This window comes from Aquarana catesbeiana, linkage group LG05 (assembly GCF_042186555.1).
Source record: "Aquarana catesbeiana isolate 2022-GZ linkage group LG05, ASM4218655v1, whole genome shotgun sequence".
In the NCBI taxonomy this organism is placed as follows: Eukaryota; Metazoa; Chordata; class Amphibia; order Anura; family Ranidae; genus Aquarana; species Aquarana catesbeiana.
The window spans coordinates 647,237,388-647,309,476 of record NC_133328.1 but is presented as its reverse complement, the minus strand read 5'-3'; the positions used below and the strand labels follow the sequence as shown (position 1 = coordinate 647,309,476).

The following is a 72,089-nucleotide window of genomic DNA, read 5'->3' as shown; positions in this document are numbered from 1 at the left end:
CCTTCACTCTGCTCAGCTGATAGTCCTGTCCTGATGGAGGAGAAGAGTCTGCCTGGAGGTGATGTGTGTATGGGGACAGCAGTGAGTGAGGACACAGCAGGAATTATAAATGTGACTGAAAATAATGACAGCAATATTACTGATAAAGCAAAGGATGTGTTGGTGGTGGGTGGTGGTGGTGAAGGGGTTAATGTGGCTGCTATAGGTAAAAATGACATTTCTTCTGCTCAGCAGGGGAAAGATTCTTCAGGTGTGCAATCTAATCTCAAATCTGTGCAATCGTTATCTGCCAAAGTTGTTTTAGATGTTTCTAATCGCACAGATGGATCTTCTGCAAGGAGGAATATGGGGAGTTATGCGTCTGTTCTGGGGAGTCGCACAAAGGAGGGTGGAGGGAATTTTGTAAATACTAGTCACAATTTGGGGAGGCTTGGTGGTGGTATGGTTGGTGGGTACAGGAGAAGGAATGTGGTTCAATTGAAGTGGGAGGGGGAGGGGACCCCACCAGTAAGGGGGAGGGTGGCTGAGTTGGTTCTGGAAATGGGGTTTAAAGCATTGGATATATTTGCTTTGATTTGCCCAGTGGGGAGTTATGAATTTGATTTGTCCTTTGTAAAGCCTGAGGGTCTGGATTTATTTTGGGAGTGATATAGGAGGTGCAAGGGCCTTCCGCAGTGGAGTGGTTTGGTGCCAAAGGTGATTTCCAGGCAGCCTCTGATAAAGTCGGTGACGATCTTGGTGCGTAACGAATCCATACCAGAGGCTGATTTGATAGTATGGCTACGCCGATATGGTGAGGTCCTCGCTCCACTGCGGAAGGTCCTTGATGAGCATGGGATATGGACAGGGGCCTGGACAGTGTCACTAAAATTGGGCATGCTGGGCAATGTAGTTCAACACCTTCCCTGTTCAGCTTTTCTGGGGAGGGATAGGCTGACCATTTTCTACCAGGGTCAGCCTAAGGTCTGTAATAAATGTGGTGACAAAGGCCATTTTGCATCCACCTGTACCAGTAAGAAATGCTCACTATGCCAGGATTTGGGCCATTTGGCCAAAGATTGTACCGAAATTCGGTGTAATTTGTGCCAGAAGCTCGGTCATCCTTATAGCCAGTGCCCGGAGGCACTACATAACTTGCCAGGATTGGCGGCTGAGCTACAGAGGCTTGACAAAGAGGATGAGGCCGCTAAAGTTAGGGAGGAAACTGTTATTGCCCCTCCTGTTTCTGTTACATCTGTTCCAGATTCTGTTTCCCCTAGTGATGTGGTCTCTGAGTCTGTCCCTCCTGTGTCTGTTACATCTGTTGTTTTGGATTCTGTTTCCCCCAGTAATGAGGTCCCTGAGTCTGTCCCCCATGTGGTGGTCCCTAATCCTACTGTACGTAGATCCTCCAGGCTAGCAGAAGCTGCTGGGGGGGCAGGTTTAGCGGATCTTCCATCTCAGCCTCCAGTCCCTGTCCCTCGGCAGCGTAAACGTGGTCAGGGGAGTGTGAGAGTGTTGGATGGGGGAGGGGTTGAGGGAAAGGTGTCCATATCCCATGTCTCACCCTCTGTTGAGGGGGATTCGGATGATGAGGGGTGGGAGAAGTTTAGGAGGAAGAAAAAGAAGAAGAGGAAGACGAGTAAAGTGGTCATTTCTTCCTCAGGGTCGGACCCAGGAGGGGTTCCTCTTGGTAATACCTTTTCAGTTTTGTCGGGTGATGAGATGTCTGATATATCTTTCTCTTTATCATCCATGGATGAGGGGGAGTCAGTCACGTAGTCTGAAGAGAGCTGTTTCGGGTGATGAGAGTGTGGCAAAGGTTAAGAAACAACTACCCCAATCATCCTGATGGCAGTTCCCACTCCGATAAAGGTGGCGACCATTAATGTCGCCAGCATTAAATCTGCAAGAGCTCGTGATATTGCCTTATTTTTGCTCAGCGAGTTTGATGCCGAGATTTTATTTTTGCAAGAGACCTGGCTCAATACTTTGGCCGATGTCCATCTAGCAAAACAGGAGTGGAGATGCGGTCCCTCCTTTTGGTCTCTTGCGGCTGAGCCCTGCAGCGGAGTTGCGGTCCTATTTAAAACCGATATGGTAACGTGCCGGCGGGTAATTTGAGGTAGAAATGGGGAGATGCATGGTCTTAGACGTCTCTGTTAGGGGGCAGGACCTGCGCCTGATCAATATCTATGGACCGCAGTCAAAATGGGGCAGGAAATGCCTCCTCACAGAGATCAAGCCCTTCCTTTTTACGTCCCAGCAGGTTGTCTTTGGAGGTGATTTTAACACCATAATTAGGCCTGAAGACAGGAGAGGCTCCATAGACAGGCTGGGTTACGATAGCGTTTTTCTTAGAGATATGGTGAGACAAGCAGGCCTGGTAGATGTGCATATAAAGCACTGCCCTGGCAGCACGGGATTCACATTTCAGAGAGGGAATAGTCAGAGTAGGATAGATAGGTTTTTTTTTAAAGGAGAACTCTGCTTTCTCGGCTCCTGAGTTGAGGGCGGTGGAGTTCTCTGACCACTGTATGCTGTCTGTGACTCTGAATGCCTCGGATGCTCCACCCAGGGGAAGGGGTACCTGGAAACTGAATTGGACTCTCCTGGAAGATGTAGAGGTAAGACAATCCTTTGAGGATTTTTTTCAGGCACAGGTTTCTATTCTGGACTTTTGCAGCAGTAAGTCAGAGTGGTGGGAGCTTGTGAAACAAAGGACAATTGGACTTTTCAAGGCCATAAGTAAGAAGAAGCAGCTTGGTATGTACATTGCCTACCAGCATTTGCGGAGGAAGCTTGATCGTCTTGTCTCGTATAGAGGAGATCCAGGGGAGATCTCTGAGGTGAAGTTTCTTCTTAGGAAGTGTCAATACGACCGGCATGCCTCCTTGGTTCTGGAGAGGGAATATGGAAAATATCACTCGCCTGATCCTTACCAGAACTGTAAGCAAGGCATAGCAGTTAAGACGGTCATAGGCCTGAGGGATAGTACGGGTTCCCTGGTGAAGTCCAGATCAGGGATCCTGGAGATCTTCAGGTCATATTACGCAGACCTTCTGGGAAGAAAGGACCTTTGTCGGGACAGGATGGAAAGCTTTCTGGATTCTACTCCAGGATTGGGAAATGGTACATTGCCTTTGATGGATTTGACAGAACCAATTTCAGTGGATGAAGTAGTTCATGCTATAGAGAAGCTGGCTACCAAAAAATCGCCTGGGCCTGATGGGTTGACAGCTGAATTCTACAAGTGTTTTAAGTCCATTCTGGCTCCCTTTTTAGCAGAGGTTTATAACAGCTGTCTAGAAGAGGGTTCGCTCCCTCCCTCCATGAGGCAATCCGCTGTGATTCTTCTGTCAAAAGGTAAAGACCCCTCAATGATTGAAAACTGGCGCCCCATCAGTCTTCTCAATGTTGATAGAAAGATCCTGGCGAAGATTCTTTTTTGGCGCTTGTCGTCAGTAGCAGGCGATTTGTTGTCCAGTCATCAGCACTGCTCGGTCCAAGGTAGAAGTACCTTTTCAGCGGTTTTAGCTGTCCGGGAGGCTTTGGAACGATGCAGGGCTGCTGGATGGAGAAAGTACTTGCTGGCATTGGATCAGGCGAAGGCTTTTGATAGAGTCAATCACGAGTACCTGTATTTGCTACTTGGTAGATACGGCCTGCAGGGGAGGTTTATAGATTGGCTGAAGACATTATATAGAGGGGCTGAGAGCTTCCCACTGGTTAATGGTTGGGTTGGACGGCCTTTTGAGGTTGGCTCTGGTGTGCGCCAGGGATGTCCTCTGAGCCCCTTGTTATATGTATTCGCAATCGACCCCTTCATAAGAAGGCTAGAGAGTGGATCTTTGTGCGGGGTGCCTTTGGGCATTGCTGGTGTGCCGTCTCTGAAGGTCGTGGCCTATGCCGATGATGTGTCTGTTATTGTCTCTGGGACGGAGGAGGCGCAAGAGGTGGTCTCTATGATAGAGCAGTACACGGAGCCTTCTGGTTCTAAAGTCAACCATGGAAAGAGTGAAGTTTTCTGGATGGGTGAGGAGGGTGAAAGCTTCGAACTTCTGGATGCCTTCCCAGAGCCCCAGCAGGAAATTAAAGTGTTGGGCATCAAATTTGGTCCTGGTGACTATGGTCATCGAAATTGGGAAAGCAGGTTGGTGTGTGCCAATGCCAAAGTAGCAAGCTGGAAGAAATGGAAGCTTTCCTTGAGGGAGAGGGTTGACTTGATCAAAACATACCTGGTCCCAATCTTTTTATATGTCAGCTTCGTCTGTATCTTGCCAGCATCTCTCTATGCAAGGGTGTACAGCTGTTTTTTCCAACTGTTATGGGGAAGTAGGCTGAACCTGATCAAACGCAATGTAACTTACCTGTCTAGGCGGGAGGGTGGCCTAGGAATGGTCAACCCAATAGTTTTCTTTTCTCTGCTCTTTTTAAAGTACAATCTTGGTAACATGCTAGCAGAGAACCCGCCGGGATGGGTGGGCATTTTTCAATCTTGTTTTAGGCCTTTTCTGCGATGCTGGGAAGATGGCGGGCCAGTGAAAAGTCTGAGAGTCCAACATGGCAAGCTCCCGGCTTATGTTGCCCCGTGTCTGAAAATACTTTGGCAGTGGCAGGTGACAGTGGAGGATATCAAGTCCCTCCCCAGGAAGCTTCTGGAGAAGAGGATTTTGAGCTCTGCTTTCAGTGTGTCACTGGCCTTAAGGGATTGCCCAGGCTCTGTAATGAGGGAGGGGTTGCGTTTAATCAATTTAGAAAGAATCCCCTTGAAGTTTAGGGATCAGGCCTGGCTCGCTTTCCATGGAAGGCTCTATGTCAGAGGGAACTTGAAGCATCGCCCTGTGGATGATCGGGATTGTCCTAGAGCGGAGTGTGTTGGTAAAGTGGAGTCTATGGACCACTTTTTGCTGCAGTGTCCCTTTAACATAGAGGTGTATAAAAGGGTGGGGAGGGCTCTAGGCATCCCCTTTTTCTATCGCATGGGTTATGCGGAGTGGGTGTACGGGGCATTCCCGACTCGCTGGGATTTTGATTTGGATACACTGTTTTTAGTTAGTATAGTTGTCCGTTACTTCACATGGAATGCACGGTGCCAGATTACCCTGCGGAAAAAAGTCCTCTCTGTTGAGGTGGTGGTGCATGATATTCTGGGTGAGGTTGGGAAAATTCGGGGTCTTGAGAAAGGCAGGGAGCCTCGGGCGGTCTGGAAAAGGGCGTGGAGGAATATCAGACCTGCCTTTGGTGAACTGCCCATCTCTGGGTGAGGAGCTCTTTTCTTTCTCTGTTTCTTTCACTCCCTTAGCTTTTGTTGGTTAGTATCTTCTTTTTGAAGAAGGGCTGCATGCATAATCAGTGCGGGTTTGTTTCTTGACCTCACAGGTTTGATGTCTGGTGTATTGGTGTGAGTTGTAGTGAGATTATCCCCAATAATGACATGTTCATGATGAGTTTTGTTTTTGCTGTAAAGTCATTTTTTGTTTGAGAGCAGATTTGCTATATTTATTTTCATTTATGTAAATATGTATATATTTATGTATATTATATATAGTGATTTTATGCTTATTGATTGCAAGACTTTTAATAAAGAAAAATTGGGAAGAATGCTCCTTACATTGGTGATCAGTGTGAAGAATGTTCCTTACATTGGTGATCAGTGAGAAGAATGTTCCTTACATTGGTGATCAGTGAGAAGAATGTTCCTTACATTGGTGATCAGTGTGAAGAATGTTCCTTACATTGGTGATCAGTGGGAAGAATGTTCCTTACATTGGTGATCAGTGAGAAGAATGTTCCTTACATTGGTGATCAGTGGGAAGAATGTTCCTTACATTGGTGATCAGTGGGAAGAATGTTCCTTACATTGGTGATCAGTGAGAAGAATGTTCCTTACATTGGTGATCAGTGGGAAGAATGTTCCTTACATTGGTGATCAGTGAGAAGAATGTTCCTTACATTGGTGATCAGTGGGAAGAATGTTCCTTACATTGGTGATCAGTGGGAAGAATGTTCCTTACATTGGTGATCAGTGAGAAGAATGTTCCTTACATTGGTGATCAGTGGGAAGAATGTCCCTTACAATGGTGATCAGTGGGAAGAATGTCCCTTACATTGTTGGTCAGTGAGAAGAATGTTCCTTACATTGGTGATCAGTGGGAAGAATGCTCCTTACATTGGTGATCAGTGGGAAGAATGTCCCTTACATTGGTGATCAGTGGGAAGAATGTTCCTTACATTGGTGATCAGTGGGAAGAATGTCCCTTACATTGGTGATCATGAGAAGAATGTTCCTTACATTGGTGATCAGTGAGAAGAATGTCCCTTACATTGGTGATCAGTGAGAAGAATGTCCCTTATATTGGTGATCAGTGGGAAGAATGTCCCTTACATTGGTGATCAGTGGGAAGAATGTCCCTTACATTGGTGATCAGTGAGAAGAATGTTCCTTACATTGGTGATCAGTGAGAAGAATGTCCCTTACATTGGTGATCAGTGGGAAGAATGTCCCTTACAATGGTGATCAGTGGGAAGAATGTCCCTTACATTGTTGGTCAGTGAGAAGAATGTTCCTTACATTGGTGATCAGTGAGAAGAATGTCCCTTACATTGGTGATCAGTGGGAAGAATGTCCCTTACATTGGTGATCAGTGGGAAGAATGTCCCTTACAATGGTGATCAGTGGGAAGAATGTTCATTACATTGGTGATCAGTGGGAAGAATGTTCCTTACATTGGTGATCAGTGGGAAGAATGTTCCTTACATTGGTGATCAGTGGCAAGAATGCTCCTTACATTGGTGATCAGTGGCAAGAATGCTCCTTACATTGGTGATCAGTGGCAAGAATGCTCCTTACATTGGTGATCAGTGGCAAGAATGTTGCTTACATTGGTGACCAGTGGGAAGAATGCTCCTTACATTGGTGATCAGTGGGAAGAATGTTTCTTACATTGGTGATCAGTGGGAAGAATGTTCCTTACATTGGTGATCAGTGAGAAGAATGTTCCTTACATTGGTGATCAGTGAGAAGAATGTTCCTTACATTGGTGATCAGTGGGAAGAATGTTCCTTACATTGGTGATCAGTGGGAAGAATGTTCCTTACATTGGTGATCAGTGGGAAGAATGTTCCTTACATTGGTGATCAGTGGGAAGAATGTTCCTTACATTGGTGATCAGTGGGAAGAATGTTCCTTACATTGGTGATCAGTGGGAAGAATGCTCCTTACATTGGTGATCACTGTAGGGATAAGCCGAACACCCCCCGGTTCGGTTCACACCAGAACCTGCCAATGGACCGAAAATTTGCACAAACATTAGAACCCCATTGACGTCTATGGGACTCGAATGTTCGAAATCAAAAGTGCTCATTTTAAAGGCTAATTTGCATGGTATTGTCCTAAAAAGAGTTTGGGGACCCGGGTCCTGCCCCAGGGGACATATATCAATGCAAAAAAAACTTTTTAAAACGGCTGTTTTTTCGGGAGCAGTGATTTTAATGATGCTTAAAGTAAAAAAAAAGTGAAATATTCTTTTAAATATCTTACCGGGGGGGTGTCTATAATATTCCTGTAAAGTGGCGCGTGTTTCCCGTGCTTAGAACAGTCCCTGCACAAAATGTCATTTTTAAAGGAAAAAAAGTCTTTTAAAACTGCTTGTGGCTTTAATGTAATGTCGGGTCCTGGCAATATGGATGAAAATCAGTGAGACAAATGGCATGGGTACCCCCCAGTCCATTACCAGGCCCTTTGGGTCTTGTATGGATATTAAAAATTAAAATAAGGAAAGGTGTGGGGCCACCAGGCCCTATATACTCTGAACAGCAGTATACAGGCAGTGCAAACAAGACAGGGACTGTAGGTTTGTTGTTAAGTAGAATCTGTTTGTAATTTTGAACGGGTACATTTTTAACGTGTTTAGCTCCAGCCAAAAAATCTTTTTTAAGTTTTTGGAAAACATAGGGAAGGGTTATCACCCCTGTGACATTTGTTTTCCTGTCTGTCCTCCTCTTCAGAAGATTTCACCTCACTTTTTGTCCCAATGTAAAATGTTTTTTGAAAATTTGGGTTTTTTTGTGGAACGGAGAAGGAGAAAGGAGAAATGTTTTTCCCATATTAACTCTTACAGGAAAGAATTTCCCTTCCTAGGGGTAGATTTCATCTCACTTCCTGTTGTCTCCTTCCGTTTGCAAGTAGGAGTCGTTTGTAAGTTAGATGTTTGAAAGTAGGGTCCTGCCCTTTATACGCAGCAGAAATTTGGGCCTTAGGTGTTGTTGTGGCCACAATACTGTAAGCCCTCACAGGGCCCTGCTGTGAAATATTAGATCAAGAATTGTAATTACATGTCTGTGTTGAACGGGGGCAGAAAAATTGGCCCTTTGGTGGTGCTGGTGCCACAACACTGTAAGTCCTCACTCGCTCTTGGTGGGTGCAGAAATGGGCCCTGCTGTGAAATATTAGATCAAAAATTGTAATTACACGCCCCTGTTAAACAGGGGCTGAAAAATTGGGCCTTAGGCACTGGTGCAGGTGCCACAACACTGCAACCCCTCACAGATACTCTAGTTGTAACGCAGAAACGAGCCCTGCTGCAAAGTATTGCATCAAAAATTGTAATTACACGCCCCTGTTAAACAGGGGCTGAAAAATTGGGCCTTAGGCACTGGTGCTGGTGCCACAACACTGCAACCCCTCACAGATACTCTAGTTGGAACGCAGAAACGAGCCCTGCTGCAAAGTATTGCATCAAAAATTGTAATTACATGCTCCTTTTAAACAGGGGCTGAAAAATTGGGCCTTAGGCACTGGTGGTGGCGCCCAGAACCAAAAATGTTCTTACAAGCTATCAGCGTGATCATTGAGGAGGAAGAGGATAATTAATTAGGGATAGTCACTCAGCATCAGCATAGGCAGTCTTTGAAGGGATCTGAGATTTCAAAAAAAATTATTCGGTTACATCAGCATCAGGTGCTTGGTAGCTGGTGGTGATCCAAGACTGATTCATTTTTATGAAGGTCAGTCGATCGACCGAGTCGGTGGACAGACGCACCCTGTGATCGGTTACAAAGCCTCCAGCAGCACTGAATGTGCGTTCCGAAAGAACGCTGGATGCAGGACAGGCCAGTAGCTCAATTGCATACTGTGCAAGCTCTGGCCAGTGATCCATCCTCAAGACCCAGTAACCCAGAGGATTTTCGGTGTTAAAGGTGTCCAAGTCAGATCTTGCCCCTAGGTATTCCTGCACCATGTAAAACAGACACTGGCGAGGGTTGCTGGAACCGATCATACCTTGGGGCTGCGGACCAAAAAATTGTCTGAACGCATCGGTCAGATGGCCACCTTCTCCACTGCTCCTTCTTTGACTGACCGAAGCCTCAGCAACACGTTGTCCAGAAACAGGAGTTTGTAACCTCCCAGTCTCTGGGAACACGTTGCACAGACCTTTCTGCAAGGCCTCCCGAAGATGTTTCATCCTCTGCTCCCTCTGCGATGGCAAGATAAGGTCCGCAACCATACCCTTGTAACGTGGATCAAGGAGGGTTGCCAGCCAGTATTGGTCCTTCTCCTTGATACCACGAATACGAGGATCCTTCCGCAGGCTTTGCAGGATCAGGGAGGCCATGCAGCGTAGGTTTGCTGAGGCATTTGGTCCGGAGTCCTCTGGGTCACTAAGGACGACATGGTCCGTAGCCACCTCCTCCCAGCCACGTACAAGTCCATGTGTTTCTTGGTACTGATCCCTTAAAGACTGCTGCTGATGCTGAGTGCCAGGCTCCACATCCATACTGACACAATCTTCCTCCTCCTCCTCCTCGTCCTCTTCCTGTGTGATCGGCGGGCATGCAGGAACACTGTCTGGATAAAGGGGGCCTTGAGAGCTAAGGAAGTCCTCCTCTTCCTGCCTCTGTTCTGCCTCAAGTGCCCTGTCCATTATTCCACGCAGCGTGTGCTCCAACAGGTGGACAAGGGGGACAGTGTCACTGATGCATGCACTGTCACTGCTCACCATCCTTGTGGCCATCTCAAATGGTGACAGGACAGTGCATGCATCCCTGATCATGGCCCACTGGCGTGGGGAAAAAAAACAAGCTCCCCTGACCCTGTCCTGGTGCTATAGTCGCACAGGTACTCATTGATGGCCCTCTGCTGCGTGTGCAGCCGCTGCAGCATGGCCAACGTTGAGTTCCACCTGGTGGGCATGTCACAGATTAGGCGGTTCTTGGGCAGGTTAAACTCCTTTTGGTGGTCCGCCAGCTGAGCACTGGCATTATATGACCAGCGGAAATGTACACAGACTTTCCTGGCCTGCCTCAGGACATCCTGTAAGTCCGGGTACCTGCCCAAGAACCGCTGCACCACCAAGTTAAGGACATGAGCCAAACGGGGCTCATGGGTCATTTGTCCCTGTCAGAGGGCAGAGAGGAGGTTGGTGCCATTGTCGCAAACCACCATTCCTGCCTTAAGTTGGCGTGGCGTCAACCACCTCTGAACATGCCCCTGCAGAGCTTACAGAACCTCTGCCCCAGTGTGGCTCCTGTCCCCCAAGCACACCAGCTCAAGCACCGCATGGCATCTTTTGGCCTGTGTACTTGCGTAGTCCCTTGAACGGCTACGGAGCACCGCTGGTTCCGAGGACGAAGCACAGGAAGAGGCCATGGAGGAAGAAGAAGAGGAGGGGGTGGAGGAGAGAGGTGCGTCACAATCATTAGTAGTGGCATTTTGGAGGCGTGGTGGCGGAACAACCTCCAAAACTACTGCACCTTGTCCTGCATCCTTCCCAGCTGCCAGCAGAGTCACCCAATGCACCGTGAAACTTAGGTAACGTCCCTGTCCATGCCTACTGGACCATGAGTCAGCGGTAATATGCACCTTACCACTGACCGCCCTGTCCAGCGAGGCATGGACATTGCCTTCCACATGCCGGTAGAGAGCCGGAATCGGGGGGCAGAGTCTACCAACTGAAAAGGCAGCAGTTGAAGTGCTAGCAATTTTGCCAAGCTAGCATTCAACCGCTGGGCATGTGGATGGCTGGGAGCAAACTTCTTTCGGCGGTGCAGCAGCTGGGGCAGGGAAATTTGCCTGGTACAATCTGATGTCGGTGTACCGAAAGCAGATTGCCCACAAGTACTTGGCTGTGACACACCTAATTCTACACCTTCATTCCTCTCAGTGCAGGTCTCAGAGAGGACTGAAGGTATAGTGGGGTTGGAGATCTCAGCTGATGAGGAGCAAGGAGAGGTCCTCTTTGTTCTTTGGTGTGGGTCTTTTAGATACGCTTGCCAACGAACTGCATGGCAGGTCAACATATGTCTGGTCAAGCATGTGGTAGCCAAGCGGGAGATGTTTTGGCCACGCGAGATACGCTTGAGACATATGTTGCAAATAGCAGCAGTGCGATCTGATGCACTCATCTCAAAAAAGGCCCACACCAAAGAACTTTTTGAATAACGCTCAGAGACTGCAGTGCCCTGCACATGTGGAGCTTTGGGGTGTGATGCAGTCAGTGTGCTGCCATTAGGCTGGCCCCTGGAGGGCATCCTGCCTTGTTGGTGATGTGCCGCCTCCTCCTCCTTCTCCTCCTCCTCTCTCCTATCAGGCACCCACGTTGAGTCAGTGACCTCATCATCCCCTCCCTCCTCATCACTGGAGCAAACCTGGCAGTATGCTGCAGCAGGGGGAGCATGACTGCCAGATTGCTGTCCTTCTTGGGCACCCCCTCTGTCCGTGCTCATGTTACTGCCTTCATCGAGCTCAGTATCATCATCAGAGCCTTCCAAACGCTGGGCATCCTTCTGGAGCATGTACCCAACACTGTGGTCAAACAGTTCGAGGGACTCCTCAGGAGGACATGGTGGGGCTAGGGAAGGAGTCACTGATGACATTGAGCCGAGGGAAGAGGCCGCTGCTTTGCCAGACCAAGTACCCTGAGCATGGGTGAGAGAGGATGAGGAGGATGAGGATGGCTTGGTCATCCACTCGACCAAGTCTTCCGCATGTTGCGGCTCAACACGGACAGCTGCCGAAACAAAGGCCAAGCGTGTCCCACGGCCACGTGCTGATGAGGATGCACCGTCTTCACGACCAGCACTAGACACAGAGCCTGCTTGCCCTCTTTTATTGGCTTGTGACTGTCTGCCTCTCCTTCTTGGCCTTCCAGACATACTAATGGCCTGTAGCTGCACTAAGCTGGGATATATATATATATATATATATACTGATACTGCAGCTAGCAAAATCAACTGCCTGCCTGTAGTATGAGAATACCACCAACCTTCTACAGGTAGCTTTAGCTGAACACTGTGCAGAGCTCGCAAAAAACTAACTTGTAGCTTTTTTAGCTGCCTGCGGTAGTGATAGGATCAGGAAAACACCACCATCCTTCTACAGGTAGCTTTAGCTGAACACTGTGCAGAGCTCGCAAAAAAATAACTTGTAGGTTTAGCTGAACACTGTGAGGAGGACGCACCACACTAACTTGTAGTTTTAGCTGAACACTGTGAGCAGAACGCACTGCACTAACTTGTAGCTTTAGATGAACACTGTGCAGAGGTCTCACTACACTAACTTGTAGTTTTAGCTGAACACTGTGAGCAGGACGCACTACACTAACTTGTAGTTTTAGATACAGAAAAGAGAGGTTCGCCTGTGGGACTTTAAATGAGTTGGTCATAGAGGTCATAACAAATGGTATAGAGTTTTATTGAATTTCCAAAAACATGATGAAAAATGAACATAAAAACATCATAAGACATCGTTTGACCATTGAAATGTTAATTACAATAGTATGGTACATAATATACATATACAACTTTTGTACTCGACGCTTTTCACGAGCTCCGCTCGCTTCCTCAGGAGTTGGTGTATATGTGAATTATCTAAAAGATAGTAGGTATGAGTAAAATATGACATTCAATGGTAGTTATGGTCAAAAAAGAAGTATGTGGCTTCATAGAAGCCTCCCATACTTACATATGGTCAAATGGTCCATAGGACTGACTTGCCAAAGCAGCAGCGGAAAATCCTCCACACGGGAGCTGAAGAGGCGTAGCCCGCAGCAACCAGAACAGGGGCCCAGCAGAGGGCGGACATGGCAAGGAAGAGGATTGGAGTGTGGTGTATCCTGAAATGTCCAATTAACCAACTGGGTCATATTAGCTGTAATAAGATTATATATGTATCTATGTCAGAATAGAATTTCATAATGACTTGGGAGTATAATTAGTGTAATATTACTAATATATGAAGGGGACCTATGAGAAGGTGGGCATGGATACAAATCAGGAAAGAGAAAGAAGAAATGAAAGAAAGTGTGAAGAGTGCAAGTATGGGAAAAGAGATATTTGAAAACATTTTGTTTTGTTTTTCCTTCACTTCTTGTACCTCTCTTATATCTACCCTGGTTTGTCTGTTTTTCATTTCAGTACACAACATGGACATTAGAACGATACCTACATCTTTATACTCTTTTATTTCGCCATAATGGTGATTACTTCTAGATCCATTATACTTTACTACTAACGTTGCTCTTACTGCATATGCTTAATGAGACACACCAGGGAACACTATTCTCTTTTCAAATCTCAGACATGACCTTCAGGTCAGACTGGCCGTCTTGTAGCTTAGAACCCCCAATCAACATTATCACAATAGCAGAATTAATTAAACACAAACCACAATGGGTATCTAATGACTCTTAGATCCCATACTAGAGACTTATTTACAATACACATTTTAGCAGACAACAGACAGGTAGCTGGAATTGATGACATTAGCATTTAACAGTAGGAGTCCTAACGGTATGAATCAGTCACTATTCCAATATGGCAAATCCAGGGTCCCCAGAGTCTGTGTGTCCTGGGGGACCAGGACCCGAATCCACAGTAATACCACCTCAATGGTCCCCAGGCATACAGCTCACAAAGAGCACCGTTCCCCCAAATGCCAGGGCCCACGATCGATCGGCAAGAGGCTAGCATACAGTCCCCTCCAAAAGTCTCTCTCGCGGCTAGGTCTGTCACATTTCTCCCCTTTCGGCAGGAGACTAACACAGGAGGAAACCACAGACGGGTTGACTCCGAAGTTAGTCAGTAGTTCCAGTCCTCTAATGCCTGTACCCACCCAGTACCCCAAACAAATTGTTCCAAACAAAGCATTACTCACCCAGCCAACCTCTGCCTCTCTCAGAGAACATATGGACTGGACTGGACTGGCCCTTCTCCCTGGAGTCCTTTCTGCCGCTGGAGAGAAGACAGTGTGTCTGGGCTCACTCCGTCATGCTGTTGGGGATCTGGGCCAACTGCCCAGCATCCCTGGGGTATACAGGTGGAGACTGAAGTCCCATCCACCTTGACAGGAAATCCATCTTCTGATAGTTGAGGGCAGAGTCCAGCAGTACTCGGCCCTGTTGCCAGCCCTTCTGCTGGAAACCCCACACCATCTGCTCCAGCTAACTGTTGGGGAGGGACAACACACACCTCCTCTCCCTTCTCCCCCTGTATCTGCTGCTGGGAAGTGACCACCTCCTTCTCACCCTGAGCCTCTGGAACCGCCACAGGTGTAGGGCAGAGGTCTTGGACCCTCTGTCCGGTTGCCAGCGCTTCAGCTGGGGAAGTTCCTTGGAACTTCACAGATACTTCTGTTGGTGCTGGGCAGAGCACAGTGAAGTTTGGCCCTAATAACAGCTCCTCTTCTGCTGGAGGCTCACCAGGTTGTTCTTCCTCAGCAGAAAAGTCTATCAAATCCCCTGTCTCTGCAACTGGTGTCTGGGGATAAAGGTTCACCATCTCCTCTCCGTGGAACCCAGAAAATGCTATCAGTGCTGGGCCGGGCATAGTGAAGTTTGGCCCTAATAACAGCTCTTCTTCTGCTGGAGGCTCACCAGGTTGTTCTTCCTCTGCAGAAAAGTCTATCAAAACCCCTGTCTCCACAACTCGTGTCTGGGGATAAAGGTTCACCATCTCCTGTCCCTGGAACCCAGAAGATGCTATCAGTGCTGGGCAGAGGTTAGCAGAGCTCTGCCCTGTTGTCAGCACTTCAGGTTTGGGGACGGCAATCTTCAGATTTTCCACTGCCGATTCTCTGGCATACTGCTGGACAGGCACATTCCTCCATCCAAGATCATCCAATGCAGAAACAGGTTCATCAAGGTCAGTCAGCACTTGCTGCATCTGCCATAAGACCTCCACCTCCATAGCTGCGGGGGCAGGTTGGCAAAGCACACTGTTACTCTGCCACATTGTCAACTCTTCAGCCAGGATTTCAGAGTTGTCAACTGGTATTTCCTTATAGTCCCAGGCAAAGGGAGCCCCACCCTGCTGCTGAGCAGAGTCTAACAGCTGTTTGTAGGCGATCTCCAGCTCCCATTCCTGAACGGCCAGAAACTCCAAATCTTCCTGTGCCCAGTGCACTTCTGAGACATTCAGTTTTTGCTCTCTGTGCTCCATTATTTCCTCCAAACGCCACTCCCGATCACTCCCAAAGTCAGGGTCCCTGGACAGCCTCCAGTATAACAATCCCAGGCCATCGTAGTCAAAGCCTTCCGTGGGGCTGTCATCCGCTGTCCATAAGCACACTTGGGCTACATACCACTGGAGGGCTCTGTAGCTCTCGTCCAACCGCATTTCTGCCCGGATCAGCCTGCTTAACTCAACTGTCCACTCCTGGTTCGGCTGTTCCCCCAAAAACAGCATTCGCACTTCATACTGCGACCAGTACCTCACATGGATGGAGGGGAGAACTTTTCCCTGGTGTCGCTGCTCACGGGCTAGCGCTTCCTTCCAGAGTTCACAGCGGATAGAATCAAACCATCCTAGCAGGACCTGCTCTGAAACTGGTCCTCTGTGCTGTATCTGCTTCTCTCGCAACCTCCTTCTGAATTCCTCATCCATGGTGGCTGGTATCTCTCCTCTCCTGCTATCTGGACCTTGGATCCAGGTGATGGTTTGGATGTGTTCACGGCAAGGAAGCACGATCCCACCATTCCCTCCACTGCTCTCAAGTAAGTCTTTCAGAGTGGCTCTCCTGCAGGCTGGTTTGGAGTGTCCCAGTAACTGGAGAGAAAATCCCACGGCTGACAACCAATGTAACGAGCCCCTTGCTCGATCGGTTCCACTCTTCCGACACTCCTCTGCGGCTATAGAATCAGATTGCAGATCGCAACATCTGATTGTTCGGTCATCCAATGCTCTGGGATTAGAACTACAGCTATGTGCCGTTCTAACCCAGTTGTGATAGCTCAGAACAAACACCAGGCAGGCTGTATGTAAGTTCAACCAGGAATCTCTTTTATTGCAATATACTGGCTCTTTTATACACTTATGCCCCGTACACACGGTCGGATTTTCCGATGGAAAATGTGTGATAGGACCTTGTTGTCGGAAATTCCGACCGTGTGTAGGCTCCATCACACATTTTCAATCGGATTTTCCGACACACAAAGTTTGAGAGCAGGATGTAAAATTTTCCGACAACAAAATCCGTTGTCGGAAATTTCGATTGTGTGTACACAAATCCGATGGACAAAGTGCCACGCATGCTCAGAATAAATAAAGAGATGAAAGCTATTGGCCACTGCCCGTTTATAGTCCCGACGTACGTGTTTTACGTCACCGCGTTCAGAACGATCAGATTTTCCAACAACTTTTTGTGACCGTGTGTATGCAAGACAACAAGTTTGAGCCAACATCCGTCGGAAAAAATCCATGGATTTTGTTGTCGGAATGTCCGAACAAAGTCCGACCGTGTGTACGGGGCATAACAGTGGAGGTGCATACCTCCGGCTCATATTACTCTAACAATACACCTGTAACCTAATTAACCTAATTAACATGGGCTAATTAACTAATCCCTTTAGACAGCCTAGATGACTCAGACATGATCTTCAGGCCAGACTGGCCGTCTTGTAGCTTAGAACCCCCAATCAACATTATCACAATAGCAAAGTTAATTAAACACAAACCACAATGGGGATCTAATGACTCTTAGATCCCATACTAGAGACTTATTTACAATACACATTTTAGCAGACAACAGACAGGTAGCTGAAATTGATGACATTAGCATTTAACAGTAGGAGTCCTAACGGTATGAATCAGTCACTATTCCAATATGGCAAATCCAGGGTCCCCAGAGTCTGTGTGTCCTGAGGGACCATGACCCGAATCCACAGTAATACCACCTCATGGGTCCCCAGGCATACAGCTCACAAAGAGCACCGTTCCCCCAAATGCCAGTGCCCATGATCGATCGGCAAGAGGCTAGCATACAGTCCCCACCAAAAGTCTCTCTCACGGCTAGGTCTGTCACATTCACCTGTTGGATAGAGCAAGAACAACACCTGCCTACAAGCGGGTCTATTTATAAACAACATCCATCTTTCAAGCATGTAACTGATTGGTGTACTACCATCTTTGTCCTCAAAGTCACATAAAATTGAGGAACATGGGTACATCTCCAAAGGCAGAGCCCAGCTCCACAGGCTCTTTCTTTGACAATCCCTTGCCTAAAATCTTTGAAAATGTTCAGAAATGATTTTCCCCAACCCATATGACTTTAATAGGGCTTGATTTCTGGAATTTGAGTAAAGGCCCACGAATCGAACCCAGGCACATTCACCGATCACTACCTAACACCAGCAAATAGAACAGAGAAAGCTGTGCACTGTATGTACACAGGGGTCGCCCCTTAGGATTTTACTGGCAAAATAATATGTAGAGTATAGAGAGTAGATTATATAAAATGCACAAAAGTGCCAATTTTATTTAATTGTAGAAAAAATATGAAAAATATACATACGAATACAGTTATACAAAATACATATTCATTTAAAATATACACATCAAAATTGAACAAGATGGATATATCAACCCAGTGCTTACAACCCGCAAGTAGTTTAAGGTCAAACGGATGAATTTACAGCAGGTAACCCGACATGTTTCGGAAATTAGTATATGTTATTCCTTCATCAAGAGATTTACAGTTGGGTGATCAAATCTTTATCTGTAATGTAAGTTTCAAAGTAATGAAATAGTATCATAATACATGAGACTGCTGACAAGTATTTAGTATAACAAAAATAATATAGGGTGCTCAAACTGGTTGTACTTACATCAATCAGATTCATAGAGACCACATAGACAAAACAAAAACAGGAACCAGAAACAGAACGGGCTGACTAGAAGGCCCACAGAAATATGGGTTGGGCAGCTCTAGGTGTGGGGCTGAGCACTGCAACACATTCACAAGAGGCGCCTGATTATAATCTGCATAGTCAAAATAGTAGAAGGAAAAAAGGAACACGTGGATTAATCCCATATGCAGCTAGAAAAGACTACCAAACTGCAGTATTCATTCAATATAAATAGTAGTTAAGTTACCTTTTGTTTTTCACATATTCACTTGAGACGCAGACCTCTGGACAGCAGTTCCACAACTGACAGGTGCCCATTGAGTGTCCGCGTCTCAAATAGCACAACTGATCTGGCTTCAGCCAATCAGTGTGTAAACATACAAATTATATAAATTACCAATATAAAAATAGAATGGCAAATAAATAGATCATCAAAAGTGCAATCTTGATGTGCAACGGTGAGAGAAATGCTTGTGTAAGTCCATATGAAACAACAAGATGAATCACCCAGGTGTTTATTAGAATACAATTGAGGTCCTGCTGAGTGAGGACAAGGTGCTTAGGTCCACCACCACATACAGAGTGATTGGCCACTTACCAGAAACTCATGACCCCCCCGTTACAGAGGGTCTGAGTAAGCTGTTAGATCTGATTGCTCCGGACAACCGCCGAAAAACCGAAATTGGCACTGGGATGGAACGTCAGGGGCTAAAACTGAAAAGTGCAAAATCTCTGAGAGCTGCCCCAGATTTTGCACTTTTCAGTTCTTGTTTTGATCAAGGATGTTGGCACTATTTTATACATACTCAACTCTCACTGTATCTCTCATTTAACACCAGCAAATAAAAGAAATTATTTCCTAGAGATGCCTCTGAGCCCAGCCCCCAATACAGGATTCTTTATATTGTTTGCAGAGTTTGTTATCTGGAGGGAGATGTGCAAGTTCAGGGTGGAATATTCAGCGTAGGAAGTCAAGAGGAAGGAAATACGAAAGAGAGTGAAGAGTATATAAGAGAGGAGCCCGGACTCTGGAGGGAGCAAACACAACACAGAGAGAGACCATGGCTGGTGCTCCAGGGACGGGTATGATTACATATTATTATAATCAGGGGGGGATTGTAGGGTGAAATTATGGGAGATTCACGGCCAGTGAAGACATCAACAACAGAGTGGAGTCTTCATTAGTCACATTGTTGGTGATTTCCCTTTATTTGGGTCCAATGTGAAAACTGTAACATTTTATATCCTCAGTAACAAAGGATTTTTTTTAAAGAAGTATATCTAAAGGCAAAAGTGTGGAGTGGAGAGGGATAAGAACATCTGTCAATTTTTATTTCTGCCCGTGCCCCCCGTTAGGGAGATTCACCCTCTGAATTTGTCCTGTTTACCATTATCATTGAAAGTGAAAGTAAAAGAAAATACCAAATGTTGGGTTGTCCCCAGAAAAGTGACAGAGGGGAAATCTTCCATTGGGGACACTAGTTCTGGTGACTTGGAGTTTCCGTAAGTGATTCCCCTAATTTGCAGGGATTTCCTCTGGAAAGTGAAGGGAAATCTCTGCAATGGAACACAGATGGCGAAAACTCCTCCTTGCTCTATCCAAAATGAAAAATGAAAAGAAGATTTGCCCATAGTTCTACTTTAATTACTTGCTGATAGGGTAGCCACTTGTCCGGTATTCACCCCGGCAGTCCGGATTTTTAATCATGTGTCCGGGTTTCAGGCCAGACTGTTGGTTGGAAGCTAGACAGTGGGGACCTTGAGTGGAGAGCGTGAACAAGTTTTCCTTTTTGACTGCTGGTGATTACTGGGTTGCATTTTTAGGTTCTTTTTGGGGCTTTTCCTTGTAGCCTTTTAACACCTTTTTCTGTCACTTTTTAACCACTTCCCGCCCAGGCCTATAGCGGATTGACGTCCAGGAAGTGGTTCCGTTATCCTGACTGGGCGTCATATGACATCCAGCAGGATAACATGCCGCCGCGTGCCCGCGCATCGCGGCGATCAGTGGAGTGGTGTGTCAGCCTGACACACGACTCCGCCGATCTTGGTAAAGAGCCTCCAGCGGAGGCTCTTTACCATGTGATCAGCCGTGTCCAATCACGGCTGATCACGCTGTCAATAGGTATAGGTATGTACCCCATGGCCATCCACATGTGCCCAATGTGCCCAATCTGTGCCAATCAGTGCCCACAAATGGGCACTGATTGGCACCATTATGTTTCAGTTATGCCCAGCAATGCCACCAATAAGTTTTATTAGTGCCACCAATCAGTGTCATTAGTGCCACCTGTCATTGGCCATCGGTGACACCTGTCAGTGCCCATCTGTGCCCATCAGTGCCCAACTATCAGTGCCCATCAGTGCCACCTATCAGGGCCACCCATAAGTACCCATCAGTGCCACCCATATGCACCCATCAATGTCACCTACGAGTGCCCATCAGTGCTGCCTATGAGTGCCCATCAGTGCCACCTATCAGGGCCACCCATAAGTACCCATCAGTGCCACCCATATGCACCCATCAATGTCACCTACGAGTGCCCATCAGTGCTGCCTATGAGTGCCCATCAGTGCCGCATACCAGTGCCACCTATCATATGCCCATCAGTGCCGCCTATCAGTGCCCATCATCAGTGCCCATCAGTGCCACCTCATCAGTGCCACCTCATTGGTGCCACCTCATCGGTGCCCATCAGTGCCGCCGTATCAGTGCCCATCAGTGCAGCCATATCAGTGCCCATCATTGAAGAAGAAAACTTACTTATTTACAAAAAATTTTAACAGAAACAAAGAAAAACTTGTTTTTTTTCAAAATGTTCGGTCTTTTTTTATCTGTTGCGCAAAAAAACCACAGAGGTGATCAAATACCACCAAAAGAAAAGCTCTATTTGTGGGAACAAAATGATAAAAAATTTGTTTGGGTACAGTGTAGCATGACCGCGCAATCGTCATTCAAACTTCGACAGCGATGAGAGCTGAAAATTGGCCTGGGCGAGAAGGTGTCTATGTGCCTGGTATTGAAGTGGTTAAACAGTGTTTTTTTTTTTTTGCTTCCTTCCTACTTTTCTGGTGGTGTACACGTTACACAATACAGTGCAACCGTAGTGCCCCCGACGGGCGGGCGCCGAGACCGCACGGAACTGAGACACACAGATCACTGCAGCTGTGTTAACATCTGTGGGATGAGGCATAGAGTCGGCTTCAGGAAACGAGCTGCTGCGAGGAGAGGAGGGGGGATGGGAGTGCTCCAGGGGTGAGAGATCAGCCTGTCATGCTTGAAATATATGTGCAGGGTGAGTGTATAGAAGTGGCACCCCCCCCCCCCCCCACCTGCTGCACCTATCCAGTGTGTGTACTGTGTGCCTAACACATTGGGGGCTGCACAAACTCTTCCTGCGATTTCCCTATCATCTCTCCCCTCTGGAACCATCTACTGATCTGCAAGCAGTATATTTCTTGCTGATTGGAATGTCTTCCTTTTCTTATTTTTGCAGTGATGTTGACCTGTTTACTATCCAAGTTGCTGCCAAAAGACTCAATGGATTTGTTAAAGTGATACTAAAGTGTATTATTTTTTCTTAAAAATAAAAAAGATATCATATTTACCTGCTGATCTCCTGTATCATGTCCGCAGTCTGACCATCCTCTGTATCATTTCTGCAGTCTCTGATCTGACCACCTCCTGTACTATGTCCGCAGTCTCTGACCACCTCCTGTAGTATGTCCGCAGTCTCTGACCATCTCCTGTAGCATTTCCGCAGTCTCTGATCATCTTCTGTACTAGGCCTTCACTCTCTTACCTTCTCCTGTACTATGTCTGCAGTCTCTGATCATCTCCTGTATTATGTCTGCAGTCTCTGATCATCTCCTGTATCATGTCTGCAGTCTCTGACCATCTCCTGTACTATGTCTGCAGTCTCTGACCATCTCCTGTAGCATGTCCACAGTCTCTCTGACCATTTCCTGTAGTATGTCCGCAGTCTCTGACCATCTCCTGTACCATTTCCGCAGTCTCTGATCATCTCCTGTACTAGGCCTTCACTCTCTGACCATGTCCTGTATCATGTCTGCAGTCTCTGACCATCTCCTGTATCATGTCTGCAGTCTCTGATCATCTCCTGTACTATGTCTGCAGTTTCTGATCATCTCCTGTAGTACAGAAGATGATCAGAGACTGCAGACAGGATACAGGAGATGGTCAGAGACTGCAGACATACAGTAGGTGACCACGATATTGTATCAATCTCGCCGCTGTTATCGGCGAGATTTGACACCTACAAGCCCTATCGCGGGAGCCAGCGCTGAGCTGGCTCGCTCATCAGGAAAGGAAAACTGCATTTTTTTCCTTTCCCGATGAGCAACAAGCATTGCTGACAGGTGTCTGGTATGAATCATGAGGGGGAACGTTGCGCCAAATTTTAAATAAAAAAACGGCTTCGGTCTGGTATCGATTTTAAGGGGAACCCCCTAAAAATACGGCATGGGGGTCTCCCCAAAATCCATACCAGGCCCTTATCTAAGTACGCAGCCTGGCCGGTCAGGAAAGGGGGTGGGGACAAGCAAGCGCCCCCCCTTCTGAACCGTACCAGGACGCATGCCCTCAACATGGGGGGTGGACGCTTTGGGGCAGGGGGGCGCCCTGCGCCCCCCACCCCAAAGCACCTTGTTCCCATGTTGATGAGGACAAGGGCCTCTTCCCGACAATCCTGGCCGTTGGTTGTCGGGGTCTGCGGGCGGAGGGCTTATCGGAATTCGGGAGCCCCCTTTAATAAGGGGGAACCCAGATCCCGGCCCCCCACCCTATGTGAATGAGTAGGGGGTACCCATACCCATTCACCTGGGGGAAAAAGTGTCAATAAAAAAAACACACTAGACAGGTTTTTAACCACTTCAGCCCCAGAAGAATTTACCCCCTTCCTGACCAGAGCACTTTTTGCGATTCGGCACTGCGTCGCTTTAACTGACAATTGCGCGGTCATGCGATGTGGCTCCCAAACAAAATTGACGTCCTTTTTTCCCCACAAATAGAGCGTTCTTTTGGTGGCATTTGATCACCCCTGCGGTTTTTATTTTTTTCGCTATAAACAAAAAAAGAGCGACAATTTTGAAAAAAATGCATTATTTTTTACTTTTTGCTATAATAAATATCCCCCAAAAATATATAAAAAAACAATTTTTTCCTCAGTTTAGGCTGATACGTATTCTCCTATATATTTTTGGTAAAAAAAATCGAAATAAGCGATTATTGATCGGTTTGCGCAAAAGTTATAGCGTTTACAAAATAGGGGATAGTTTTATGGCATTTTTATTAATAATTTTTTTTTCTTTATGGCCGCGATCAACGATTTTTATCATGACTGCGACATTATGGTGGACACATCGGACATTTTTGGCACATTTTTGGGACCATTATAATTTATACAGCAAGCAGTGCTATACAAATGCACTGATTCCTGTGTAAATGACACTGGCAGTGAAGGGGTTAACCACTAGGTGGCAGTGTAAGTTAAGTGTGTCCTAGGGGCGCGTTTCTAATTGTGAGGGGCATGGCTGTGTGTGAAATGTCACTGGTCTCTGCTCCGATGACAGGGAGCAGAGATCAGTGACACTGTCAGTAGGCAGAACGGGGAGATGCTTGTTTACATTAGCATGCGTGAGGCGTGAGGCGGTCGGCAAGCGGTTAAAGTAATTTATTAGGCAGCTCCGGGGTTGCTGAGCTTGTTCCGTCCACCACGCCTCCAAAATGCTAGTGGTCATTCTGCCACAGCTCTCTCTTCCACCCCCTCCTCTTCTTCTTCCTCTATGGCCTCTTTCTGTGCAGATTTGTCCTCGGAACCAGCAGTGCTCAGTAGGCGTTCTAGGGGCTACGCAAGCACTCAGGCAAAAAGATGCCATGCGGTGGTTGAGTTGGTCTGCTCAGAGGACAGGAGCCACACTGGAGCAGAGATTCTGTCAGCTCTGCAGGGGCAGGCTCAGAGGTGGTTGACGCTATGCCATCTTCAGCCAGGAATAGTTGTATGTGACAATGGCACCAACCTTCTCTCCGCCCTCCAACAGGAACACTTGACCCATGTCCCATGTTTGGTACACGTCCTGAATTTGGAATTTGGTGGTACAGCACTTCTTGAGCAGATACCCAGGCTTACAGGATCTCCTGAGGCAGACCAGAAAAGTCTGTGGTCATTTCTGACGGTCATACAATGCCAGTGCTCAGCTGGCTGACATTCAAAGGGAATGCAACCTGCCCACCAACCGCCTCATTTATGACATGCCCACCAGGTGTAACTCAACGTTGGCAATGCTGCAGTGGCTGCACTCGCAGCAGAGGGCCATCAATAAGTACCTGTGTGAGTATGGCACCAGGACAGGGCCAGGGGCAGCGACAATGCATGCATCAGTGATAATGTCCCTCTTGTCTTCCTGTTGGAGCACATGCTTCGTGGAAAAATGGACAGGGCACTTGAGGCAGAACAGCGGGAGGAAGAGGAGGACTTTCTTACCTCTCAAGGCCCCCTTTATCCAGATAGCATTTCTGTGGGCCCGCCAAACACACAGGAAGAAGAGGAGGAGGAGGATTGTGTAAGCATGGATGTAGAGGATAACACTCAGCAGCAGTCTTCAAGGGATGGTTTTCAGTCCCCAGAAACCCAAGGAGTTGTACGTGGTTGGGAGGAGGTAGTTGCTGACAACGTCATCCTCAGTCACCCAGAGGACTCACAATTGAATGCGTCTGCAAACTTACGCTGCATAGCCTCCCTGATTCTGCAAAGCCTGCAAAAGGACCCTAGGAGGATGAAACATCTTCAGGAGGCCATGTAGAACGGTTTGTGCAATGCGTTTCCAGACCCTGGGAAGTTACAATTTCCTGGTGCTGGACAACGTGTTGCTGAGGCTTCAGTCAGTCAGAGGCAGAGCGGTGGGAAAGGTGGCCGGTTGACCGATGCCTTTAGACAATTTTTTAGTCATCAGCGCCAAGGTCTGATTGGTTCAAGCAACCATCGCCAGCGTCTGCATTATATGGTGCAGGAATATCTTGGGGCAAGAGCAGACTCGGAAACCTTTCCAACAGACCATCCACTGGGTTACTGGGTCTTGAGGATGGACCACTGGTCAGAACTTGCTCAATATGCAATTTTAATTCTGTCTTCTGTTAACCATGGAGGTGCTTCCTGTGTTGTGTCATGAGGATAAACACTGCAGTTTTGGTTACTGAAGCCCCCCGATTCACTCGTGAAGACTGAGGAGAAGAATAAATTCAATACCTTCGCCATCTCCCTATCCTTTGTAACCAGATGTCCTTCCTCATTCTTTATGGGGCCAATATGGTCTGTCCTCCCTTTTTTACTGTTTACATATTTAAAACATTTCTTGGGATTTTTTTGCTCTCCTCCGCTATGTGTCTTTCGTGTTCTATCTTAGCCTAATTGCACCCTTACATTTCTTGTTGCATTCTTTATAAAGTCTGAACGCTGATGATGATCCCTCAGCCTTGTATTTTTTGAAGGCCTTCTCCTTTGTTTTTATATGCATTTTTACATTGGAGTTAAGCCATCCAGGACTTTTGTTCGCTCTTTTAAATTTATTACCCAATGGGATGCATTGGCTAATGCCCTTATTTAATATGCTCTTAAATCAAACCCATCTCTCCTCTGTGTTCTTTGTTCCTAAGATTTTATCACAATTCATGCCTTCTAACAAGGTTCATAGTTTAGGGAAGTTGGCTCTTTTGAAATTCAGTGTCTTTGTTAGTGTCTCCTCACATACAGTTAACTGTGACAGGACAGTCTTGCTGGCTGAGAGGAGAAGTGGGACTACAATTGTATCATACTTACTTTCTCATGCAGAAATGCCATATTAGATTCAGAATGTATTTGTGTTTACCTGTGTTTCATCAGATTAGGCGAACCGTCAGAATGTGTTACAGAAGCGACGTTTTGTTTCCGCCATCTTGCTACACCCCACACTCCTCCACAGTAAGCATACACTGACAAGGGGGAAAGTGGATATCTTGTTACACCCACCGGAGTTTTGCATTTCACACTTATTTTTAACAGTAAAGTGAGTATATATAGTGAAATACAGTACTTAGAACTCCGTCTGAATGTTTGTTTAGATGTTTAATTTTAAAAGCAACGAACTTCTGTCAGATTAGCAAACCTGTGAGATCAGCAGGCTTGCTGCTGCTTTTAAAATTTAACATCTAACCAGTCAGACAGAGTTCTAACTACTGTATTTCACTATACAAACTCAGTTTACTGTTAAAAATAAGTGTAAAATGCAAAACTCCAGTGGGTGTAACAAGATGTCCGCTTTCCCCCTTCTCACTGTATCCTTACTGTGCAGGAGTGGGGAGTGTAGCAAGATGGCGGCGACCGATCGTCATTCTGACGAAATACCTTTTATGAAATCCTGTTGAGGCTCTAACTGTTCTCTAACTCGTCTCCAGCAGCCATCTTGGAGAAGCCTCATGTTCCGATTGGTTACAAGATCTCTCGAGATTTTGTCGACCATTTTCTGTTAGCTTCCATATAAAAGAGAACCCAGCCACCATTTTGAGAGACATGTGTGTGTGTGGAATGAGTGAGGTAAAGGTATACTGCCTGTGAGGGAAAGCTAGGCCTTATTTAGGGAGAGTGTTCCAGCCTACAGGGACAGAACAGAGTCCTGCCTATGGACACTGCTGCATCTGTGGAACCTGCTTATGGACAGCAGCCTATAGCAAGTAATGTGCCTTGTATACCACTGATTTGCCTGAAGAGAAGAAGAATAACCACAGTGCCAGTTCTACCTTGCATTTGGGACATTGCATTACAACCTAGGGGGAGCCCTTGAGTACAAATTAAATATTGTATTGTATTATTGAATGTGGGAAACATTACACTGCAGTTTTGGTGTGTGTGAATTGAGGCGTCAGCGGGAAAGTGTTTAATATAAGTCTTGGAGAATATTGAACACTTGTCCCACTGTACACCTGTCATATACTCCCTATGGTGATCATTGAATCCACAGTTTCACATATACATTGCCTGTTATCTATTGTCATTTATTATCTCTGAGTTATCACATTGTTCATTGTGTTTAATATCCACTTTTGTAAACCTTCTGAGGGGTTAATTGATATTCTGTGTGAGTCTCTATCTACTACTACAGCTGGTGAAGTGACGGGTTCCAAGGTTACGGTAAATATACTGTATGGTGTATCATTACTGTGTTTCTCTCTACTGCTGGGTCCAACACTAATATTACCATACAGGTGTGCCAGAGGGGTTGAGACCATTCTTGGGGTTGAGAGGCAGGGTGCAGAATCAAACATTCATCAGCAGCTCCTACGGGGGTAGTGCTACATGTGGGGGCTCATCCGGGATATTTCCTATAAGCACCAGAATGGACCCCGCCACGCCGAAAGTTCCAGATGAGGGTCCAACAAGCTACAGCCAAGCAAAAGGGGTTGAAGAAGTAGCTCCCTCCTCAGGACCTCTGGCCATGATCGGGCCAGAGTCCTTTACAGCCATGGGAGACTTTGTAAACAAATGCCAGAAGGGCAATTCAGTCTGTGCTGGGGCTGACTATCGAAAGCTAAGATTCTTCTCGGGGAGAGTTCCCATCCCCTCTGGAGAGGATGATTTTTGCACTTGGTTTGATCAAGCTGTCCAGGCGGTTGAAGAATGGGAGGTAGCCGATACAGTAGAAAGACAGCTATTGATTGAAAGCCTGCTGGCTCCAGCTTCTGATGTGATTCGGAACCCAAAAAGAGATAAGACCAGCTGTGCCGCTTCTGAGTGTCTCGAAGCACTTCGAGAGAACTATGGGGGAATTGAAGACTGCACAGAGTTATGCCCTGTACACACGGTTGGAATTTCCGACAAAAAGCTCAAATCCGAGTTTTGCTGGCGGAATTTCTGATTGTGTGTACGGGGCATTACTCTATCTTTTCTCTCACACCTATCAAAAGGAGGATGAGAAGCTATCAGACTATGTCAAGCGACTAGATCAGATACTACACCAAATCATAATGAAGGGTGGAATGGAAGGCAAAGTAGCAGCCAAGAACCTAGTATCTCAGATGATCAGAGGTGCACAACCACTGGATCCCATTGTGCTACAGTTTCGGGCCCAGGGCTTGAGTAACCTCCACACTTACTCTAAATTAATGAAAACCCTCAGAGAAGAGGAGGTACTTATTACAGCCAAGGAACCAAGGCCTGAGCTTACCAAAGGACCCAAACATGGCCGGCATCATACATTTAGGACCTAAAATGGAGACCAGTCCAGAGTAAGGGATCTACAACCCCATTGACACTTTGGCACAAGCCGTAGCTCAACTGGCACAAGTGCAAACTGTTTTACACAAAACCTTCAGTGAGATTCAACAAACAATTGGGCAAGTGATGAAAGCCCAAACTGATATGCAAAAGTCACTCTCAGAAATGAAACACGCTGGGCTCACCTCTACAGTTGGAAGAAGAAATGTGACCCCTTCCCCAGTTCGGAAATGTTATCAATGTGGGGAGGTAGGACATTTTATCGTGCAGTGCCCAAATGGAGAAGACTTGGCAGATATTGCAGTGGAAGTTGCCAGAGTATTGAAGAAAATATCCGCCAAGAAGGCAGCGGAAAACTCCAGAGGGCCCCAGTGAAGGAGTCAACCGGGTGCCCTGTTACATTAGCTAGCTCCAGAAAACCCAATAACGCAGAGAGACCACAGGGGGGATCAAAACCCTCAGAGAAGGCTCCTGTTGTTGCTCCTAAGCCACCCAGTGTCCCACTCCCTTTGACCCGGACTACCCGGCATTTGAGAGTCAATGCACACCAGACCCCCAGAGCTCAACAGAAGATCAAGCTGGATCAGAACCTCTGCAAGAAAGGAGAGCAAATACAAGCCACCAAACAGGCCAAGCCTGCCACTTCCCTCCCAAGTTAGTGGGACCTTCTCCTGATGTCTCCATCCAGGTGGAGGGAATCTACACCAAGGGCCTCCTGGATACTGGGGTCCAAGTGACCCTCCTCTACAGAGACTTTTATGACAAGCACCTCAAACACCTTCCAATACAGAAGTTAGAAGATTTGGAGATATGGGACATTGGGACTCAGAACTTCCCCTATGATGGCTATCTAACCATCAGACTAACCTTTAACCCCTCTATAGCTGGGAAGGCTGAGACATTTGATACTTTGGCAGTGGTCTGCCCTCGTCCACCAGGGGCTAGTAAAAGTTCCCTCATCATCGGGACTAATACTGACCTTGTCAGAAGACTGTTACCTCTTTCTGAAGAGAAGGGCACTTCAACTCCAAGTGTGCACCCCATGTTGAGACAAGCATATCAGCGTCTAGTGCAAGAACAGAAGGCCCCAGCTGAAGGAGTAGTAAAGATCTGGCGCTTGAACCGGAGTGAGAGAGTGTTACAGCCCAGTGAGGTGGCTTGTTTGAGAGCATCCGTCAATCTGAACTGGAAGCAGCCAGGCCCTTTCATCATCCTTGAAGCGGACGGTCAGGATAAAGACATGGGGTTGGAGATAATTCCAGAAGTGATCTCAACCAGGGCATTACAGAGAAGTCACGGGAAGATCTCAGTTAAGGCCTGCAACACAACAGCCTCACCTGTGAAGATGCCAGCTCGGATGTTGCTGGGGCAAACAAACCCAGCCATCCCGGTGTCACCATGTGATTTGAGGAGGGGAGAAGAAGATGAAATCTCTGTGGAGGAGTTCTATCCAAAGAATACTCCTCTCTCACCTGCCTGGAGGGAAAGGGCCAAGACCCAGCTCCTAAGGTGGGGGGCCGCATTCTCCTGGAGCGATTTTGATGTGGGATGCGCAAAAAGTGCCTAACACTGGATCCGTCTTCAAGAGGATAAGCCATTTCGAGAAAGAGTAAGACGGATTCCTTTAGGGGACTTGGAAGACCTGCGTGAACAGCTGGCAGAGTTGAAGAGAGCAGGTGTTATGCGAGAGTCTCTGAGTCCATACGCTTCTCCAATAGTGGTGGTGCGGAAGAAAAATGGGTCGCTGCGGTTGTGTATCGACTGCAGGACACTAAACCGAAGGACCATTCCTGATCAATATACCACCCCAAGGATAGAAGACGCCTTACAGAGCCTGTCAGAGGCGAAATGGTTTAACGTGCTGGATTTGAAGAGCGGGTACTACCAAATCCCCATGCACCCTGAAGATAGAGAGAAGACCGCTTTCATTACCCCAGTGGGATTCTTTGAATTTGATCGCATGCCTCAAGGCCTGTCTGGTGCCCCGGCCACCTTTCAAAGGTTGATGGAGAAGACTGTGGCTGACATGAACCTGATTGAGGTATTGGTGTACTTAGAAGACATCATTGTGTTTGGCAAGACTTTAGAGGAGCATGAAGAGTGACTGGAAAAGGTCCTCAAGAGACTCCATGACAAAGGCTTGAAGCTCTCCATGGAAAAATGCCAGTTTTATCAACCTTCGGTCAACTACCTTGGTCATATCGTGTCTGCCGATGGAGTGGCCACTGACCCTCAGAAACTGGAAGCCGTTACCTCATGGCTGAGGCCCACTAATGTGACCGAGCTCAGGTCATTTCTGGGATTCTGTTCATATTACCGGAGATTCGTCGAGGGATTTGCTAAGATTGCTCGTCCACTCGAAGAGCTATTGAAAAGTAAAGGGGAAGATGATGATCCAGATTCAGTTAAACCTGTAAGACCAGCTGGAGGGCCCCGGAAGCCCTAAGAGTCCATTCAGGAACAGTGGACCGCCCAGTGTGAGGAGGCATTAAGGCAGCTGAAGTGGGGCCTTACAACTGCTCCAGTCTTGGCCTATGCAGATCCAGCTAAGCCGTACGAACTACATGTAGATGCCAGCCAAGATGGGTTAGGTCGGAGTTTGGCACCCGCTGAGAAGAACTACCCCACACACAAGCTCGAGTTCCTGGCCTTGAAGTGGGCAGTAGTGGATTAACTGAAGGATTACCTATATGGAGCAGAGTTCGTAATCAAGACAGACAATAATCCCCTCATATACCTACTCACTACAGCCAAGTTGGATGCCACGGGTCACAGATGGTTGGCTGCCCTATCAGACTTTACCTTCAGCCTGAAGTACCGGCCAGGGGTCGGGAACAAGGACCCCACTGTTCCCGAGGCTCCGCAGAAGAATGGACTCAGCTGACCCCTGAGGGGGGGAGAGCCCTTTGTCAAGGAGCAGAACAGCAAGTTAAAGGTGGAGCCAGGGCTGAAGAAGTTGGAGTGTCAGCCGCTGGGGTGCCTAGATGTTATTGCAATATCACCCAAGTCGGGGATGAAGGTCTGCCAAAGCTTTCCCAGAAGGACCTGCAAAGGAACCAGTTGGAAGATCTCCTCTGTAGCCTGGCATTAAAGGCCTTGGAGAGCCAACGCCCTGACCTGCTCCTCACTAACTCTCCGAAGGACGCCTGCTTGCTGCACAAAGAGTGGGATTGGTTGCAGCTGCAACAAGGGGTGGTCTACCGAAGGGGCCCCTCTGAAGATCCTGAAGAGAAATGGCAGTTATTCCTACCACAAAAACATTGGGAGACAGTGTTAGTTGCTCTACATGACCATCATGGCCATCTAGGGTCCGAGAGGACTTTTCAACTAATGAGGGACCGATTCTATTGGCCCCGCATGCATGCTAAAGTTGAGGGCTTCTGCCACTCTTGCCTTAAATGTATCCAAAGGAAGACTTTGCCTCACTGAGCCGCCCCTATAGGCCACCTCCAGAGCCAGGGACCACAGGAGCTGGTGTGCATTGACTTTCTGTGCCTTGAGTCTGATCTGAGTGGGCAGGGAAATATCCTGGTGATAACTGACCATTTCACCCGTTATGCCCAGGCATTTCCCACAAAGTATCAACAAGCATCCACAGTGGCCAAAGTCTTAGTAGAGAAATTCTTTGTGCATTATGGTCTGCCCCAGCGTATCCACTCCGATCAAGGGAGAGACTTTGCGAGCAGCCTCATTAAGAGACTTTTAGATTTGCTGGGCATCAAGAAATCTAGAACCACCCTGTACCATCTTCAAGGAGATCCCCAACCAGAAAGATTCAACAGAACTCTTTTGAAAATGCTTGGAACTTTAACTGCAGAGCAAAAGCAACACTGGAGCAAGCACATAGCGGCTATAGTACATGCTTACAACAGCACTGAAAATTATGCCACAGGATACTCTCCTTATCGTTAGATGTTTGGGCGAGAGGCCCGGCTGCCAGTAGATCTAGTTTTCGGCACCTCTCTGGACCATACCTCAGCAACTTCCCACAGAGGGTATGTGGAAAAGCCTGAAGACTGCCTATGATAAGGCTTAAGCTGCTTCAGATGCTCAAGGACAGAGGAACAAAAGAAATTTCGACCTCAGGGTGCGAGTACAGGATTTACAACCAGGTGATAGAGTGTTGCTGAGGAATCTAGGTGTACCTGGGAAACACAAATTGGCTGATCGCTGGAAGTCACAGCCCTATGTTATCTGCAAACAACTCCCAGGACTGCCAGTGTACCAGATTTAGCCAGAGGGATGCACAGGCCCACTAAAGACTTGACATCACAATCATCTTTTGCCTCTGTCGGAGGCAGTCGGTGTACCACTGCAGCAAGATTCACCGTCCACATCCAAAATCTCTCAGAGGCCCCGACCAGTGACTAGATCTCAGACTGTGCCTCTTGGTGTAGATCAGTGGTTCTCAACCCCTCTAGTGCTGTGACCCCTTGATAAAATTTCCCAAGCTGCGGGGACCCTTAACAGTAAAAATTTTGTAGTGTGGGTTGTCAGCACCCAAGGCAAGACAAGTAGTTTGCGCCCCTAACCCACGGACATTTAGCGCTCCCTGAGTCCCTTCCACTCGTACAGTATTAAAATCCCTTATGGTACATTTTAGGATGTACCACTCTCTCTCTTTGTTCTCCTTTCTTTCCCTTTCATCTCTCTCTCTATCCTCCAGCCCCTCCCACTTCACATTCCTTACAAGTCAGCTGACCTCTAGTCTCTGCCCCCCAGCCATGCCGTGAACTGAATGGCCGGCTGCGATGAGGCTAAGTGGGCGGCCACAGGCTCCAGGGACAGCCCTGCTGGGCGTCTGCGAAAAGGCTGGGAGAGCGGTGCAGGCTTCAGGAACAGCCCAGGATTGGGTGACCCCTGGCAAATCGTCATTCGACCCCCGAGGGGGTCCCAACCCCCAGGTTGAGAACCACTGGTGTAGATGATGAGGACAGCGAAGATGAAGAGATGGGAATAACTGGTTTGTGGCCATCTCTCACACCAGAGATTGCTACCACCCTTTTTCCTCATCCCACGGTGACAGACAGTGGAGTTCTCCGACCAGAGGCCCCCAAGTTTGTGCCGCAGGACAGATCTTTGGAAGATCTGGAAGACCCCCAATCTTCCTTGTTAGAAACAGACTCTGAGGGTTCTTCTTCCTTCATTGAAGCGGAAATGCAGGAAGCTGAAATGCAAGAAACCAAGATACAGGAAGCTGAAGTAGATGTGTAGGAGGAAGAAGTGGCCATGAAGGAAGACGATACCAGTGTGCCTGTAACACCAGAACCTAAAGAACAGAGAGCGAAGAGAGTTATTCAATCACCCAAGAGACTAACCTATGACTTTCTGGGTGAATGCTCCGAGGAGATTTGTCTTCTTTCAAAAAGGACTCCTGAAATGCAAGGTCCTTCCACCGCTGATTTGGTGGAGGACAACCCCATCTCACCCCCTGGCACATCTATACAGGAGACTTCAGTGTCAGTAACAAGTGGACAGAACAGTCTCCCTCCTTGTGACAATTGATGGGAGGCTCCTCTGTCAGCCCTGTGTCATGGTATGAACCGTTTGAGTTTAAACTCTTCTTTGATAATGCAACTTGTTTGTTGTCATGTGAGCATTAACCTATTTTTTTCCGCTTGTATATAAAAGCATGTAACAGGTCACGAACTTTGACTGTCTGTGGGGACCAAAGTTTTCAAGTGGGGGGAGTATGTAACGCAGGGGTTTTGACCAAAGTTATCATGCTAAACAATGTGTTGTTTCTTAAGTAAGGGTTTGGCTCCCTCTAGTGGCCTCTAAAACTTTGTCATGACTTGTTCTCTATTTCAGAAGCAAACAGTTATGCATTGTGGGATTGGTAGTTTATGAGGAAGTGACTCATGTGCTTAACTCAGTCTGGGAACTACTGACCCACAATGCCAAGTCACAGAACAGCCTGCTGGGTAAACAGATAAAAAGGAGAGCGCGGCCATCTTTCGGCCTCTTGGGACGCCATTCAACAACCAGCAGGGAGGTCTGTGTTGTGTGACCAAAAGACTGCGGCCTGCACGGCACAGAGCAGGGTCGCCAGCCTCTGAGGGACTTCAGGATACAGCCCTACGAGCCACACAAGCGGATTGGTGTGCAGTGCGTGGACGTCTGGAAGTTCCTGCATCCCAGCCATCCGGAGGAGAGGTACAGCGTGGCGGCGCCATCTTTCGTCAGACTGAGACATCAGGAGGAGAGCCCGGACGGAGCCTCACAGCCTCTGGGTCTATTTTGGTGAGAAGGGCACCTTCCCATTTCAGTAAAGTGTACTATTAGCTGAGTGTGTTACCTACAGACTGCTGGTGAGACTTGTAGTCCCACAGAAGTGATCTCACTTATCCACAGACTGCATACAGCTGAACTCCAGGGTCTGTTTCCCCTGTGCTATAAAGTCATTACTGAATTACACTCACTGATAAGGAGGAAGTATTATAAGATCCCTATATCTTCAGTTACACAGTTACCAGCGCATCATTTATTCTACAGTTTGCTTTCTATTTGTTTCCCTGTTTGGATTACAAATACGGCAGTTTAAACCATAAGCTAGCTGAAGATTCTGGAGACAAGGAACTTTTATCGTCTTTTACAAGGCGTCACGATTCTACCTTGAATTTGGGACATTGCATTACAACCTAGAGGGAGCCCTTGAGTACAAGTTAAATATTGTATTGTAATATTGAATGTGGGAAACATTATACTGCAGTTTTGGTGTGTGTGAATTGAGGCTTCGGTGGGAAAGTGTTTAATATAAGTCTTGGAGAATATTGAACACTTGTCCCACTGTACACCTGTTTGCATATACTCCCTATGGTGGTCATTGAATCCACAGTTTCACATATACATTGACTGTTATCTATTGTCATTTATTATCTCTGAGTTATCACATTGTTCGTTGTGTTTAATATCCACTTTAGTGTGAGTCTCTATCTACTACTACTGGAGAAGTGACGGGTTCCAAGGTTACGGTAAATATACTGTATGGTGTATCATTACTGTGTTTCTCTCTACTGCTGGGTCCTACACTAATATTACCATACAGGTGTGCCAGAGGGGTTGAGACCGTTCTTGGGGTTGAGAGGCAGGGTGCAAAATCAAACATTCATCAGCAGTTCCTACGGGGGTTGTGCTACATCAATATTGGGTGACTTCCTATTGTGATTATATAAAGATGCCAATAATTATTTGTTTGTTGATTTTGTAGGTAAGGAAAGATCTCTTTCTATGGTAGAAGATTGTAAAAGGTCTCTACTACTGAAACTAAACAAGTACTTGAGCAGCAAAAACAAGGCTGGATTTCTGACCATTTACAAGATAAATATGGAGCTTGCGAGGAATCAGAAGATATGGGAATATGGAACAGCAAAGGCCGATAAGAAAAACAAAGTGATCATGATGGTTGGTGAAACAGGATCTGGTAAAACAACCCTGATTAACACTATGATCAACTACATCTTTGATGTGGACTGGAAGGATGAACACCGGATCCAGCTAATTGAGGAGAGTAGTGAGAAGAGTCAAGCTCACAGCCAAACATCGAGTATCACCATCTACCAGGTCAACCATGACGATCACTTCCAAATCCCTTACTCTTTAACCATTATTGACACTCCGGGGTTTGGAGATACCAGAGGGATAGATCAGGATGAGAAAATAATGCAGAAGATACGAGAATTTTTTTATAAATGCAAATTCACGGAAATTGATGCGATTTGTTTTGTGGTTCCGTCTACTTTGGCTCGGTTAACTCCAACACAGGCGTACATCTTTGACAACGTTTTGTCTATTTTTGGGAATGACATCAAGGATAATATAGTCTTCTTCACAACCTTCGCCGAAGTCGGGGAACCGAACGTTCTCTCTGCAATTATGGAGGCTGACGTTCCATGTGCGAAATCTAAAGATGGAAAACCTGTGTACTTCAAGGTCAATAACAGCATGCTGTATGCTAATAACCACCCCGATGAAGAGGACGACGATGGCTGCCTGGCTCATGAAATACAATGGAAGATGGGAATGAAAAGCATTGAGAAATTTCTTTTACACTTTTTGCCTGGATTAGCCAGTAAAGATCTAAGTTTAACGAAGAAAGTTCTGTCAGAAAGACATACTTTGGAGGTAGTTTTGGATGGGCTTGTCCAAAAAATTGAGGAGGTAATGTTTAAACAGCATGAACTGAAAGAAACAGATACAAATCTGAATCAACACAAGACGGTTATTGAAAGCAACAAGGATTTTAAATTTGAGGTGACAGAAACTGTAAAAAAAAAGATAGACTCTGAGACTGAAAACTCAACCAACTGCCATGAGTGCAGCTCTACATGTCACCGAGATTGCCTTGTGTATTTTGACTCCCTGGTTTATTTTTGTGAAGTTTTTAATATCAAGGGAACTTGTCGCGTGTGTGGACATAAGTCTAGCACACATTTTTCAGAAATGTCTTACTGGCAAACTGTTGTTGACAAAAAAATGAAAAGTTATGTAGAAGTAAAAGAAAAATATGAAAAAGAGGAGAACATGACACTGACCCTATCAAAGGTTCTCATAAAATTGAAGGATGACATCAAGAAGGCAGAGGAAGAGGCCCTGAAACTTATTCAGGAAGTGGCCAGGATCCTTAAACGACTCCAAGAGATCGCCTTAAAGCCAAATCCAATGTCTGCTGTGGACTACATCCAGCTGCTAATCGAAAAAGAGAAGCGGGAAGGAAAGAGAGGATTCATGGAGAGAATTAAAATGATGGAAGAAACTGTTAAAAGATTTAGTATCCTCAGTAATATTCAGTCTCAAGGAGCAGATGCCAGCTTTGACACATTTGTCAATCCGAAGGGTCCCAATTAGAGAACAGATAGAAAACAGGTGGGAAAATGTATGTTTATGCCTTAGGCTACTTACTGATTTTTTTTTTTTTTTCTTGACCCATGCAAAAAAAAACAAAAAAAAAAACAAAAAAAACAAAACAACTGATAATTAGTGAATAAATGGACAAGCATAGCTAGTAGTATTTAGTCACATATAACTAGGCTTGTTCTGAAATGTTGAAGACATTTTGCTGCTCATCCAAGTAGCTCCATCAGCTTTAATGAATGTCGGGAACATACCCCAGTATTTGTAGTCACATGATTAACCCCTTGCCTACCGGGCACTTTCACCCCCTTCCCGCCCAGGCCAATTTTCAGCTTTCAGCGCTCTCACACTTTGAATGACAGTTGCGCGGTCATGCTACACTGTAACCATGTGAAATTTTTTATCATTTTATTCACACAAATAGAGCTTTCTTTTGGTGGCATTTTATTACTGCTGGGATTTTTATTTTTTTACAAAAAAAAAAAAAGGTTTTCTTAGTTTCTTTCAGTAAATTTTGTAAATAAGTAATTTTTCTCCTTCACTGAGGGGCACTGATAGGCTGTACTGATGGGCGCTGATGAGGCGGCACTTATGGGCACTGATGAGGAAGCACTAATATGCCGCACTTATGGGCACTGATAGGTGGCACTGATATGTGTCACTGTTAGGTGGCACTGATGGGTGGCACTGGTGGACACTGATAGGTGGCAGTGATGGGCACTGATAGGCGGCACTGGTGGGCACTGATAGGCAGCACTGATGGGCATTTATGGGTGGCACTGATGGTCATTGATGGGCAGCAATAATGGTCATTGATAGGCAGCACTGACTGGCATCACTAATGGGCACTGATTGGTAGCACTTTTGGGCACTGATGCTGGCACTGGTGGGCACTGATTGCTGGTACTGGTGGCACTGTATTGTAATCAGGGCAATGATGATCAGTGCCCTTATTACATGTCTGGATGTCCCCTGGGAGGAGATGCCGCTGATCGACTCTCTTTGCCACACACTCTGTCAGTGTGAGGCGATGAGAGCCGATTACCAGCATTTCCGTGTTTACATGTGACTGGCTGTGATTGGACACAGCCGATCACATGGTTAAAAAGCCGCGGCTCTTTACAAAGATCAGGGTTGCGCCAAGTCCTAGCAACATGGCGCTACCGTGATGGCCGTGCTGCGCGCCCCCCCCGCGGGCGTGGCCGTTCGGGTGTGCCATCATATGACGTCCACCCAGAACGAGAGCCGCACCGTCCCTCCGTCATTTGATGGTGGACGGGCGGCAAGCAAATAACTTAACCCCTTGACGCCGACCTCACACAAAAATGTGGCCCCACTAGACTGGGATTTTGTCCATGGGGCCGCATATTTGCGCATCTCCCTTTGTGCCGGGAGCACCCAACACGGCGAGGGCCGGGCCCCGTACTAGTGATCAGAACCAAGAACACCTGACTCTGGATCACCTGATCGCTGTGATAGCCTCTGACTGGCTACCACAGTGATCAGTCACAGCCCGTGTTTTCTCTCTCTGTGAATGGAAGAGAGGGATGCCTCATTTTTTTTGTTTTTTTTTGACAACCAGTTGTCCTCTGTCCAAAATCCGCACTTCACTGTCCTCGAAAGCAGGTCCCTTTTCCTTAAACTCTTCACGCCAACCAAACGCACATATGTGACCTCTCAGTGTGTGGGCCTTCAGACCTGGGAAGAAATCGTGCCCTATCATTGGTGTCAGTGAAAGGATTAGTGTTAATTGACCTCAGAGCTATAAAACGATATAAAAGACATAGATTAATGTAGCTCTGTATTCATTAATATATATACAGGATCTCACACAAGTGAGTACACCCCTAACATTTGTGTAAATCTTTTCTTCTATCTTTTCATGTGACAACACTGAAAAGAAATGACACTTGTCTACAATGTAAAGTAGTGAGTGTACAGCTTGTATAACAGTGTAAATTTGCTGTCCCCTCAAAATAACTCAACACACAGCCATTAATGTCTAAACCGCTGGCAACAAAAGTCAGTACACCCCTAAGTGAAAATGTCCAAATTGGGCCCATTAGCTATTTTCCCTCCCCGGTGTCATGTGACTCGTTAGTGTTACAAGGTCTCAGGTGTGAATGGGGAGCAGGTGTGTTCAATTTGGTGTTATCGCTCTCATTCTCTCATACTGGTCACTGGAAGTTCAATATGGCACCTCATGGCAAAGAACTCTCTGATGATCTGAAAAAAAGAATTCTTGCTCTACATAAAGATGGCCTAGGCTATAAGAAGATTGCCAAGACCCTGAAACTGAGCTGCAGCACAGTGGCCAAGACCATAAAGCGGTATAACAGGACAGGGTCCACTCAGAACAGGCCTCGCCATGGTCCACCAAAGAAGTTGAGGTCACGTGCTCAGCATCATATCCAGAGGTTGTCTTTGGGAAATAGACGTATGAGTGATGCCAGCATTGCTGCAGAGGTTGTAGGGGTGGGGGGTCAGCCTGTCAGTGCTCAGACCATACTCCACAAAGTGCATCAAATTGGTCAGCATGGCTGTCGTCCCAGAAGGAAGCCTCTTCTAAAGATGATGCACAAGAAAGTCCACAAACAGTTTGCTGAAGACAAGCAGACTGAGGACATGGATTACTGGAACCATGTCCTGTGGTCTGATGAGACCAAGATAAACTTATTTGGTTCAGATGGTGACAAGCGTGTGTGGGGGCAACCAGGTGAGGAGGACAAAGACAAGTGTGTCTTGTCTACAGTCAAGCATGGTGGTGGGACTGTCATGGTCTGGGGCTGCATGAGTGCTGCCGGCGCTGGGGAACTACAGATCATTGAGGGAACCATGAATGCCAACATGTACTGTGACATACTGAAGCAGAGCATGATCCCCTCCCTTCAGAGACTGGGCCGCAGGGCAGTATTCCAACATGATAACCACCCCAAACACATCTCCAAGACCACCACTGCCTTGCTAAAGAAGCTGAGGGTAAAGGTGATGGACTTGCCAAGCATGTCTCCAGACCTAAACGCTATTGAGCATCCTCAAACGGAAGGTGGAGGAGCCCAAAGTCTCTAACATCCACCAGCTCCATGATGTTGTCATGGAGGAGGGAAAGAGGACTCCAGTGGCAACCTGTGAAGCTCTGGTGAACTCCATGCCCAAGAGGGTTAAGGCAGTCCTGGAAAATAATGGTGGTCACATAAAATATTGACACCTTGGGCCCAATTTGGAGATTTTCACTTAGGGGTGTACTGACTTTTGTTGCCAGCGGTTTAGACATTAATGGCTGTGTGTTGAGTTATTTTGAGGGGACAGCAAATTTACACTGTTATACAAGCTGTACACTCACTACTTTACATTGTAGACAAGTGTCATTTCTTCAGTGTTGTCACATGAAAAGATAGAAGAAAATATTTACAAAAATCTGAGAGGTATACTTACTTTTGTGAGATACTGTACATTACCAAAAGTATTGGGACACCTGCCTTTACACGCACACAAACTTTAATGACATCCCGGTCTTAGCCCGTAGGGTTCAATATTGAGTTGGCCCACCCTTTGCAGCTATAACAGCTTCAACTCTTCTGGAAAGGCCGTCCACAAGGTTTAGGAGGGTTTCTATGGGAATGTTTGATCATTCTTCCAAAAGCACATTTGTGAGGTCAGACACTGATGTTGGATGAGAAGGCCTGGCTCGCAGTCACCGCTCTAATTCATCCCAAAGGTGTTCTATCGGGTTGAGGTCAAGTAAGTCAAGTAAGTTCCTCCACCCCAAACTCACTCATCCATGTCTTTATGGACCTTTCTTTGTGCACTGGTCCAAATCATTTGGTGGAGGGAGGATTATGGTGTGGGGTTGTTTTTCAGGGGTTGGGTTTGGCCCCTTGGTTCCCATGAAGGGAACTTTTAAGGCGTCAGCATACCAAGACATTTTGGACAATTTCATGCTCCCAACTTTGTGGGAACAGTTTGGGGATGGTCCCTTCTTGTTCCAACATGACTGCCCACCAGTGCACAAAGCAAGGTCCATAAAGACTTGGATGAGCGAGTTTGGGGTGGAGGAACTTAACTGGCCTGCACAGAGTCCTGACCTCAACCCCATAGAACCCCTTTGGGATGAATTAGAGATGTAGGCCTTCTCGTCCAACATCAGTGACTGACCTCACAAATGCTCTTCTGAAAGAATGGTCAAACATCCCCATAGACACACTCCTAAACCTTGTGGACGGCCTTCCCAGAGGAGATGAAGCTGCTATAGCTGCAAAGGGTGGGCCAACTCAATATTGAACCCTATGGACTAAGACTGGGATGCCATTAAACTTCATGTAAAGGCAGGCGTCCCAATACTTTTGGTAAAATATATAAATTAATGAATACAGAGCTACATTAATCTTTTATATGTTTTTATAGCGCTGAGGTCATTTTTGAATTTTTATTGGACTTTCATTTTTTTTTATTATATTCTATACTAACATAAAACAATTGAAATAATTATTTAGAAAACAAGGACTGAGAGATTAATATGATGAAGTTTTCCTCTCAATCTGTTGTGTAGCACAGGAAATGGAATTATTAATTAGCAGCTTTGTTTACTAACTAGACTTTGTTTACAACCAGCTGATCTAATACTCTGATTTATTATGTAGTAAATGTAAAGCAATGTTGTGCAGATCTGATTATTACTATAATGTTCTCCTTTTTTTTCTGTACACGAATTATAATAAAATAAATGGAGCTGATTGTGTCTGAACAATGGCTGGATGATGGACGTGGTGAAGGACAACCAATGCCTTGGGACCTTTGGAGTATACTTGTATCTAAAGCAAAGAGGATTTTTTTTTTGTTTTTTTTTTCAATTTTCAATAGAGTTGTAAAATCCTCTCAGGCTTTTCTTTTCTTTTTTTTACATTTTTTATTCATTTGGGGAGATTTTCATTCACTTCCCGTCCAAGAGACGCAACAGGAAGCGGGAGACAATCTGAGAGACAGTTGTCCCTGCTACCAATTTCCCCATTAGAAGATTTCCCCTTCTATTCCTGTTCCAGAGAAAACAACATTTTCCATTTCCCCTCACCTGTAGTCTGTATTATAATGCTCACAAGTAGGGATGGGCTTTATGTTCGGGTTGAACGTGAGTTTGACTCGAACATTGGCTGTTCGCCGAACAGCAAACAATTTGGGGTGTTCACGGCAAATTCGAAAGCCGCGGGACACCCTTTAAAAGTCTATGGGAGAAATCAAAAGTGCTAATTTTAAAGGCTTATATGCAAGTTATTGTCATAAAAAGTGTTTGGGGACCCGGGTCCTGCCCCAGGGACATGGATCAATGCAAAAAAAAGTTTTAAAAACGGCAGTTTTTTTGGGAGCAGTGATTTTAATAATGCTTAAAGTGAAACAATAAAAGTGTAATATTCCTTTAAATTTTGTACCTGGGGGGTGTCTATAGTATGCCTGTAAAGGGGCTCATGTTTCCCATGTTTAGAACAGTCTGACAGCAAAATTACATTTGTAAAGGAAAAAAAGTCATTTAAAACTACTCGCGGCTATAATGAATTGTCGGTCCGACAATACACATAAAAGTTCATTGATAAAAACGGCATGGGATTTCCCCACAGGGGAACCCCCGAACCAAAATTTAAAAAAAAATACGTGGGGGTCCCCCTAAATTCCATACCAGGCCCTTCAGGTCTGGTATGGATATTAAGGGGAACCCCGTGCCAAAATTTAAAAAAAATGGCGTGGGGGTCCCCCTTAAAATCCATACCAGACCCTTATCTGAGCACGTAACCTGGCAGGCCATAGGAAAAGAGGGGGGTGAGAGAGCGCCCCCCCCTCCTGATCCATACCAGGCCACATGTCCTCAACATTGGGAGGGTGCTTTGGGGTAACCCCCAAAGCACCTTGTCCCCATGTTAATGGGGAGAAGGGCCTCATCCCCACAACCCTTGCCCGGTGGTCGTGGGGGTCTGCGGGCGGGGGGCTTTTCAGAATCTGGAAGCCCCCTTTAACAAGGGGACCCCCAGATCCTGCCCCCCCTGTGTGAATTGGTAATGGGGTATAAATGTACCCCTACCATTTCACAAAAAAAGTGTCAAAAAGATTAAAAAAACCCAAGAGATGGTTTTTGACAAGTCCTTTATTAATTTCTTCTTCTTTCATCTTCTTTCTTCTGATCTTCCTACGGTGTTTTTCTTCTTCCTCCATCTTCTTATTCTCCATCTTCTTCTTCTCCATCTTCTTCTTCCTCCGCTCTTCTCGTCCCACATCTTCCTTCTGCTTCTTCTGCACTCCGTCCGCACGATCCACCTCAGTGTGACACTTCGGTTCTTGTGACACTTCTAATATAATGGAGGGCGGGGCCACCCGGTGACCCTGCCCTGCTATGACGCACAGGGAGTTCCCTATGGCTTTCTCCGTGTTGTCAGAGGGGGTGGGGTCACCCGGTTACGTAACTGGGTGACCCCGCCCCCCTCTGACAACACGGGGAATGTCATAGGGAAGTCCCCGTGCATCAGAGGAGGGCGGGGTCACCGGGTGGCCCCACCCTCCGTTATATAAGAAACGTCAGAAGAAGCGAAGCGTCACACGGCTGAAGACTCCCACTGAGGCAGATTGTGCAGACGGAGCGGAGAAGAAGCCGGAGGATGATGCGGGACGAGAAGAGCGGAGGAAGAAGAAGATGGGGAAGAAGAAGATGGAGGAAGAAGAAGAACACCAAAGGAAGACCAGAAGAAAGAAGATGAAAGAAGAAGTAATGAATAAAGGACTTGTCAAAAACCGTCTCTTGTGTTTTTTAACCTTTTTGACACTTTTCTGTGAAATGGTAGGGGTAAATTTGTACCCTATTACCAATTCACACAAGGGGGGTCGCGATCTAGGCGTCCCCATGTTAAAGGGGGCTTCCAGATTCCGATAAGCCCCAGGCCCGCAGACCCCCACAACCACCGGGCAAGGGTTGTGAAGATGAGGCCCTTCTCCCCATCAACATGGGGACAAGGTGCTTTGGGGGCTACCCCAAAGCACCCTCCCAATGTTGATTGCATGTGGCCTGGTACGGTTCAGGGGGGGCGCTCTCTCGTCCCCCCCTCTTTTCCTGCGACCTGCCAGGTTGTGTGCTCGGATAAGGGTCTGGTATGGATTTTTGGGGGAACCCCACGCCATTTTTTTTAATTTTGGTGCGGGGTTCCCCTTAAAATCCATACCAGACCTGAAGGGTCTGGTATGGATTTTGAGGGGGACCCCCACGCCATTTTTAAAAAAAAATTTGGCACGGGGTTCCCCTTAATATCCATACCAGACATGAAGGGCCTGGTATGGAATTTGGGGGGACCCCCACGCATTTTTTTTTTTGAAATTTTGGTTCCGGGTTCTCCTGTGGGGAAATTCCTTGCCGTTTTTATCAATGAACTTTTATGTGTATTGTCGGACCGACAATTCATTAATAGCCGTGAGTAGTTTTAAATGACTTTTTTTCCTTTAGAAATGACATTTTGCTGTCAGACTGTTCTAAATACGGGAAACATGCTCCCCTTTACAGGCATACTATAGACACCCCCCAGGCACGAAATTTAAAGGGATATTACACTTTTATTGTTTCACTTTAAGCATTATTAAAATCACTGCTCCTGAAAAAACGTCCATTTTTAAAACTTTTTTTTGCACTGATCCATGTCCCCTGGGGCAGGACCCGGGTCCCCAAACACTTTTTATGACAATAACTTGCATATTAACCCTTAAACGTAGCACTTTTGATTTTTCCCATAGACAATTCACTATAGCCGCTATTACTTCATGACTTTTTTTCCCTTTAGAAATGTCATTTTGCTGTCAGACAGTTCTATACACGGGAAAAAAGCGCCACTTTACAGGCATGCTATAGACACCCCCCAGATAGGAAATTTAAAGGAATATTACACTTTTATTGTTTCACTTTAAGCTTTATTAAAATCACTGCTCCCGAAAAAACGTCCATTTTTAAAACTTTTTTTGCATTGATCCATGTCCCCTGGGGCAGGACCCGGGTCCCCAAACACATTTATGACAATAACTTCCATATAAGCCTTCAAAATGAGCACTTTTGATTATTCATCTTCGTGTCCCATAGACTTTAACGATGTTCGCGTGTTCGAACAAATTTTTTGCCTGTTCGCAAGTTCTGGATGCAAACCCGAACCGGGGGGGGTGTTCGGTTCATCCCTACTCACAAGAATAAAGAGGGAGGGTGAATCTCCCAAGTGGGGGTACAAACAGAAATAAAGACCTGACGGGGGGTCTAATCCCTTCCACACTCTAGAGAAAAGAAGAAAAAAAAAACACTTTTGGCGTTACATACACTTTACTTCTTAGAAGGATGTTGAGTTGATATGAGCTTTCTATTTCCAAGAGCAAATACCTGTATACAGACCAGCAGTGCACTAGGTATATACTGTACTAGATATAGCAAGAGCCTGTACAGACATCTTATATAATGAATGCTTCAAGCTGCTGGCTTTGTGAGCACTGCAAAACCAACCAATGGGGTTGAGGACACCATCTGTTTCCCAGCCAGAAAAGTCCAATCACACTGTAGAGGCCATGCACACTCTGCTGTACTTCATATACATGTATACTATATTGCCAAAAGTATTGGTACACCTGCCTTTACACGCACATCAATTTTACTGGCATCCCAGTCTTAGTCCGTAGGGTTCAATACTGAGTTGGCCCACCCTTTGCAGCTATAACAGCTTCAACTCTTCTGAGAAGGCTGTCCACTAGGTTTAGGAGGGTGTCTATGGGAATGTTTAACCATTCTTCCAGAAGAGCATTTGTGAGGTTTATTCATTCCAAAGGTGTTCTATTAGGTTGAGGTCAGGACTCTGTGTCAGTCAAGTTCCTCCACCCAAACTCATCCATGTCCTTATAGACCTTACTTTGTGCACTGGTGCCATGCCCAAACTGTTCCTACAAAGTTGGGAGCATGAAATTGTCCAAAATGTCTTGGTATGCTGATGCCTTAAGAGTTCCCTTCACTGGAACTAAGGGGGCAAGCCCAACCCCTGAAAAACAACCCAACAGTATAATCCCCCCTCCACCAAATTATTTGGACCAGTGCAGAAAGGAAGGTCCATAAAGACATGGGGTGGAGGAACTTGACTGATCTGCACAGTTTCCCGACCTCAACCTGACAGAGCACCTTTGGAATGGATTAGAGAGCCAGGCCTTCTCATCCAACATCAGTACCTGACCTCACAAATGGGCTTCTGGAAGAATGGTCCAACATTCCCATAGACACACTCCTAAACCTTGTGGACGGCCTTCCCAGAAGAGTTGAAGCTGTTATATCTGCAAAGGGTGGGCCAACCCAATATTGAACCCTACGGACTAATGCCGCGTACACACAGTCAGACTTTACGACGGGAAATGTTCGATGTGAGCTTGTTGTCGGAAAGTCCAACTGTGTGTATGTTCCATCGAACATTTGCTGTTGGAATTTCCGCACACAAATGTTTTTCTCGGCTCGTCGTACGTGTTGTACGTCACTGCGTTCTCATGTTTGGAATTTTGGGCCAACATTTGTGTGACCGTGTGTATGCAAGACAAGTTTGAGCCAACATCCTTCGGAAAAAAATCCACAGTTTTGTTGGCGGAAAGTCCGATCGTGTGTACACGGCATAAGACTGGGATGCCATTAAAGTTCATGTGAGTGTAAAGGCAGGCGCCCCAATACTTTTGATAATATAATGTAGCTCTTTTGCCTCAGTGGTACAAACAATTGGGGACAGCCTCCAGGACCCTATCGCATCTTTCTGTGCCTGGTTGATTGACACACTTCATGGGCTAGTTTTGTTACCTATTATCCCTACACAGTGTGAGCCATACACACTACTTGGGAATTTTCTTGTTGGTTTGTCGGCCTAACAGTGCTACTTTTGTTTTGGTTTTGTCTTTTTTATGGGTACTGTGTGCCCTCTGGTTTTCTTTTAGTTGGTCGGTACACCCTTGCGTGTGCTGTGCCACCATAGGTTTCTGTACCCTTCTTAAAAACCTTCAATAAAAAGAATAATAACAAAAAGAACAATCTCCTCATGAGAGGTGCTCGGGCAATGCTGTACCAGTGGTCTTCAGCTACTTCGATGTTGGCAAAACTTTGCAGCCCTCCAAAATGGGCTGGGGAAGCCCAGAAGAAACACTAGAGAACAAGAAACAGAGGGTGCACCAGCCTTTCGCATTACCTTAATAATACATTTATTTGATGATAAAATAGATGTATACTGAAAACAGCTTGAAAAATCAAACTCATCAATATCTAACTGCCCTAGACCACCTGGTCCACTAAACAGGTCCCAACCAAGAGAAGATCTTCAACAATGGCTCCCCTCAAAATGTGTCAGCCATCCTTAAGGGTCTTCTCATGTTTGGGACCTGTTTAGTGGACCAGGCGGTCTATTACAGTTGGATGTTGATGAGCTTGATTTTTCATGCTGTTTTGAGTATACATCTGTTTTATCATCAAATAAAGTTATTATTAAGGTAATGCGTAAGGCTGGTGCGCCCTCTGTTTCTTGTTTTCTAAAAGTTCTCACAGATGCAGGTTGAGGGGCTTCGGTATGTCTGTTCTGAGTGGAGACAATTGTTTTTCTTTAGTTTTCTCCGGGATTAGTAATTCCCGGATCAGGTTCTGGAGTCTCGAGGCTTTGAAGAGTCTTGGGAGGGACGAAGCCTCTAACTGTATGTCTATGTCTTTCCGGGGACCAAGAACCTTACTGTGCAGGTGTGCACAGCCTTCTTAATCAAGAGGCAGGCTGATATTCATGGCTCCACCCGGGAGACAGGAGGCCCTTGCCCAGAGGCCAGAGCAAGGGCCAGTGCAGCAAGAAGCTGTGCGTATGTATGTGAGCACAATGATGCTGTGAGAAAGTCTGAAGGAGCAGACAAAAAGCCTAAGCTTGAGGCCGGAGCAGTGATACTGCAAAAATAAGCCAGGAGGCCTAATAATTTGCAGAATGGCAGAAGTCCTATCTGATAGTATCAGAGACTCTACCTAAACCACTGGTGAGTATAGTTACATGTCTGGTAGCATTGAAGTCCCTGTATATGAGGATTGACCAAGTCAAAAAATGGAGGACTTTGTGGGCACACAATGAAAGGGAGAATTAGTACAAAAGTATACATTTTATTACAACATCATTAAAATTACAATAAACAAATAACCAACATATAAACAACACCCTGTGGACACAATTACCAGTTACCCAAAAACACCCTGTGGACACAATTACCAGTTACCCAAAAATGCAGTTACAGAGTGCTGGATCTAAGGTACAGAAATTGATGTCATAATGTATCAAGAATAGAAGAAAAATTTCTGATCCAGTAATGCCTCCAAAGACTTGCTCGACGACGCGTTTCACTAAGATATTAGCTTCCTCAGGACAAAGATTGGGTAGGTGCTGGTGTATTTAAAAACAGAAACTGCATATGTAAATATTTAGTATAGTATGTATATAAGTATAACTTTAACTGTTATGACGTTGCTCCAAGAGGAGGAGAAGAAAACCCAAAAACAAACAACATATATGCTTGCCTGGTAAACTTGTGGCTCAGGGTATGGGGGAACCTCACAGAACTAACAGACAACCGAAACAAACGAAAATTCAAATGTCCATATGTGTGTATAAATGCATGCATTTCCTGTGGTCTATGATGAGTATCACTAGATAAAACAGAGACATATAAATTATAAGCTAAAGTTCCACTCTCAAAAAAGTCCCCAGATCAAAAAAACGATTTATACTGGAGCAACTCTCACCTGGTATATAGCGGTTATGTGAAAATATATTGAAATATGAGTCACACACAGTGGTAAATGGTAACAAATTTCCACTGTAAGAGCCCTTGCACACTGGGGCGGTTTGCAGGCGCTATTGCGCTAATAATAGCGCCTGCAAACCGCCCCAAAAGTGCCGCTGCATGTATTCCAGTGTGAAAGCCCCGAGGGCTTGCACACTGGAGCGATGCGCTGGCAGGACAGTAAAAAAAGTCCTGCCAGCAGCATCTTCGGAGCGGTGAAGGAGCGGTGTGTATACCGCTCCTTTACCGCTCCTGCCCATTGAAATCAATGGGACGGCGCGGCTATACCGCCGGCAATGCGCCTCTGCAGAGGCGCTTTGCGGAGGTATTTAACCCTTTCTCGGCCGCTAGCGGGGGGTAAAACCGCCCCGCTAGCGGCCGCATACCGACGGTAAAACGCCGCTAATAATAGCGGCGTTTTACCACCGACGCCGCCCCCCGCCCCAGTGTGCAAGGGCTCTTAATGTATTCAATACAGTATCTAAAAAGTAGACAAAGTCCATAATTAGATGTTAGCCCTTAAGGCAAAATAAATATACTAGCATAGGATACACACAAGGTACATAGAGTATATGGGAATAGTACTCACCAATAGTACCTGGAATTGACCCATGGGTACAGGAACACTATTTAGATGGATGAGTGCTCAATCCCTTTAAGGATTCATCCCTGATGAAGTCACGTGTTCGTGACTCTACGCGTCAGAACAGGTAGGCACCGGAAGTGACATCAGGTTGCGAGCTCTCCACTCGTGGTGCCGTGTTTGCTTATTTTTTAATACGAGTACATTCAGCTCTTTTTTAATAAAATATACTCATTTATGACATACTTCACAATCTGGACCTCCATTTTCTTCCCCTTCTATACATTATATTGGACCCAGAGTTTCCCCCTTCTTCTCCTATACCTACTGCTGAGTTATCCAACGGAAAATCCTCATTGGCCTGTGACAGGAACTTGGATTATATTTGGCATCTTTGTATTTGTTTTACACCGTTACCTTACAGCAGTAAGGCAAGGGACCACCTTGCACAGAGGTGTAATTTACACTGAAGACTTTTACCACTAAAAATCACCAAGTCACCTGATTCTTCCTGGATTTTGCATCAAGTGCTATTTGGCATAGCATGTCACTTTTCTAGTTCACTTTTCATGGACTTCCTGTCATGGTTATGCAGTAATGTGTGTCTGTCAGCTCACCTTTCGTTCTGTGTTCACCTTTAGAGCCCAGCCACCCTCACCTGACTGTTTAAATAATCTTCCCTCAGCATAGCTCCACCCTGGTCTCTAACTAGGACCACTATATTAACCTGGGCATTGCAAGCCAACCTTGCTGATCAACCATTGTGATTCCAGTTACCGACCTTGGCCTGTTCTTGACTATCCCTGTCTGCTTGTGACCCTGACCTTTGGCGTGTTATGTTTATCCTTGTCTGCTAGTTGCCCCGACATTTGGCTTATCCCTTACTTTCCATATTGTTCCAGCCTGCTGCCTCCTACCTCTTCTCCTGTAGTCTACCGTGAGCATGAGCTGTGAGACCCTGGGGGCCGCGACCTGGAGCCAGACTGCAGCGCAGTCCATCCTCACCACTAGAGGCTCTGGTGAACACCTGCTGGCTCTTAGACTCCGCGCCCTGGGGAATCTATGCTCTAGCTCCCAGTGGGATCTGTGTCAGTGTTCCAGTAGGCCTGCTACCTGAACCTCCCAGGGTTCAATCCGCAGCAGTCAGTCCTAGGGTCCACTACCTTAGCGGTGCACTCCTGACTTCCACGGAGTGCATCTGTCACCTGGTCTCAGGTGACCTGACACTTCCCTTACAATATTAGCACTTTAAATATATTTTGATGATTTTTTTCCAATATTGTAATATTCGTTTACACAAAGTCTCTTCCACTTATGTCACTTGGAGCACTTCCAGGTTTAAATACAGCTGAAGTGACACCCAATGGAAAATCTTCTTCCCCTTTTGCTAGGGATGGGTCCAGTCCTTTGGCTGCAGTGGCAGTCGGCGACAGTCCTCCCCGCTCCCTGTGTTGCCCATCAACTAGGAAAGGGAGCAACAAACCGTGAGGCAAGGAAACAATGCTCTTCTGGGAGTCTTAAAGAGGTTGCCAACCCAGCGGGCACTTCATGTGAAGCATTAGATGTGCAGTTCCCACCAGAGTGTGTCTGAGGTCTCTACAGATACTTTAAAACTTCCTACTTTGCAGATTGTCCTAACTCTGGAAGCCCAGAATAGTCCTATCCAAGATTACATTTTATAGAAAGTCCAAATTTGGCTCTGCCTAAGCACTGGCCCATTGCATCCAACAACGTAACTTAATAGAGAGCCAGCTCAACCCAGTTGTTGTGACACCTGCATTGCATTGTAGGATGTTCATATCCATGTATATACAGTAGCTATATATGGTGTTTAACCCATCATGACTTTACCACACCAGACCCAGAGGTTGTTTGATAATAATAACTGTCTTTTATTCATCTATTTATGGTATAGAATGCATTTACCGGTAAAAGCCCCAGGCCCTGATGGCTTTTCCAATTGATTTTATAAAACCTTTGCACATAAGTGCTCCTCCATTGTTCCACCTCTTAATCCTTGGCCACCCAGATTTCTGTTACCAACCCAGCATGCACCGATCGGTGACGTCATGAGGGGGTGGGGCCACCAGGTGACATCACCAGATGGCCCTGCCCCTTACCTATTTAAGAAATGTCAGAGGCATTCGGCTGTCTGCCTTTGACAAGTGCGGACATCTTTAATTTTTTTATTTATTTTCCGGGTCCGGCGGTGTGTCAGACGTCATGATTTATAATGTATCTACATCGGGGGCATTGTGTTTTTTTTGTTTTTTTTTAATAAAGGACTTGTCAAAAACACTTGTAGTGTTTTTATTTATTTTTGACAGTTTTTTTGGTGAATGAATAGAGGTACAATGTACCCCATACTCATTCAGATTGGAGGGGTGGGATATGGGGGCTTCTGGATTATGATAAGATCCCCGCCTGCAGACCCCCACAACCACAGCCCAGGGTTGTTGGGAAGAGGGCCTTGTCCCCATCAACACATGGACAAGGTGCTTACGGTTGAGGTGGGGCACAGCCTTGTATGGTTCAGGAGGGGGGACTCGTTTTTTTTTTCCTTTAGAAATGTAATATTTGCTGCAGCAGATTCTATGAACGGTACACATGCACCACTTTACTGGCAGACTAAGGGGACCCCCAGGCACTATATTTAAAGGAATTATCTTTATTTTTTTATTGTTTCACTTTAAGCATCATTAAAATCACTTCATATTTTTCTAACATTGTTCGTTTATGTGGTAGTGCCTTTAAAGTCCCACCCCTAAGGGGCTCTCTTTGTTTCTTGGCATATTTGGGATGTGGCACACCTTTTGAGTTTTCCTTATCAGAAACCGTTTCCATTAAAACCACTGCTCATTTTAAAATGATTGTTTTTTAAAAAAAAGTTTGTATTGATACATGTCCCCCAGGGCAGTAGCCGGGCCCCCATACCCTTTTTATGGCCAATTACTTGCATAGAAACCTTCAAAATGGGCACTTTTGATTTCTCATGTTCGGCTCCCAGAGACTTCAATGGAGTTCAGGGGCCGAACTTTTCCCCTGCTCAGGAGTTCTGCTGCCAACCGAACGCAGGGGTCTTCCGCCCATCCCTAGTGGTTAAAGTGAGGGCTATTGGTAATTATTAGGGTTAGGCTTAGCTGTAATTATTAGCGTTAGGGTTAGGTAATTATTAGGATTAGCTGTTAGGGTTAGTGGTAAATCTTAGGGTTAGGGGTAATTATTAAGGTTAGCGCTAACCATAACCCTAACAATTCCTGCTAACCCTAACCCTAATAATTATTGCTAAGCCTAATAATTACTGTTAACCTTAACCTTTATAATTACCGCTAATCCTAATCATTACCGCTAACCCTAACTGCTAACTCTAACCCTAATATTTGCCACTAACCCTAATAATTACTGCTAACCCTAACCGCTAACCCTAACCATATAAAAGACTTACTTCCAAAAAAAAACTCTTACCTGAATGTGATTATTAGCTTTTCATCTGGTGAAGCACAATTCCCAAAGAACATGTTCTGTCGTTCGTGATTGCTGCTCAGTAAACCGTGAACGCTACTCCAAATTGTGCTCTGATTTTTTATTAGCTTTATTTAAGATGCACACATTTTTTATTTTTTTTGGACAACAAGATGCACATAACCTCTGCACTGAAACAGACACAAAAAAAAAATAACATGATTAATTATCAAAAATAATAGAAATGAACTGTACATTCAGAATCCTAAGAATATCTGTATGAAGTTTGAAGCTTCATGCTACTGCATCAAGCTTCCATGGCACCTGACTTGCTGGCGATATGAAAAAGGATGGGAATGTATCTTGAATAGTAAGGAGATAAAAAATACAGCGCCAAGAGATATTGAGGGAAAGAAGTAAAATGAATTGAGGAATTTGGGTAAGAAAGCTGCTGCTAACTTGTCAGTGTCAGCGATACACCGAAAATGTTATTACAGAGAAATGGAGAAGAGACGCTCGAGAGGGAATATGATTTCAATGTACAAATACCGTACTGGTGACTAGGGATGAGCTGAACACCCCCCCTGCGAACGGACCAAAAATTCGTACGAACGTTAGAACCCCATTGACGTTTATGGGACTTGAACGTTTGAAATCAAAAGTGCTCATTTTAAAGGCTAATTTGCATGGTATTGTCCTAAAAAGGGTTTGGGGACCCGGGTCCTGCCCCAGGGGACATGTATCAATGCAAATAAAACTTTTAAAAACGGCCCTTTTTTCAGGAGCAGTGATTTTAATGATGCTTAAAGTAAAAAAAAAAAAAAGTGAAATATTCCTTTAAATATCGTACCTGGGGGGTGTCTATAGTATGCCTGTAAAGTGGCGCGTGTTTTCCATGCTTAGAACAGTCCCTGCACAAAATGTCATTTTTAAAGGAAAAAAAAGTCATTTAAAACTGCTTGCGGCTTTAATGTAATGTCGGGTCCTGGCAATATGGATGAAAATCAGTGAGACAAATGGCATGGGTACCCCCCAGTCCATTACCAGGCCCTTTGGGTCTTGTATGGATATTAAGGGGAACCCCGCACCCAAATTAAAAAAAGAAAAGGCGTGGGCCCACCAGGCCCTATATACTCTGAACAGCAGTATACAGGCGGTGCAAACAAGACAGGGACTGTAGGTTTGTTGTTAAGTAGAATCTGTTTGTAATTTTGAACTGGTGCATTTTTAACGCGTTTAGCTCCAGCCAAAAAATCTATTTTAAGCTTTTTGGAAAACATAGGGAAGGGTTATCACCCCTGTGACATTTGTTTTGCTGTCTGTGCTCCTCTTCAGAAGATTTCACCTCACTTTTTGTCCCAATGACAAATGTTTTTTGAAAATTTGGGGTTTTTTGTGAAACAAGCATTGGTGATAAAGCATCAGTGGAAAGGAGAAAAGTTTTTCCCATATTAACTCTTACAGGAGAGAATTTCCCTTCCAATGGGGTAGATTTCATCTCACTTCCTGTTGTCTCCTTCTGTTTGCAAGTAGGAGTCGTTTGTAAGTTGGATGTTTGAAAGTAGGGGCCTGCCCTATATTCTCAGCAGAAATTTGGGCCTTAGGTGTTGTTGTGGCCACAACACTGTAAGCCCTCAGAGGGCCCTGCTGTGAAATATTAGATCAAGAATTGTAATTACATGCCCATGTTGAACAGGGGCAGAAAAATTGGGCCTTTGGTGGTGGTGGTTCTGGTGCCACAACACTGTAATAGGGCGTACACACGGTCGGACTTTGTTCGGACATTCCGACAACAAAATCCTTGGATTTTTTCCTACGGATGTTGGCTCAAACTTATTTTGCGTACACACGGTCGCACAAAGTTGTCGGAATTTCCGATCGCCAACCACGCGGTCACGTACACCACGTATGACGAGACTAGAAAAGGCCGGTTCAGAACCAAGCGCGGCACCCTTTGGGCTCCTTTTGCTAATCTCGTGTTAGTAAAAGTTTGGTGAGAGACGATTCGCGCTTTTTCAGACTCGTGGCTTTCAGATCGTTTTCTGCCGTTCAGTTTGTGCTTGTGGGTTTGTATCTGCTCTTCAGTGCGTGCAGTCAGTTCGTATTGGAAGTTTTTTGTGCGATCTTGTCCGCTCGTTGCTGTTTTTCAGGTCGCTCTTCACAGGCCTTGCTGTTCTTCAGTGCGTTCTGTTACTTCGTTCTGAGCAGCCGACCGTTTTCTAGCCATGTTTCGTATGCGTACTCCTCGTAGAGTTCGTGCTGTGCGGGGGCTTGGTGTTGGGGTCCTGACCTTGACACAAGTCCAGTCCATGAACAGGGTGGGGAGGAGTTCATGGACCAAGAATTGGTTGCTTCAGCGTGACCAGTTCTCTCATATGCCTTTGCTCCGTGAGATCCGTGAGAATAATCCTGATGATTTCAGGAACTTTCTCAGGATGACGGACCCCGTGTTTTACCGTTTGTTGGCTTCGCTGACCCCCTATATCAGCAGGCAGGATACCTGCATGAGGCAAGCCATCACTCCGGAGCAGAGGTTGGTCGCTACCCTGCGGTATTTGGCGACAGGGAGAAGCCTGCAGGACTTGAAGTTCTCGACAGGCATCTCCCCCCAGGCTCTGGGTATCATTATCCCAGAGACCTGTTCTGCCATCATTCAGGTCCTGCAGAAGGAGTATATGAAGGTAAGATTTTTATCCTTTTATATCACATTTTATTGTATTGAATGTTTGCTAATATATTGTATTTCTTTCCTCATTCCCTTATTACCATGATTGTAATATGATGTGAATGTCCCCTTTGTTCTCATGCATGCTGGATTTTTATGTAATTATTATTTTATGTCCTTCATACATATTTGCCCTTCACTGACCTCCCCAGCATGGTGTCTCCTGGCCTATATTCACCTCATGTAGTCACTTAACAATGTATTTTATCAGCTCCATAGTAGTGCTTTACCCCAAACACCCCCTAAAATGTTTGGAAATGTTATTTTTGATTTAAATTCAGGCAGAGTGCCAGAGGGTTTTTTTTTGTGGTGTCCCCAAATAATTTTTAGTAACCCACCCTCCCTCCCCCAACTGCTAAGTCAGCTGATCCCAATTCTCTATCCTCAATCATCTATCTGCTGACTTTGCCAAACCCATACACACTATACCCACCTCTTTACTGGTCAGATTTATGGATGAATTCCCCAAAGCATGTAGTGCAAGGGCCTGCCTGTATACTTTCAAATGGTACTGTTTAAAGTTTTTGTATCCTATTATTATCTTGAAAGGTAATAGCAGAATGTCCAAATGTCCTCAAATGTGTACAGTGTGTATTTATATCTTTGTATTATGACACTTCTTACCTGTCCAGTGGTCTGCCAATAGTGTAACTAAGGAGGGTCTGTTCAAAGTAATACCCTTTATTTAGGCATTCATCTCTCAATGAAGTGAAGAGGGTTACCTGTCCAAGATTTCCACACACCCCCTATAATGTTAGAAATGGCCCATGAGAGGGGGGGAGGGGGAATATGATAGGTGTGCCTTATACTTTGGCCTTGTTAAATTCCCCTTAGTAAATGCTATCTGGAGGTTGACCCATAATGTTTGTGTCTAATCTGCTTGCCATGTTTCTGAGTAAAAATAGTAATGTTTATTGTTTTTTTCCTCAACAGTTTCCTTCCACGCCACAGGAATGGCAGACTGTGGCCTCCCACTTTGCCCAGCGGTGGGACTTTCCTAACTGCGGAGGGGCAATTGATGGGAAACACGTCCACATCGTCCCACCACCCAACTCGGGGTCGTACTATTATAATTACAAGGGGTTTAATAGTATAGTAATGTTGGCGGTGGTGTCGGCTAATTACGACTTCTTGTATGTGGACGTGGGGAAGAATAGCCGGATGTCCGATGGTGGAGTCATCGCCCAGACGGAGTTTTACAGGCGTCTCCAGAATGGCAGCTTGGACTTGCCAGCTCCAGAGGACAATGTTGAAGGACTCCCATTTGTGTTCGTTGCTGATGAAGCGTTTGCACTGGGGGACCACCTGATGCGGCCATTCCCAATGAGGATCCTCACCCCGGAACAGAGGGTTTTTAATTACCGGCTGGCCAGAGCCCGAAGAGTGGTGGAGAACACATTTGGAATCCTTGCCAGCCGGTTCTGCCTATTTATGACACCCATCCATATGGCGGAGTATAAACTGAACCATATTATACTGGCGTGCTGTGTTCTCCATAACTTTTCAAGGAAACATTCGGCCAACTATGCTGGCTCAGTTGGGCCTGAGGCCGGAATCCTACATCAAACCACACTGACGGCGCTTGAAAGTGGCCGTCCTGGCTTGCCCTCCCTGAGTGCCCGTGATGTCTGGTTACGCTACCTGGAGTTCTTTGTGGGTAGGGGGGCTATCAATATGCCAGGCAATCTGTGAAGCCTTTTTATAATAAAAAAAAAAAGAAATTCTTGGTGGACATTTACTGCTTGTGTTTGTTTTAGCTGACCCTGACAGAAATGTTTTGAGTGCAGAAAATGTTGTGATTGTGTAACCTTATACAAAGCACTGTTGGCTGTTATTTCCTAAATGCAAAAACACATTTCACTACAAGTGCACTTGCAACTGCACTGAAACTGCACTTGTAGTGCCAAGAGGATTTGCCCTTAGTAAATAACCCCCATTTGCAATGAAAACAGCAATTACATCACCCCAAAAGTGTTGTAGCGTTGAGACAATAATCCACACATTCTTGATTAACAATCTTTTTAATACCTGCACAATCACATGTGCATTTACCAAAGTTTTTGAAAAAAAACCAACATGTTTGTGGTATACCAATTTTTGTAGTGGCATTATCAAAACTCAAAATGTCCATTTTACATAAAACAGGTATGTAAAAAACCAACAAGAAAGACACAAATCTTGAACTTACAAAGTTCACATTTGGTAGAACTTGAAGGCAATATCATACATGAGTATTTAGGAACTTTGTTTGATATTGCGTTCAGATGGGGGGAAATCACCCCTGGAAAAGCCAAATTTGGAAGATGCACACAATTTTGCCAATGTCAACATGTGCAAGCTGCCATCACGGGGGATCAAAGGATGTGTTTTGGGGGAGCAAGCCCTTCCTCTCAGCTACTTTATAATTGAGGAAGGGGTTGCACTCCCAAAACGCGTCCATTGATCTCCCGTGATGGCAGATAGCACATGTTGACACACTGTGTGCATCCTCCAAATTTGGCTTTGGGAAAAATCACAAAAACATTTTGCACATTGTAGCACACAAAAGAAGAAAGTGATTTTGAGGGGCTTTAAACTCGCCCCAAAACATCAATGATTTTTTTATTTTTTGGAATAACATTGATGTTTTGCTTGATGATTTCCAATTGTAAATTACACCCCATGATCTCCCCGATCAGGATCTGGGCACTTTCGGATGTGAAAGGATCTGGACCCACAACCTCACGATCACCTAAAAAGAGAGGAACCCCAAAATAAATTAGGTCTAAAGAAAATACCGCCATCCATCTCTTATCTGAGCCTGTGGTCGCAGACACTCACCTGTTCTGGTGACTAGTTCCACCACGTCTTCTTCCTCCTGCTCAGCTTGTGTTGGGGGGATTTCCCCTTCTTCCAGAGGGGGGGGGGCTCTGGTCTCCTCGGATGAGGGGTGTCTTCCGAGTCTTTTCTCCCCTATGTAAAGCAAAAATGGTATAATTAGCACACAGATATTTGATGGCAGAACTATAAAGATGAAACATTGCTTGGAAGTGGGGTACAATTGTCTATTTTAGCAGAGTTCCAAGATGTAGCTTTTTTAGTGTCCTTTGTCAAGCTGCAATACTTTACCTGTTTGGTACAAGCTTCACAGATAGAGACCCCCCTATAGTATACACTGGAGCACCTGTGTGGTCCCCTAATAAAAATGGTGTTCTTTTGTCCCACACTAGTGCTCCAGTGTCCAGATGTGAAAACAGCTGCTGAGTGTCCTCTCCTTACACACAATCTATTTTATAATAAGGTATTTTAGATTGATAAACCGCCCTTCAAACCAAAACACCTCCACCGCGCTCCCTATCCACCACAGATAAAAGTAAAAATAATGTGAATATAGTAAACCGTGTGGTGAAAAATCTCTCCACAATCAATGTGAAGCGGCCCCTTTAAATTTATGGTGCAACAACTAAATATTTGATCAAGGGTGCCTGTGACTAACACACTCCACACACAGGCATCCAGGAAAAAATAAGAGGCGCTTTGATAAAGTGTACTAGTGCCTTTAACACAGTGATGGTGTGACCCTCTATATGTGTTCTATACACTATCCCAGAGTTATCTGATCTCACTCTGAACAAATCTATAACTATAAATGATAAGTGTACATATCATAACCCTATAAGTGTGCAAGTGTCCTTAATACAGTGATGGCGTGACCCTCTAGATATATATTTCAACACTCACACGCATAGATAATTAACTATACGTCTCCAGTGTTACATGAATGGAGTCACCACATGTACAAACCGTATAATAAAGTGCAATAAATCCCAACATTAGTAAAGATAATAATCAGTCCAAAAATAGACGTGACATCACACGTGATAAAAAAATGTGTCCAAAGCAGGTGATATTAACTCTTGATCTAGGTAAAGGTGATACTGTGTCTCTTCCACCTTTCCCCTCATGAACAGTGATTCCACTCCCTCAAGAATTGCACTCACTGACTTGTTTTGCCAGCATTTTCATGCAAGGCAAAAATCGCTTAATTACCACACACCAGGGTAAAAGGATCAATCGTTGTTCCACAGTGAATGTATAACATGAGGTCCACATGAAAAAAACAAATGCTCCAATAGTGTAAACCAGCAACACACATTTATTAAAACACTGCAATCTTCTAACAATCCACTCACATTTAGAACAATAAAATTCAGCCAGAGTAAAGTGCAGATTACATCAGACCAAATCCAGTGAAACCAAACATAACAAACGGTCACGGCGGACCCGAGGTGTGCTGATGCCAATTCTCAATCTCACCCCTCCCTTGATGGTCCTCCGTGCTGCTGTGTAAACAATGCTCCTTTCCTATAGTGTAGTTAACAGCGCTGTGCGTCACGTCTCACAGCCACGCCCCCGACATGTTTCGTCATAAATTGACTTCCTCATGGGATAGGCTGTGCACTCTGCCACTCATCCCTTATATGCAAAACTCGCTAACGCCCATTGGCCGGCTAATCGCGCATGCGCACAACTCGGGTCCCCGTCATATGGATTTCACTGAGAGCTCCGGTGTACGCTGCATTAAGGATCAGGCATTACAATAGTGCGGACTGATGCTCGCAACAACTTCCTTATTCTGCTAAGTGAAACACAGGCATATCTGTTAGGTTAACAGACCGCTGTATATCAGATCCCATACTGTAAGAGGCATTACCTCACAGGCACTCTCCAGCGCTGTAGGCTACGCTCTCACATTGCCTGCTGTATACCTTGTGTTATTCACCCAGACATACATCCATATTAAGAGAACCTCCCTATCTCTATAAACTAAATAAAATCTACCACTCCTTCCTTGTAGGTACAAACCCACAACCTGTCTATACCTACACAAAACATGGATATTAACCACATATATGTGCGCTTATTGGTAAATAATTAAAATATTAAAATTAGTAAAAATAGCATATTAAAATTATTATTATAAACCATCTGATAAAAATTTATTAATTAATTAAAATTACATATGTACCTCCTAATCCATAAGCATGTTAAATTAATACAAATTACGGCAAAAAATGAATGATAAATTCATATTCAGAATAAATTAAATAATAATACGGAGGACAGCACCAACTATGCCCTGCCGCAAGCCACCCTATCTCATCACACGTAGGCAATACGTTTCGATACATGATGATGAGTTAAAAATAAACATAAATCTAATACCTAATGTCTCGGCAGATATTTAATCCCCTTAAACAATCAAGACATGCGACTTCAACGTTTCATTCAATTACACAAATTACGTGTTAAGCATCCCCAAAATCTATAAATTTAAAAGTCATTGATAAAAATCTATAAATTTAAAAGTCATTGATAAAACCATTCAGGTCTAGCTCTATATTTAACCCCCTCGGGGCCAGACTCTTCATTAAAAATATCCACCGAGTTTCCCTTTGGGATAGATTCCTAACTCTGTTGGATCCCCTCCACGAGGGATGAATCACATCTATCCCACAATACTGTAACAGGGAGGGGTCTTGTTGATGTTTTTCCTTAAAATGTAGAGAAACGCTATGGTATTTGTAACCATTCTTAATATTAGTTAGGTGTTCTGAGATTCTAATTCTGAGGAGCCTCTTCGTTCTCCCCACATAAAGTAAGCCACATGGGCACCACATTAGGTAAACTACATGTGAGGAGTTGCAAGTGCTGAATTCTTTAATGTCGAAGGATTCTCCCTCCCTATTGGTTACACTCGTTATTCCTCTGTGTCTTACTTTTACCGTTTTACAGCAAATACATCTCCTGCAACAGTAAAAGCCTCTAAGGTTCAATCTCAAATCATTTTGCCTTGGTGGGTCCAATATTTTCTTGACCACATGATCGCCAAAACTTGGGGCTCTTCTATATATGAACTTTGGGTGATCCGGTAGTACCTCTCCCAGGTGCCTGTCCCTGCACAGAATATGCCAATGTCTTCTAAAAATGCTTTCGATATCCTTATACTGGCAATGATATCCAGAAATAAACCCATACTGATGTGAGTTATCCCTTACTGTAATTTCCTTTTTACTAAGACATTGCTCCCTGGGCATTTCTGCCACTTCCTGGATGACCCCATTCAATTCACCTTCCCCATATCCTTTTTGTATGAACCTGTTCTTTAGGATCCCAGCTTGCTCAAAAAAGTCTTCTAACTGTGTACAGTTGCGGCGTACACGCAACATTTGTCCCTTTGGGATATTCCTTATCCATGTTGGGTGGTGGCAGCTTCTTATTGATAAATAGCTGTTGCGATCCGTTGGTTTGAAAAATACCTTAGTTTTTAGCCCATTCCCTTCTCTTATTATCGTGACATCCAAGAAATTGACTGAGTGGTTGCTGATTTGATGTTCTAATTTAATGTTATTATTATTGGCATTGAGTTCATGTATCAAATCAATAGCAGATTCCTCTGTACCCTCCCAAATGAATAGGAGGTCATCTATGAATCTTCGATAAAATAACAATTGGGGTCTCCTTTGGCTGAAAACCTTCCTGTCCTCCCACTCAGCCATGAACAGGTTGGCGAGGCTAGGGGCATATTTAGCCCCCATGGCCACGCCAACCTGCTGAGAGTAAAACCGTTCGTTACACCAAAAATAATTGTGGGACATGCAAAAGTCCAACACATGTCCCAAAAAGCATTTCTGGACTCCCGGGATATCATGTTGTATTTCAGTATAGAAGGAGGCCACGTCAGCCATTACCAAATATACCGGTGATGAAGTCTCTAAACGGACCTCTTTAAGCAAAGATAATAACTCTCCAGTGTCCTTCAGATACGCTCTAGTAACTTTAACACTCAGCTGAAGAAATTTATCCAAGTACTCCCCCAGTCTGGCAGTTACAGAGCCAATCCCATTGACAATGGGGCAAGGTGGTGGGCATTGTGCATTTTTATGCACCTTTGGCAGGGTATAAATAATTGGAATCCTGCAGGCGCTCGGAACCAGATATCTCTTCTCTTTCAAGTTTAACGCATCTATTCTATAGCCCCATTCCACCAAGGACGATAGCTGCACTCTATATGTTTCAGTGGGGTCAGAGGATAACTTCTTATAGGTAGAACTGTCCCCTACCAGCTCCAAAAGCTGGTTGAGATAAAATGTCTTATCCAGTAATACCACCCCTCCCCCCTTATCAGCAGGTCGTATTATAAGGTCCTTTTTCTCTTCCAAGGATTTGATCCCTTCCCTGATGTACTGGGGATTCACTCCCTTACGTGGGACCAACTTCTCAATGTCATTTAGTACCAAATTCTTGAATACTTCTACAAAATGATTGCTTGGATTCTGGGGATTAAAGATAGACTTATTCTTCAACCCCGTATCTATTTTGTTGGTAGGTGCCATAGCTTTCATCGTAGACACCACCGGATGGTTAAGAAAATATTTTTTGATATTCAGGGATCTAATGAATTTGTGTGTGTCTATATAGACATCAAACTTATTCATTACCTTTTTAGGGGCACATTTCAAACCCAAGTTCAATATGTTGAGCTCCTTATGATTGAGCTCAACATTACTTAAGTTATAGATGCCCGTATTTATACATCTCTCGGTCTTTTTCTTGGATTTTTTGGATCTTCCTGCCCTACATCCCCTCCTTCTCCTCGTGGGGGCACAATCTCTTTGTTGTAACCACGGGGAGGTATCTGTCTTCCTCCTCCTTTCTGATAAAGCCCACCGGGATTCCTCCTCGGTGTTCCTCCTCCCCTCCCCTGTTGTCCTAAAAAAGGAGTATATTCAGGTTGCTCTTGTCTTTGCAGTGGTGAAAACCTATTATACAGGGGTATATCTCCATGCCCTTCTAAATATTGTTGAGGTGGGGGATATTGTTGCCATTGCCTATACTCCTGTGGTGTGCTTCCCCTATAGTTCCTGGGGGATGGATAATCATAATATCCACGTGGATATCCTCCTCTTCCCCGTGATGGGGGCCTAGGGGATAGGTGGTATCCATATCCTCCTCTTCCCCGTGATGAGGGCCTGGGGGAATGATAGCGGCCACCCGCATAGTGATCTTCCCCTATATTCCGACCCCTCTCGTTTGGTCTCGGCTCCATTGCAACAGCTCCATCTTTACCCCTATTTACTACTTTTTTATTGTTATTATTCGTAGTTTCTGGTTTTTGCAGGGGATTACTGGTCCCCCCTGCTGCATTACTATTAGCAGCTGGGTCCCCAGTATTATTGTTCACTGTTGTCTGCCAAGCATATATTTTATTAGTTTTAAAATCATTCGAATCTCTATTAAACATTTTTACCTTCTTTTTTTGCGTTTCTCTATCAATTTTTTCTAATTTCTTCTTTATATTGACATTGAACTCATTCATTTGATTGGAATCGTTAATGGGTTCCAATTTATCTTGTAATGCTTTAATCTTTTCATTTAACATGCTTAATTTGATTTGCTTCCTTTTCAGGACTAATCCCTGTAATTCCCTACCTACTTTATTGAAGAATTCCAGCCATTCATTCATGAATGACTGGTCATTCAATCCATCCTGAGGTGGTACTTCCCACCTCAGGCTCCTAAATATGAGGTTCTCTCTACGGTAGTGTTCAAACGTGAACACATCCCACCATGTTTTTACTTGTTTTTTCCAGTAGATTTTCCAGTGTTTTTAACACTGTCGAGAAGTCTTCCTCATATTCAACCATAGGCTGATCATTAGAGAAAACTGTCTCGGGGTTATGTTGTCTATTGGTTAAGAAACTGAACGCATCCATAGCTGCAGGTGGTGAGGAATGTCTCGTAAATATAATAAGGTATTTTAGATTGATAAACCGCCCTTCAACCCAAAACACCTCCACCGCGCTCCCTATCCTCCACAGATAAAAGTAAAAATAATGTGAATATAGTAAACCGTGTGGTGAAAAATCTCTCCACAATCAATGTGAAGCGGCCCCTTTAAATTTATGGTGCAACAACTAAATATTTGATCAAGGGTGCCTGTGACTAACACACTCCACACACAGGCATCCAGGAAAAAATAAGAGGCGCTTTGATAAAGTGTACTAGTGCCTTTAACACAGTGATGGTGTGACCCTCTATATGTGTTCTATACACTATCCCAGAGTTATCTGATCTCACTCTGAACAAATCTATAACTATAAATGATAAGTGTACATATCATAACCCTATAAGTGTGCAAGTGTCCTTAATACAGTGATGGCGTGACCCTCTAGATATATATTTCAACACTCACACGCATAGATAATTAACTATACGTCTCCAGTGTTACATAAATGGAGTCACCACATGTACAAACCGTATAATAAAGTGCAATAAATCCCAACATTAGTAAAGATAATAATCAGTCCAAAAATAGACGTGACATCACACGTGATAAAAATATGTGTCCAAAGCAGGTGATATTAACTCTTGATCTAGGTAAAGGTGATACTGTGTCTCTTCCACCTTTCCCCTCGTGAACAGTGATTCCACTCCCTCAAGAATTGCACTCACTGACTTGTTTTGCCAGCATTTTCATGCAAGGCAAAAATCGCTTAATTACCACACACCAGGGTAAAAGGATCAATCGTTGTTCCACAGTGAATGTATAACATGAGGTCCACATGAAAAAAACAAATGCTCCAATAGTGTAAACCAGCAACACACATTTATTAAAACACTGCAATCTTCTAACAATCCACTCACATTTAGAACAATAAAATTCAGCCAGAGTAAAGTGCAGATTACATCAGACCAAATCCAGTGAAACCAAACATAACAAACGGTCACGGCGGACCCGAGGTGTGCTGATGCCAATTCTCAATCTCACCCCTCCCTTGATGGTCCTCCGTGCTGCTGTGTAAACAATGCTCCTTTCCTATAGTGTAGTTAACAGCGCTGTGCGTCACGTCTCACAGCCACGCCCCCGACATGTTTCGTCATAAATTGACTTCCTCATGGGATAGGCTGTGCACTCTGCCACTCATCCCTTATATGCAAAACTCGCTAACGCCCATTGGCCGGCTAATCGCGCATGCGCACAACTCGGGTCCCCGTCATATGGATTTCACTGAGAGCTCCGGTGTACGCTGCATTAAGGATCAGGCATTACAATAGTGCGGACTGATGCTCGCAACAACTTCCTTATTCTGCTAAGTGAAACACAGGCATATCTGTTAGGTTAACAGACCGCTGTATATCAGATCCCATACTGTAAGAGGCATTACCTCACAGGCACTCTCCAGCGCTGTAGGCTACGCTCTCACATTGCCTGCTGTATACCTTGTGTTATTCACCCAGACATACATCCATATTAAGAGAACCTCCCTATCTCTATAAACTAAATAAAATCTACCACTCCTTCCTTGTAGGTACAAACCCACAACCTGTCTATACCTACACAAAACATGGATATTAACCACATATATGTGCGCTTATTGGTAAATAATTAAAATATTAAAATTAGTAAAAATAGCATATTAAAATTATTATTATAAACCATCTGATAAAAGTTTATTAATTAATTAAAATTACATATGTACCTCCTAATCCATAAGCATGTTAAATTAATACAAATTACGGCAAAAAATGAATGATAAATTCATATTCAGAATAAATTAAATAATAATACGGAGGACAGCACCAACTATGCCCTGCCGCAAGCCACCCTATCTCATCACACGTAGGCAATACGTTTCGATACATGATGATGAGTTAAAAATAAACATAAATCTAATACCTAATGTCTCGGCAGATATTTAATCCCCTTAAACAATCAAGACATGCGACTTCAACGTTTCATTCAATTACACAAATTACGTGTTAAGCATCCCCAAAATCTATAAATTTAAAAGTCATTGATAAAAATCTATAAATTTAAAAGTCATTGATAAAACCATTCAGGTCTAGCTCTATATTTAACCCCCTCGGGGCCAGACTCTTCATTAAAAATATCCACCGAGTTTCCCTTTGGGATAGATTCCTAACTCTGTTGGATCCCCTCCACGAGGGATGAATCACATCTATCCCACAATACTGTAACAGGGAGGGGTCTTGTTGATGTTTTTCCTTAAAATGTAGAGAAACGCTATGGTATTTGTAACCATTCTTAATATTAGTTAGGTGTTCTGAGATTCTAATTCTGAGGAGCCTCTTCGTTCTCCCCACATAAAGTAAGCCACATGGGCACCACATTAGGTAAACTACATGTGAGGAGTTGCAAGTGCTGAATTCTTTAATGTCGAAGGATTCTCCCTCCCTATTGGTTACACTCGTTATTCCTCTGTGTCTTACTTTTACCGTTTTACAGCAAATACATCTCCTGCAACAGTAAAAGCCTCTAAGGTTCAATCTCAAATCATTTTGCCTTGGTGGGTCCAATATTTTCTTGACCACATGATCGCCAAAACTTGGGGCTCTTCTATATATGAACTTTGGGTGATCCGGTAGTACCTCTCCCAGGTGCCTGTCCCTGCACAGAATATGCCAATGTCTTCTAAAAATGCTTTCGATATCCTTATACTGGCAATGATATCCAGAAATAAACCCATACTGATGTGAGTTATCCCTTACTGTAATTTCCTTTTTACTAAGACATTGCTCCCTGGGCATTTCTGCCACTTCCTGGATGACCCCATTCAATTCACCTTCCCCATATCCTTTTTGTATGAACCTGTTCTTTAGGATCCCAGCTTGCTCAAAAAAGTCTTCTAACTGTGTACAGTTGCGGCGTACACGCAACATTTGTCCCTTTGGGATATTCCTTATCCATGTTGGGTGGTGGCAGCTTCTTATTGATAAATAGCTGTTGCGATCCGTTGGTTTGAAAAATACCTTAGTTTTTAGCCCATTCCCTTCTCTTATTATCGTGACATCCAAGAAATTGACTGAGTGGTTGCTGATTTGATGTTCTAATTTAATGTTATTATTATTGGCATTGAGTTCATGTATCAAATCAATAGCAGATTCCTCTGTACCCTCCCAAATGAATAGGAGGTCATCTATGAATCTTCGATAAAATAACAATTGGGGTCTCCTTTGGCTGAAAACCTTCCTGTCCTCCCACTCAGCCATGAACAGGTTGGCGAGGCTAGGGGCATATTTAGCCCCCATGGCCACGCCAACCTGCTGAGAGTAAAACCGTTCGTTACACCAAAAATAATTGTGGGACATGCAAAAGTCCAACACATGTCCCAAAAAGCATTTCTGGACTCCCGGGATATCATGTTGTATTTCAGTATAGAAGGAGGCCACGTCAGCCATTACCAAATATACCGGTGATGAAGTCTCTAAACGGACCTCTTTAAGCAAAGATAATAACTCTCCAGTGTCCTTCAGATACGCTCTAGTAACTTTAACACTCAGCTGAAGAAATTTATCCAAGTACTCCCCCAGTCTGGCAGTTACAGAGCCAATCCCATTGACAATGGGGCAAGGTGGTGGGCATTGTGCATTTTTATGCACCTTTGGCAGGGTATAAATAATTGGAATCCTGCAGGCGCTCGGAACCAGATATCTCTTCTCTTTCAAGTTTAACGCATCTATTCTATAGCCCCATTCCACCAAGGACGATAGCTGCACTCTATATGTTTCAGTGGGGTCAGAGGATAACTTCTTATAGGTAGAACTGTCCCCTACCAGCTCCAAAAGCTGGTTGAGATAAAATGTCTTATCCAGTAATACCACCCCTCCCCCCTTATCAGCAGGTCGTATTATAAGGTCCTTTTTCTCTTCCAAGGATTTGATCCCTTCCCTGATGTACTGGGGATTCACTCCCTTACGTGGGACCAACTTCTCAATGTCATTTAGTACCAAATTCTTGAATACTTCTACAAAATGATTGCTTGGATTCTGGGGATTAAAGATAGACTTATTCTTCAACCCCGTATCTATTTTGTTGGTAGGTGCCATAGCTTTCATCGTAGACACCACCGGATGGTTAAGAAAATATTTTTTGATATTCAGGGATCTAATGAATTTGTGTGTGTCTATATAGACATCAAACTTATTCATTACCTTTTTAGGGGCACATTTCAAACCCAAGTTCAATATGTTGAGCTCCTTATGATTGAGCTCAACATTACTTAAGTTATAGATGCCCGTATTTATACATCTCTCGGTCTTTTTCTTGGATTTTTTGGATCTTCCTGCCCTACATCCCCTCCTTCTCCTCGTGGGGGCACAATCTCTTTGTTGTAACCACGGGGAGGTATCTGTCTTCCTCCTCCTTTCTGATAAAGCCCACCGGGATTCCTCCTCGGTGTTCCTCCTCCCCTCCCCTGTTGTCCTAAAAAAGGAGTATATTCAGGTTGCTCTTGTCTTTGCAGTGGTGAAAACCTATTATACAGGGGTATATCTCCATGCCCTTCTAAATATTGTTGAGGTGGGGGATATTGTTGCCATTGCCTATACTCCTGTGGTGTGCTTCCCCTATAGTTCCTGGGGGATGGATAATCATAATATCCACGTGGATATCCTCCTCTTCCCCGTGATGGGGGCCTAGGGGATAGGTGGTATCCATATCCTCCTCTTCCCCGTGATGAGGGCCTGGGGGAATGATAGCGGCCACCCGCATAGTGATCTTCCCCTATATTCCGACCCCTCTCGTTTGGTCTCGGCTCCATTGCAACAGCTCCATCTTTACCCCTATTTACTACTTTTTTATTGTTATTATTCGTAGTTTCTGGTTTTTGCAGGGGATTACTGGTCCCCCCTGCTGCATTACTATTAGCAGCTGGGTCCCCAGTATTATTGTTCACTGTTGTCTGCCAAGCATATATTTTATTAGTTTTAAAATCATTCGAATCTCTATTAAACATTTTTACCTTCTTTTTTTGCGTTTCTCTATCAATTTTTTCTAATTTCTTCTTTATATTGACATTGAACTCATTCATTTGATTGGAATCGTTAATGGGTTCCAATTTATCTTGTAATGCTTTAATCTTTTCATTTAACATGCTTAATTTGATTTGCTTCCTTTTCAGGACTAATCCCTGTAATTCCCTACCTACTTTATTGAAGAATTCCAGCCATTCATTCATGAATGACTGGTCATTCAATCCATCCTGAGGTGGTACTTCCCACCTCAGGCTCCTAAATATGAGGTTCTCTCTACGGTAGTGTTCAAACGTGAACACATCCCACCATGTTTTTACTTGTTTTTTCCAGTAGATTTTCCAGTGTTTTTAACACTGTCGAGAAGTCTTCCTCATATTCAACCATAGGCTGATCATTAGAGAAAACTGTCTCGGGGTTATGTTGTCTATTGGTTAAGAAACTGAACGCATCCATAGCTGCAGGTGGTGAGGAATGTCTCGTAAATATAATAAGGTATTTTAGATTGATAAACCGCCCTTCAACCCAAAACACCTCCACCGCGCTCCCTATCCTCCACAGATAAAAGTAAAAATAATGTGAATATAGTAAACCGTGTGGTGAAAAATCTCTCCACAATCAATGTGAAGCGGCCCCTTTAAATTTATGGTGCAACAACTAAATATTTGATCAAGGGTGCCTGTGACTAACACACTCCACACACAGGCATCCAGGAAAAAATAAGAGGCGCTTTGATAAAGTGTACTAGTGCCTTTAACACAGTGATGGTGTGACCCTCTATATGTGTTCTATACACTATCCCAGAGTTATCTGATCTCACTCTGAACAAATCTATAACTATAAATGATAAGTGTACATATCATAACCCTATAAGTGTGCAAGTGTCCTTAATACAGTGATGGCGTGACCCTCTAGATATATATTTCAACACTCACACGCATAGATAATTAACTATACGTCTCCAGTGTTACATAAATGGAGTCACCACATGTACAAACCGTATAATAAAGTGCAATAAATCCCAACATTAGTAAAGATAATAATCAGTCCAAAAATAGACGTGACATCACACGTGATAAAAATATGTGTCCAAAGCAGGTGATATTAACTCTTGATCTAGGTAAAGGTGATACTGTGTCTCTTCCACCTTTCCCCTCGTGAACAGTGATTCCACTCCCTCAAGAATTGCACTCACTGACTTGTTTTGCCAGCATTTTCATGCAAGGCAAAAATCGCTTAATTACCACACACCAGGGTAAAAGGATCAATCGTTGTTCCACAGTGAATGTATAACATGAGGTCCACATGAAAAAAACAAATGCTCCAATAGTGTAAACCAGCAACACACATTTATTAAAACACTGCAATCTTCTAACAATCCACTCACATTTAGAACAATAAAATTCAGCCAGAGTAAAGTGCAGATTACATCAGACCAAATCCAGTGAAACCAAACATAACAAACGGTCACGGCGGACCCGAGGTGTGCTGATGCCAATTCTCAATCTCACCCCTCCCTTGATGGTCCTCCGTGCTGCTGTGTAAACAATGCTCCTTTCCTATAGTGTAGTTAACAGCGCTGTGCGTCACGTCTCACAGCCACGCCCCCGACATGTTTCGTCATAAATTGACTTCCTCATGGGATAGGCTGTGCACTCTGCCACTCATCCCTTATATGCAAAACTCGCTAACGCCCATTGGCCGGCTAATCGCGCATGCGCACAACTCGGGTCCCCGTCATATGGATTTCACTGAGAGCTCCGGTGTACGCTGCATTAAGGATCAGGCATTACAATAGTGCGGACTGATGCTCGCAACAACTTCCTTATTCTGCTAAGTGAAACACAGGCATATCTGTTAGGTTAACAGACCGCTGTATATCAGATCCCATACTGTAAGAGGCATTACCTCACAGGCACTCTCCAGCGCTGTAGGCTACGCTCTCACATTGCCTGCTGTATACCTTGTGTTATTCACCCAGACATACATCCATATTAAGAGAACCTCCCTATCTCTATAAACTAAATAAAATCTACCACTCCTTCCTTGTAGGTACAAACCCACAACCTGTCTATACCTACACAAAACATGGATATTAACCACATATATGTGCGCTTATTGGTAAATAATTAAAATATTAAAATTAGTAAAAATAGCATATTAAAATTATTATTATAAACCATCTGATAAAAGTTTATTAATTAATTAAAATTACATATGTACCTCCTAATCCATAAGCATGTTAAATTAATACAAATTACGGCAAAAAATGAATGATAAATTCATATTCAGAATAAATTAAATAATAATACGGAGGACAGCACCAACTATGCCCTGCCGCAAGCCACCCTATCTCATCACACGTAGGCAATACGTTTCGATACATGATGATGAGTTAAAAATAAACATAAATCTAATACCTAATGTCTCGGCAGATATTTAATCCCCTTAAACAATCAAGA

The 72,089-nt window shown here is 44.8% G+C and overlaps 1 protein-coding gene across 3 annotated transcripts; it reads left to right on the top strand.

Moving 5' to 3' along the window:
• Nucleotides 1–19,052: 19,052 nt before the first annotated feature.
• Nucleotides 19,053–56,890, top strand: LOC141145653 (uncharacterized). Of its 3 annotated transcripts, none has more exons than XR_012244584.1 (3): nucleotides 19,053–19,184; nucleotides 35,574–37,884; nucleotides 37,944–40,728. XR_012244584.1 is itself a non-coding variant. In XM_073632489.1 (3 exons), exons 1-2 carry the CDS (start codon nucleotides 19,163–19,165, stop codon nucleotides 37,208–37,210), a joined length of 1,659 nt encoding a protein of 552 aa, XP_073488590.1. In that variant the 5' UTR covers nucleotides 19,053–19,162; the 3' UTR covers nucleotides 37,211–37,228; nucleotides 56,746–56,890. The 3 variants fall into 3 exon arrangements, 2 of the variants coding, with proteins under 2 accessions (XP_073488590.1, XP_073488589.1); XM_073632489.1 differs by lacking the exon at nucleotides 37,944–40,728 and adding an exon at nucleotides 56,746–56,890 and having other exon boundaries at nucleotides 35,574–37,228; XM_073632488.1 differs by having other exon boundaries at nucleotides 35,574–40,728.
• The last annotated feature ends 15,199 nt before the right edge of the window (nucleotides 56,891–72,089 follow it).

Bases quoted from the DNA above. Each gene is read 5' to 3' on its own strand.
- LOC141145653 (XM_073632489.1), top strand. From the start codon at position 19,163: ATGGCTGGTGCTCCAGGGACGG. The intron at 19,185-35,573 runs GTATGATTACAT...TTGATTTTGTAG, and splicing joins GGCTGGTGCTCCAGGGACGG to GTAAGGAAAGATCTCTTTCT.